This window comes from Castor canadensis, chromosome 4 (genome assembly GCF_047511655.1).
Source record: "Castor canadensis chromosome 4, mCasCan1.hap1v2, whole genome shotgun sequence".
NCBI classification, from domain to species: domain Eukaryota; kingdom Metazoa; phylum Chordata; class Mammalia; order Rodentia; family Castoridae; genus Castor; species Castor canadensis.
The window spans coordinates 69,211,892-69,283,980 of record NC_133389.1 but is presented as its reverse complement, the minus strand read 5'-3'; the positions used below and the strand labels follow the sequence as shown (position 1 = coordinate 69,283,980).

The 72,089-nt window shown below is 40.1% G+C and overlaps 1 pseudogene; it reads right to left on the bottom strand.

Moving 5' to 3' along the window:
- Positions 1 to 14,819: 14,819 nt before the first annotated feature.
- LOC109680916 (piezo-type mechanosensitive ion channel component 2-like) lies at positions 14,820 to 56,434 on the bottom strand (annotated as a pseudogene).
- Between the last annotated feature and the right edge of the window lie 15,655 nt (positions 56,435 to 72,089).

Here is a 72,089-nt window from a genome sequence, read left to right as displayed (position 1 = left end):
TTAGAACTTTAAAAAGCAGTAATGTCCTTGGTGAGAGGCCATAGGAATTGCTTCTTCCTCTACCTGACATGCAGGAATGTATGCTACTAAAACCTTCTGTAAAAACATCTATCAAAATAGAAGACTCACTCTCTAATCCAGTCTTCTCTTCTTTTAGAACCTACTCTGTAAAGTGTGAGTTCTTCACTTTTGCTGTAGTTTTCAATACAAAGACACAGACACACACACGCAAATAACAACATGTGAGTTTTTTGCAAGGATATCTATGCTAGCATTATTCTTTGTGGCAAAAATCTGGAAGCAACCTTTATGTTCATTAAGGATGAAATAATGGAATAAATTATTCATATCTGTACTATGGAATCTTTTGCAGCTATTAAAAAAGAATGGCATAGTTTCATAAATAGTTAATTGGAGAAATGTCTTGATACACTGCTAATGAAAATACAAGAGTACTTTGTGTGGCATGAACTCAGTTTTGTAAAACAAAAAGTATATGAAGGTGAAAAGGGGGGTGAACACAAACACAGCACACTGTTAGGGCTTGAAGCCTAGAGGATGGTCTCTGGTGGATAGGCTGAGAGGATTGTGCACCTGTCTCTTTATCACTTGACTTGCTCCATTTGTTGTCTTTTATCTTTTTAAACAAATAAAGTGAAATAAAATTAAGTTTTCCAGGAATTGAAGTTAAGTAAGAAATTATTGTTTCTTTTTTTCACTACCTTTTAAATTTCATAAGGAGTCTGTGATTACATTTTCTTTGTAAAAAATCAAAATCTACCAGGTAAGCCTAAGGCTTCCTTCAATCATACCACTAATCTCCGCTCACCTAAGAAGGAGCCGCAGTTACTAATATGTTAAGTACCCTTCCTGATCTTCCTCTTGCACTTAAACCTATTATATGCCTCCACTAACAATGCAAACCATTGTCTAGAGGCATGTGGCAGCCTTTATTTCATGAACGGCTTCACTACGTACAGGCCATTTTGCAGTGTTTTCACTTAATAATGTCAGGAAACTAGTGACTAGTATTCCAGAATGCCATGGTAACACAATTCACTTTTTTTCTGCTTTAAATGGACACTTAAGGATGTTTCCACATTTTTGTTATTAACCAATGATATTTGTTGGCTATTTTTGACATGTAGGCTTGTACACGGATGTAAATATTGCTCCTGCTAAGCCACTCTCCTAGAAGTGAGACTGCTCTGTAGTTCAGCATGTACATTGGGCTCTCCCAAGTGAATAAACCACCTATGACACCGCTCCTGGAATGAGCAAGTGTCTTCCAGAAGCGCCCAAGCAGTGATGTTTGAAATATTTGGGCTCTTGCCAATGCAAGAGATTAAGAAAACAGTTGTTAAGCTGGGCACTGGTGGCTCATGCCTGTAATCTTAGCTACTCAGGAGGCAGATATCAGAAGGATCACAGTTTGAATGTGTAAGTCCTGAGTTCAAGCCTCAGTACAAAACAAAAAAGAAAGAAAGAAAATAGCTGTTAAAATGTTTAACTTGTGTCTCTCATATTCCTAGAGAGGATGAGCATGTTTTGTACATTTTTATTTTCTGATCTGTCAGTTGTTTTGTAGCTTCTTTCTTTTATTGGGTTTAAAGTGTATTGATTTTAGGATTTTTTTGGCAGTACTTGAGCTTGAACGTGGGACCTTGCACTTGCTAGGCATGCCTCTCCCACTTGAGCCAGAACCCCTACTCTTTCTGCTTTAGGTATTTTTCAAATAGGGTCTCATGTTTATTCCCAGGTTAGCTTGGATTTCCATCCACCTATTTACTATTCCTGTGTAGCTGGAATGACAGGTGTTCACCACTATGTTCTGCCTTTTTTTTTTACTGGTTGGGATGGGGTCTATTTGCCCAGGTTGGCCTTGAACTGTTAACCTCTAAATCTCCACCTCTGTACTAAGCTGTTTATAGGTATTCTTAAAATATCCAGTATACTATTCTTTTTCACATAGCCTTTGAGTACCATTTTTATTTTATCTTACATCAGATATATTAGTATTTCCAATATTCTGGGTGTTCAAAGGCAAGCAGTGTGGGGTGTTAGTACACCCAGATGTAAAGATTATTATTATTATTTTGGCAGTACTTTGGATATGAACTTAGGGTCTCACACTTGCTAGGCAGGTGCTCTACCACCTGAGCCATTCTACCAGCCCTGATTTTGTTCTGAGTATTTTCAAGATAGGGTCTCAGGAGCTATTTGCCTGGGCTGGCTTCAAACCTCAAGCCTCCTGATCTCTATCTCCCAAGCAGCTAGGATTATAGACCTGAGCCAGGATGAAGATTTATTTTAAGACTGTACCTTGCCTGGAGCCTTCTTAGGGGGTTGTGAGGGCTCTGGTCCTAGAGAGTCTCTGGTCCTCAACTTTGTTTTTGGTGTTTTGTGATGTAGCTTGGAATTTTTCCCCGTAGAAATGCGTTTGTATCAAATGTACTGGTCTAATGTTGAGTTTGATGCTGGTAGTATGTTTTCCTTTTTCTGTTTCTGAGTATCGTTTCTGGATTAAATTGTCAATGTTTCATCTTTCTTACTGACTTGGTAGAAAAACAGCTTTTAACTTAATTATCAGGCCTTGTATTTCTTTTCTCATTACTCAATATCACCTAAGGTTAGCTTTTTACTTTTTATTTTATTTCGGTTAATTTTATGTTTATCTTAATTTAAATTCACACATTAATGTATCCCAAGTGTCAGCTGTGAGCAATTGAAGATAAATAAGACTCTGCCTCTTGTGGAATTCAAAGCATCACCCCTCAGAAACTGTCGTCCTTTGTGGCTCTTCCTGTGCCAAGGCCACAGGAACAGAAGTGCTGGCTGTAAAAGGCCACTCACCATCCCCAGATCCTTTGCAGACTGCTTTTTCTCCTTATGCCTCTGTTGGAGTGCTGTTTTAGGGTCAGTGATTGAGCCTTAATAAACAAACTGAAGGGGAAAAGTTCAATTATTTTCTCATCTTTTCATAATTTGAAGTGAAAAGAAAAGAGGCCTTAGCGAAGCTTCCTAGCTTGAGAAAACATTTTTTTTTCTCCCAACACTCCTAAACATCCCCTTCGTTATGTTGAGTTGATCTGTGCTGTGTCTGTTACCATGACATAGAATATGAAGACAGATGCTGTGGGAATGTTTCATTTGCCATCGTATATGATCACGACATAACTTTGGGTATATACAAACCATTGCTTCTCTTGAGCACCTAAATACTGCAGTCACTGGTGATACTTAATTTCTGATTCTTTTGTACTCCACACAGCAGGAATAAACTGGAGGTCTCACTCAGTATTATTAGAGTAGCTTCTCACATCACAAATAAACTTTGAGTCAAAAACGAAACACCTTTAATATTCTTATTTACTTTGGAGGAAATAGTTTTGTACATGCAATACCCTCCCTTGTGAATAACAGCTATTACCAGCAACTTGAAAACAAGTTTTTTCACATTGATTAGCATTTTGAGAGGAGAGATAGTGTGGCATTGGGGTCACATAGTTGTTCCAGGACAGCACAGAAGGAAAACTGGTGTTTTGGTTGCATTCAAGAGCTGAAAACAGTTGTGTTGACATCTTAACACTGATAACCAGAAAGAGCAGTTTTGAACAGTCCACCCACCAAGTCTCCAGAATCATGCAGACAAAACAAAGAGAAAACCTCATACACAAAACCAGCCAGTGAGAAATCAAAAAGCTAAGCAGGCATGCTCATCGTGCACCACAAACAGCTGGGTCCCACGGAAGCTGGGTTTCCCTTATGTTGATAAAGTTACAGATGTGTTTTCAGGGGGCTCTGGTGAACCCAGATACTGTCATTTTATCCTACATTATTTTCAGATTTCTGAAATCTTTGAAAAACATAACATAAATGAACCATTGGCATTGTGATGTCAGTAGAAAACAGAGATTCAATTTTTCCACATATGGAAGTGTAGAGGTCACAGGGCACTAAGAAAGAATCCCCTATTGTGTCTCACTGATAGGATCTGAATTGTATGGGGTCATTATCACAAATGCAAAATGGGCATTATTTCAGGATAACAAATGCAGGAGACACAAATATCCAATTTTATGTAAAAAACATATTTAATACAATGAGAAGATGAACTAGAAGTTAAGAAGGACCAAAGAAAGGAATTTATGGTAAACATTTATTGAACATATTAATCAGGAATTCTACCAATAATATCTCTCAGGTTTAGTACCTCAAAAAGCAAACTTGCTTCAGCCCAGTCTTGGTTGTTTCAAAAGAATATGAACTGCTACACATAAGAAATTTTCAGGTTGAAAAGCAACATGTGGTGACATTTCCTTTTTAAAAAAGGTGTTTGTTACAATATTGCTTTAGATGATGAAAGAATCCCAACCATACACAATAAGAAGGAAATTAGGATTTGTGGATGCAGCAGGCACACAGGTTGGAGGAAGTCTTTTGATCTGAAGAAAAAGTAAACAACTGGGTGGGAGAGAGAAGGGTTCTTTCAGGTAGAATTACCAAAGTCTGGTAGGAAGGGCAGGTACATTGACTGTCTGACATATTAAATGGGCAACTCCAGATTCTACACTGGATCCTAAGTGACAAAGCCTCTCATTGTGGTCTGAGATGAGAATTTAGACCATGTAAACCCCAGAGAAGTGTAAAAGAGCAGCAACCATTGGGCAATTCCTTATTTGAAGGTAAATTATCTTAGGTAAATCATCTGGAAGTTGATGATTTGAATTATGACCATTTAATAGTTCCAAGACTGTCTAACTTCCAGGAGTGTCTAACTGAGGGTCACTGCCATGGTCTGACTATTTCAGGAAAATAGTGACAGCAGAGGCAGGGGAATGCTTGGTCCTTAACAAGTCAAGAAATAGAGGATTTTTTCTTCCTGAACTTCCTCATTATTACTATGTGGCTATAAACACCATCCAACTTGATGGGATTGTCTGGGGTTCTCACAACACTAACCAGAAGTAGAAAAGTACATAGAAATGTACAGAAATGACCTCTGGTGTGTGTCCCTGACTTTATCTTAAATTTTATCTCAAATGACTTTATCTTAAACTCTACCACTCTTATTAGGGGAAAATGGGATTTATTTTTACTGAAAAGTTACTAAATGCAAAAATTTTAAAAATGCAAAAATGCATTTATTCTTTAAAACAAGGAATGCTTACTGCAGTAAGATCCTGAGCTAAAATTGTGAAGTTTCATAATTTGTCCCTTAATTCAGGTGTGATTTTCTGATCACTTTTAAGTAAGAAGGGAGATGGTTCCATTGCAATCGTTCATTTTAATAAATTTTATTTATAAATTAAGAGAATCATATGGTGGTCCTACAGGAGAAGAGTTCCTATGGAAACAGTGTAGTGACTATTAAACTTCAATCAGTCTCCTGATGTTTAAGACTAGAAGGCACCTGGAGGGCTGGACTCTGCTGCTCAAGGTACACCAGGAGCATGGTTTCACCTGGGAGCTGGGCAGACATAAAGAACTACAGAGCCCACTGGACCTGTTGAGTCAGAACCAGCATTCAATAAGATTCCAGGTAAGAGGCGAGCCACTACAGTCTCTGTGACTATTATTACCACTTGCTTAACACTTAATGAACACAGAGACCCAAGCTTTTTAAAGCCTGCCTCAGGCTGAGTTTGGGAGAAAGAGTGTTTGATAAAATACAAGAAGGTTAATTTATTATTTATGGCTTTCAGTAAAAAGTGACTACAGTACAGGTAGCCAGATAATGGCTATTGTGCATTAGATGAATCAATAAATAATGTTTTTACACCTTTTACAAAGCACTGTCATGACCTGAAGAGCACGAGGAGCTATGCATTCTGCTCACAGCTCAGTAGCCTGGAACAGAGCTGCATTCAGGAGCTGGGCAATCAAAGCCAATTAGGAAGATAGACACTAACAAACCAAAAAGGCGATGGACTGAAAAGAGTCTTATTAGCCTATTCAGACTTTTACCAGCTTTCTGAGAAGAATTATTGTAAGTTTACTCCTTGGAACTGATGCATGCAACTAGATGTGACCCTTTTAAAATGAAATGTAAGTTATGCGAAACTATGAGAAAGAGAGAAAGTAATACGTATCTGCATTTTCTCTTTCTATTTTTTCAGTACTCTCTGGTGTCAAATAAGAAATGTGGCTTTGAAGAACTTTTTTGGAAAACTTTCCAAATTGTAATATCTTACAATTCCTTCATTGCATGAGCTATAGAATAGACAAAATGCAGATAAGGAATATGTTTCTGTAAAGTTCTGCAGAGCAGAGAGTCACACACTACACATCAGTAAAACATGAAATACCATTGCAGCTCTGATTAAATACTGAAGAATAGTTTTGGAAAGTTTAATGACAGACTTTGGCAAGGCTAAAATGGCTGAGACAAACTTCCCAATAGCTCTCTACAAAGAAGGACAAAGCAAGAGTAATTAGTAGAAAAAAATCCAAAACCAAACAATATGATGTCATATGAGTTTGTCTCTACAGTTAACATCAACAAGATTAAAATGTGCCAGTCAATGAAGCTAGAATAAAAGGCACTCCACTTGTAAGTTAGGAACAAAGAGTATAGTCAGTCACAGTGTGTGATCCACACAAAGCAAAGATGTTCCAGGTTCTCTTCTTTGCTGCTTGCTGAGTGGAGGTTAGAATAAAACTCATTAAAAGGAAAAGAAACACGTTAAGTCATTAGTGTTTGGCAAGTCAGCTGCACACATGCATACAAACATGGCCACCAAGAAACATACACAGGGAACAATAGAGCCAGGGGGACAGTGTCAGACCAAGGAGTCTCCATGAATAATTTAGTTCTTTACTGTCATGGGGAAGTCAGGGATGGATTGAATTACAAAGGCCTGGCCAGCAAGCTGACAAGGACTTTATCATGAGCACACTGTGTGTCTTGGCAGACATCATTGTATATGCCCTGCACTAGGACTCTGGGAAATAAATGTTCCAATCTGTGCTCCACTGGTAAGAGACACATATACCAAGTTTCCATCCCCTTCATGGTCTTCTGACAAGCCTGGTCTTCAGCGAGCATGGACCATACATTCTCTGTAACACCGCTTGGGCTCGGGAGCTCAAGTGTTCTGAAACAGAGTTCAGTTGAGGTAAGAGCTGTGCCCCACATCTCTGTGATAATGTCAATACATTTTCTGTCTCCAGCAATCCAAATGAAACTGATTTTCATGATCTGAAGCAACATTTAAGTGATCATTCATTTTCAAGCAAAGCAAATACTTTATTTTCGTAGTCAACTATTTCACATATATCTTAATACAAGTCTATTAAATCAAAAGCAATTTCAAGCAGGTCCTCATCACCTACTTACAAAAGAAAAATAAAGTTCACCCAATGAAATTTTACTTTTTCTTTAAGGTATCAGAAAATGTCTTGATGCCAGGAAATGAAGGCCTGACCCAAACTCTTACATGAAAATAATTATGGCATTTCTGAGAGTGAGCAGTGCTACAATTTAATTAAAAATAAACTATTTCAGATGTCAATCAGAGGCTTCTGAGGGCTGTGATCCATGAACATGGCAGATGTAATCTAGGTCTGTAATCAAGATTTGTTCATTAAAAACCTTTCAACTTGCATAGGGCGTCACCCCCCCCACCCCTGTAGTTACCTGGAATGCTGACTTCTGTGGAGGTTCCTCGTCTTCCTTCTTTAATTCTTCCTCTTCCTCCTCGTCACTATCCGTTTCAAATAAATAATAATCTCCACTCCTGACCACTAAGCAAAACAAATATTTACTTATTTCTTGAAAGACATATGAGATAAATTGGGGACTTATTAATGAAATGCCCCCTAAAGATCTAAAAATAGCCCATAAAAGGACAACCACATGAGATGATAGCAGGGAGGAAAACACAGAGATGAAGACAGCACATTTTCAGCTAGTGCTACGTGGTGTAGGCATGATTGGGTCCACAGAGTATGTGGCCTTGTCTGTACCATGTAAGAGAACTGGCCACTACAAGGTTGACTTGGTATTTTCTCCCTTCTTTATTATAAATTTTACATGGCTGAATCAGCTCAACTCTGCAGACAACAAAATAATTGAAAACTATCATTTCATAATTCAGCAATTTTTGATCATTTAGACAAGGCCAGAGTGAAGTGGAAGATTGGACAATATCTGTTACAGATAAGCTAATTAGGTGATTCAGGACCAAGGTCAGTGTCACCAGCCTTTTAAAAAAATACATGGCCACAAAGAGGAAATGAGTAGGTAACATTAAAAACAAAGCAAAACAAAACAGGACAACAATGACAACAGAAACACTGCCACCACTGCTCCGGGTTCTCTACACACAGCTATGGGACAGTAGACATGGTCCATATGGCTTAGCTCTGTCAGGCTCCTGGTCAACAAGCCACTCCCTGGAAGTGTAGTAAAATTCAAGGAGAACTCTACTGACCATAAGCCACAAAGTGCAAACTATATGGACTGTCTCTGCCTTATCTGCCACTTGCCCTGCAAGAACATAATGCCTGTGTCGAGAATTGGGAGTAGAGGAAATGGAGATGTCTAGAGATTTCAAGAATTTTAGGAAATCCAACCTTTACCAGTTTGAAGAGTATTTGAAGTTTATCAAAGAAAAGAGACCCAGCATATACATTTCTGATGCTTTAAGAACTGTACTATCTTTGCAGGAAAACATATTCATATTTTCATATATTTGGATTTGCAAATGTTGAGGCATCTTTTGGGTGAGATAATGTGATGTCTTAAGTTATCTTTTGGACTTATGCCTCAGAAGGTCATGGAAAACCTTGGCTTGTTTAAAACGAGCTGCTTGAAAGTCACTAAATCTGGTCAAAAGTCCAGCAATTTTGCCCATGATTTCAGATGTCTCTGAAGCCTCCATTCATGAAGATGCAGAGTGAGTGAATTAGGCCTTATATCCTTGAACAGAAGCACTGTAATTTGTTGTGTTGATTGTGACAAAAAAGCCAGCCCCAGAGTACTGAGCCAGGCCTGAGGAAACGAATGCAATACAACAAAAGGTAAGAATAAGCGAGAAGAAACCAAAGTTCCAGCATTTCATTGGACAGTGGGGGATACCATGAAGGTAATGCCTTCACAAAAGCCAAGAGATTTGCAGGAAAGTTAGGTGGACTCTATGTCACATAGTCACTTAGGAAAAGCACAGAGTATTATAAGGTGTAGCATTTTACCCTCATTATGGGCACTAAAATCAACAATAGCTAAAGTTGTATTCAATCATACCTTCTGTAATCTTTATTCATATGGATGAGCCCAAATAATTTTCATCTCAAGCACTGACTTCATCATTAGAAATATCACCAATTTGTTAGGTGTACAAACGGAATTAGCACATTAAAAAAAAGGAAATGTTCTTGTAAAAGTCTCTTATTACTTTATCAAATGTTGAAACAAAGCTAGGAAAATATCAGAGAATGCTTTCTTTTGTGTATCTGTTAGTAATAAATTCTAAAGCTCTTCCATGTTTGTTACTCCGGATGGAAATATGGCCAGATACATACACATCATGGATGCTGACGTCATTGCTAAATTCTTAGTGTGAATTTAACTGTTAGAATCTCACCACTTGCATGCTCAGAAACTTTGCCCTTTATCTGAGATATTGGTCATCAAAACAAGGCTTTCTATTGATTTAGGCAGTACTGAATGGATATAGAGACATATCACCCTGGAATGGAAGGTATCATTGAATAGAAATAATGCAATCCTATGTGTGTACAAAGGAATGGAACTAAGAGCACTGTCACTGACAGACCATGCATGGCAACATTACTATGTCACCAATAGACTTATATACTTATTCACTGATGTTCCAACTACACTTACACTTGGCATCTCTAAGAAATTATTTGAAAGCCCAGTCTAATTACTCAATAGATCAGAAAATTCTTCCAGATCTAATGATAAGTTCTGTAATTCATCATACTAAAAAATGTAAACTATACATTCTTTCTCCTTTGTTCCTTTAAAAGTTGTAAAAGAAAGTGTTTTGCAGAAAAAAAAATTAGCACCACAGATCAGAATATAATTCCAAACCAAGAATTACACACATTCCTGCATTATTGCATCATAAAGTATTGTAACAAGGCACATTTAGTTTTAAGACCAGTCTTCAAGAACTTGATATAATGAGGGTGAAATGAATCAGAAAAATCAAACATCAACAACCTTTACAGGAAGTTCTTTAAGTTATTACTAACTTGCAAGATGATTATCAAAGACCATATCCAATTCCTTCAAAAATACAATGTTTAGATGCCACAGGAAAAGATAACCACAATGATTTCCCCCAGCTGAAGGTACAAAGCATTCAATATGATGTGACTTTGAAATGGTTAGGTCTCTTTAAACTAGCAAATGCCCTTTAAAAACAAAAATAGGCACAGTTTAGTTGTGGCTTCATAGAAACAGGCAGTGATATGCTACCAGGTTTGAACATCACTATGGTGCCAATGAGCAATAAATAGAGGAGTCACCCAGGATTTCAACATCATCCTTTGTCTTTTAACTTGAACAGAAAATTAAATAAAAGTCTTTATAACTCATTTTTTGGCTATAATGCCAAAATTCAATATTAGGGATCAAATTTAATTATATCCAGATATATTAAGCAAATTTCAAATACTGATTCATTAAACTAGCTTGCTGATTTTAAAAACATGACTTTTGGACTGACAGAGGCCAATACCAGATTTATATAAGGCTAAGAATTAAGTATGGCAAAATTTTTTATTTAGTTTCTAATGATATTCTGCTGTCAGTGTCCCTTTCCACCATGGTGTGATAGCATGTGTTTTGGTGATATTCCTTGTCTGATTAGACTAGCCATAGTTATGGAGATGCAGCAGAACATAAAAAGACTGAAGACATGACAAGTGGTATCCAAAATAATAATTATTCCATATTCTGACATAGTTAAGGAAGGGTAGATTGAAATGGGCCATTCCATTACAAAGCCCTGGTCAATAGTGATAAATTTCTAGGTCCATAACTCCTCATGATTTTTAAGATCAAGACGGAGCTACACTACATTCTATGTGGCTATCCAGCTCTGCTCTTCTGGTTTCTGCTGTTAATTGATCACTTTTCAGCAGCAGGTGACTCTGAGGCCATGCTACTTGCTGCACATGGATGTTTGGAATGCAGTTTTAGAGCCATTGTGAGACTGGGGAGGAGGCAAGGTGAAAAAGTAAATGCATGTTAAGTTACCCCTCATCTTCATGAATATATTGCCAAAAACCTTAAGTGCAAATAAAATCAAAGCTGTGGGAGAGAGGGAGGAGGATCACTGGCATTCACGCCTAGTGCCTTACTAAGAGGGTCATGGGCACTGGGAACATAGTGATTGTCCTTAAATCAGAGTCCTAGGAAGATTCCAAACTCATTTTTAGCCATGAAACAAGTGTCAGCAGAGCTCTAGATCAGAATTGAACAATTTCATGGTCAATTTTTTGCTTTCTGAGCCCATTCTTTGCTTTCTGACTCTTGTGCTCAAGAGTCTATAAGCCAAGCTTGGCTTTCTTTAAAATTTGGCAGTCACATTATTTCTCATGAAGAACTAATCTACAAGGCCCAGAGACACACTGCTGTTGTGATTTTCCTACACTCTGACCCCTATCGAGTCACAAGTGTCAAACCATGCATGGGACACACAGGTCATGAGGAGCCTGAATTCTGGTCAAGGATATAAGGGTTAGTCAATGAGATTGGAAGAGGATCAAAAAAACCTATTAGAAGCATGATCAACCCAAGGCCACCACCACTGCTTTTTTTTTTTTTTTTGCCCTTGGCTTTCTGGTTTTCTGCTTCTCCTAAAATAAAATATGTCCAAATATTAATTCTCATAAAGTGAGCAAACAAAATTTGAAAACCACGTTTTTACAACTCAATAGATAAATAGCAAAAATACATCAGAGGTCAGGAAGAGAACTATACTAAATCTGAAAGCAGTCAGTTTCACAAGATAAACACTATTTGCTCTTTTAACAGTATACTACATTTTCACTTTCTCCCTAGCACTTGAAGGCATATAAAGAAACATAAAAAAGAAGGGATTATCTATCAAAAATACAATTCACATTAAACTTTTTGTTAAATTAACATAAAAGAAGCATCACTCAAATCTTTTAGAACCATTTAGCAACAAGTAATTTGTTAAAATACACAAATTACAAGAAACAGAAATTTTTCTTGTGATTATTTTAATACATGGTTGAAAATATGAATTTACAGGGCAGGAATAGATGCTATATACTGGAAACATATCATGCATCACTTCTCTACTCCCTTCAAATAAAAAAGCATGCGAGCTTCTGTAAAAAGACCTTTAAATCTTGAACTAAGTTAAATAAATCTTCAAGAAGATATAATACATACATGTTTCATAGTAAGTTTCATTGGAATAGGCATTTTAACTATAATGCTCAGGTGTCACATAAAATATGCATACATATTTAATTTCCTATAAAAACTTCTAAAAATCAAAGGCAGCATCTCTGAAATAGCTTCCCTAAAGGAACACATTAAAAATATACCAATTTTCTTCAGAACTATGCCTGTGAAATAAAGATAGACTATGTGTTCATTCAAGGCATCTTGCTAAAGAAGATGCTTATAAAATTATTTATTCATTAAATATGCATTTATGAAACAAATAAATGTATGCCACTCACAACGGGAAAGTAAAGCATGCAGAATTTAAAAATACACTAATAATATTGGCAGAATGAGAAGTGACATTATTTTACAGCCCTACCCAATATCATGCCTTTAGTCAATGTCAAGGTATTAAATAAGAGGAAAACATCATGACGTACTTTCATCATCCTCTTCAGAGAGTTTTTGGAAGTCCTGGCCTTCTCCTGACTCCTGGGTCGAGCTTAGCAACCTCTCCTTACACTTTTTGTACTTCTGTTACCTTGCCTTGATGCGATTCATCATTTCAAATGATGCTTTCAAAGCTGACTCCACATTTATTCCCTTAACCCGTAAATGAAATGAACATTTACTTACTCCACATGCCTGGCACTGGGTAAAACCCTGCCTCATTCATTAGCAAGTTAATCTTTATAAAAATCCAAAAGGTAGAACTGTGAGACCTGATTTAAGAGCAGAAAACTGAATTTCAGAGAACTTAAATGACTTCCTTCAAGTAAATAACTGAATTAGAAATTGCTTGTTGGTCTTTTCCACGATGGGCCCTCTTTCCCTCATCCTGGAGAGAACTGTCTTTCTGTTAAACTGCTTTCATTCTCAGTCTAGCTGGCATTAGCAATTTCTCTGACAGAAGAGAAAATACATGGGAAGTTGTGAATGTTGACATGAAAATAGACTTTTCAGGGGTTTGAGATTTCCCAAGAGCCAAGATGCTGCTGAATTTAGTCACACAAATCAAAAAAGGGAAGCATGAGAGAAACAAGGTGTGCTCACTGTCTCTTCAGCTGATCCACGGACCTCTTCTCTTCCTCAATTCCTGCTTCACAGCTTTCACAATTGTGGCCTGGAAAAGTTCAGCCCCTCGAAGGGGAAATTGGAAATAGAATAAATTACTACTCTTGTCATTGTCCACCTCCCCAGAAAATGACCACTAAGGCTTGGATAGAAAACTTGACATCTTTTATTGGTGGCTGACCAAAGTTTCCTGGTTGAAACTCACCCCTGTCCCTGTGGATAAGCAAAGAACAGCTCCTTAGGAACCAGTGGGCTTCTCACTACCCTAGTAGGCCAGTGAAGAGGAAATGGTTTGTGTTTTCCAAAGTGTTAAAGGCAACAAGTCTCTTGAAATATGTCCCACAAGCCATAGTTTAGTTACTCACGTGACCTTATTGGAGTGGTACCACAAGGGAGGAATGTGCCAGGAGGAGCATTTACTCAATGAGCATACAAGGCTAAGGAGTGGAGCTTGGTCTCCTTCAGGCAGTATGCAAACATGGAGCTCCTGCTCCATCAATGGGACTTTCAATCTCTTTTCTCAGAGTGCCTTCCTACTACCCTTTTACTGCTATTCATTCTCCCTGAAATGTTGTGGTAAATTTCCTGAACTCTGTCCCCTTGTCACCTGCTTGGCAAATCCCAAATCCCTGGGAACCCAGAGATGTACTTTCCTTATTCTGAAAGGGGCTAATGTCAGCTACAGAAGACAGCATTCAACTCCTACTACCTCTTCTCACTATCACCATCTTCTTTCCTTAATGGCAGATGAAAGAGATGCCACCCTTCTGCCAATGGCTGCCCAGTGTTGGTTCTCTTTCTTCCCTCCTCCTTGAGGAATGGCATTTTCCCATTTTCTCCTCTCTTCCTGCGTCTCAGCCTTTGCATTGCTGTGCCATTCTGAGTATAGGCATGCAAACATGCTCAAGTCTCGCTAATCTTGACAAATGATAAAGAGCCTGCACTCAGCCCAGACTTCCCTCTATGCACACATATTCCTGCCCCTGGGCAATCATAAAAAACAACTTTTCTCAGCTGTGTCACTGCTGCTGCTACCCTCCTTCCTCTTCTCACTCCTGTCCACTCTTTAGATTGTTGTTTGGAGTGGAAAGAGCACCTTGCTCCTTCCCCTTAGTTGTTAATATAGCCTGGATGTGCTCTCCTGGTCCCCCAAATATCTCCTACAGTCACACTGGATATCATCTGAATGTCTGGGTCTCCCATAAATTTATCTTTAATTCCTAAGACCTGAGGTAGTGTTCTTAGCAGGTGGGGCCTTTGGTTCACTAAGTCAGATTATGAGCACCAAGGATCCTGTGGGTTTGGACAAGGTCAGCATCTCTGGACAGGCACCACAGTCTGGGGCTCACACAGCAGGCATTGACCCCTCCCACCTCAGTGGCATTCCCTTTAGTTTCTGGGGCTCTTCCCAGTCTTTTCCTGAGTCTACAAGGTCAGGGGCAAAACTGGAAGGATGGAGTCCAATGGAGAAAAGGGTGGTAATGTGAATCCTGCCAGCAGCTTGGAGAAGAAACTCAGGCAGGGAGAGAAAGATTTAAAGATTCAGCATATGTAAATATTCAGACATAGTAGGACAGAAGGTGGGCCTAGGTCCCATTCCACATGGAAAACTTTCCAAATGTAACAGACATCCTGGAAAATGAACACCCTCACACAGGGCTTGCTTTTTCAATTCAACATAAAAGCAACAGATGACCTCTGTGTGACCTTCCATCAGCGGTGCCAGATGGTGAAGGGCACAAAGGAAGAGCCAACACCACCATCATGTGTCGGAGTTCATTTTTGCCCCTGGGTAAGGCCACATGTGCAATGCCCTGGCTGATTTAGGTGGAGTTAAAGGTGGTCATAAAAGTTCATACCAACAAATCTCCCTTCCCAGTTACCCAACAAAGGACCTGGACAGCAAGCAAGAGCTGAATGAAATCAGATTTTCTTTCCAAACTGCCTGCCTCATCATCTTAAGGAGTACTTTCACATTTAATAAAAGCCTCTTTCTTTTCATAATAAAAGTCTTCTTCTCTATTGTGCTTTCCTTTGCTTGCTTATTTTCCTTTACCCACAGTGGGGATGGTCCTCTAATTTTAGACACTACACCAATGAACCAAGGCTATTACAATGCTAGGCCATAGCACCCACTGGCCACTGCCATGCAGAAACAAAGGTAAGGACAAATGAGAGACATTTAGAACGTGTAGTGTCACTGGATCCTGTGAAGGCTCAATTTTGAGCTCTCGAGGAGCCTCCATACTAGTCTCCATAATGGCCGATTTATTTACATCCCCACGAACAGTGACTAAGGGCTCCCTTCTCACCACATCTTCACCAGCATTTATTTTTTGATTTTTTTAAATAGCAGCCATTCTGATGGGAGTGAAGTAGTACCTCAATGTAATTTGCATTTTGCTGATTATTGGTGATGGTAAGCATTGTTTCATATATTTATTGGATATTTGTATAACTTTTTTGTCATGCTTGGGATTGAACTCAAGACTCTGTGCATGCTGCAGGTGCTCTACCACTGAGCTACACTCCAGCTCCCATTTGTATATTTTCTTTTAATAAATGTCTATTTGGATCATTTAACCATTTTTTAGAATTTTTTAAATGAAGAGAAATTCCAAGATGGCAGCTAGAGGTAGGAAGCAGAAAGCGACTCTCCTATAGTGAAATCTTGGAGAGACGCTGGAGACACACTTTGCAGGCATAATCACCGAGAAAAGGCATAACTTTGACCCGTCCACATCTCCAGCTGGTGCAGAGAATCTCCACTTCAGGTTAAACGGAGAAACGAGGAGGGCCCCCGGGGCCGCCAGTGGCCGGCGCCCATATGGCTTGGGAAGACGCGGACCAGGTGAGCTTCACGGTACTGCGGTAGCCCCACAGACAAGCCTGGGCCAGAGCAGCATAGCCCCCTGGACAGACTGCCCTCCACCCGGGAAAAAAAAACAGAAACTGAGTAATAAGCAATAAGAACAGTTAAGACATGCTGGAAAGAGGGTGGGGCACCCTTCAAGGGATCCTGCACACAGAAAGTGACACCCAACTTAACCATGAAAAGGCAGGCAGCACCAAACCACAGGATAAGAAAAAGCAAGACAGTAGAGAGTAACATCAAGTTAGGTACACACAATCAAACCTTCAAACAACTAAGACAACTAAATGGCAGGAATCACCACATACCTATCAGTACTAACGCTTAATGTTAATGGACTTAATTCACCCATCAAAAGACACCGTTTGACAAAATGGATTAAAAAAGAAGATCCAACAATTTGTTGCTTACAGGAGACTCATCTCACCCACAGAAATAAGCATATGCTTACGATGAAAGGCTGGAAGAAGATTTACCAAGCCAATGGTCCCCGAAAACAAGCAGGAGTAGCAATACTTATCTCTGACAAAGTAGACTTCAAACCTACATTGATCAAACGAGATAAAGAAGGACATTCCATACTAATAAAAGGGGAAATAGACCAAAAGGAAAAAATAATCATCAATCTGTACACACCCAATGTCAACGCACCCAATTTCATCAAACATACCCTGAAAGACATAAAAGCATATATTAATGCCAACACAGTGGTTGTGGGAGACTTTAACATTCCATTATCATCAATAGATAGGTCATCCAAACAAAAACTCAATAAAGAAATCCAAGATCTAAAATATGCAATAGATCAAGTGGACCTAGTAGATGTCTACAGAACATTTCATCCAACATCTACACAATATACATTCTTCTCAGCAGCCCATGGAACCTTCTCCAAAATAGATCATATCCTAGGGCACAAAGCAAGCCTCAGCAAATATAAGAAAATAGAAATAATACCGTGCATACTATCTGACCACAATGCAGTAAAAGTAGAACTCAACAACAAAAGTAAAGACAAAAAACATGCAAACAGCTGGAAACTAAATAACTCATTACTTAATGAAGAATGGATCATCGATGCAATAAAAGAGGAAATTAAAAAGTTCCTGGAAGTCAATGAAAATGAAAAAACAACCTACCGGAACCTATGGGACACAGCTAAGGCAGTCTTTTTTTTTTTTTTTTTTCATTTTTCTTTTATTATTCATATGTGCATACAAGGTTTGGTTCATTTCTCCCCCCTGCCCCCACCCCCTCCCTTACCAACCACTCCACCCCCTCCCTCTCCCCCCCCTCAATACCCAGCAGAAACTATTTTGCCCTTATTTCTAATTTTGTTGCAGAGAGAGTATAAGCAATAATAGGAAGGAACAAGGGTTTTTGCTGGTTGAGATAAGGATAGCTATACAGGGCATTGACTCACATTGATTTCCTGTGCGTGGGTGTTACCTTCTAAGTTAATCCTTTTTCATCTAACCTTTTCTCTAGTACCTGTTCCCCTTTTCCTATTGGCCTCAGTTGCTTTAAGGTATCTGCTTTAGTTTCTCTGCGTTAAGGGCAACAAATGCTAGCTAGTTTTTTAGGTGTCTTACCTATCCTCATCCCTCCCTTGTGTGCTCTCACTTTTATCATGTGCTCATAGTCCAATCCCCTTGTTGTGTTTGCCCTTGATCTAATGTCCACATATGAGGGAGAACATACGATTTTTGGTTTTTTGAGCCAGGCTAACCTCACTCAGAATGATGTTCTCCAATTCCATCCATTTACCAGCGAATGATAACATTTCGTTCTTCTTCATGGCTGCATAAAATTCCATTGTGTATAGATACCACATTTTCATAATCCATTCGTCAGTGGTGGAACATCTTGGCTGTTTCCATAACTTGGCTATTGTGAATAGTGCCGCAATAAACATGGATGTGCAGGTGCCTCTGGAGTAACAGTCTTTTGGGTATATCCCCAAGAGTGGTATTGCTGGATCAAATGGTAGATCGATGTCCAGCTTTTTAAGTAGCCTCCAAATTTTTTTCCAGAGTGGTTGTACTAGTCTACATTCCCACCAACAGTGTAAGAGGGTTCCTTTCTTCCCGCATCCTCGCCAACACCTGTTGTTGGTGGTGTTGCTGATGATGGCTATTCTAACAGGGGTGTGGTGGAATCTTAGCGTGGTTTTAATTTGCATTTCCTTTATTGCTAGAGATGGTGAGCATAGTTTCTGCTGGGTATTGGGGGGGGGAGAGGGAGGGGGTGGAGTAGGTGGTAAGGGAGGGGGTGGGGGCAGGGGGGAAAAATGAACCAAGCCTTGTATGCACATATGAATAATAAAAGAAAAATGAAAAATAAATAAATAAATAAAAATAAAATTTTTTAAATGAAACTGGGGCTTAAACTCAGGGCCTTCAACCTTGAGCCACTCCACCAGTCATTGTTTTGTGATGGTTTTTTCGAGATAGGGTCTTGTGGAACTATTTGCCTGGGCTGGTTTGAACTGCAATTTTGCTGATCTCTGCCTCCTGAGTAGCTAGTATTACATGTGTGAGCCATGGGTGCCTGGCTTGCCCATTGTTTTAATTGCATTGTTTTTGTTGTCATTAAGTTTTGTGAATTCCTTACAGTGAGGTTGGAATAATAGATTATAATAATGTTTTTCACCATTGTCAGGAATTTCTTTTTAAAACAGAAGCAAGGAGAAGTAAGATGGTCTAAACTCTATGGCCCATATTACTGTGTTACTATTTTGACTACAGGCCAGACGAGCCTGTAAGGAGTTTGTGTTGAGAGGCTTCAGTACACCTGTGTTCGTTTGTGCCCCAGGTCCATATGAAATGTTGCATGCTGCCGCAGACTTTCTTGTTAGTATTCTACTTTAAATCTTAAAGGCCTGGTACTTTCTTCTTGGGCTGATTTCCTAGAAGGGATTTCTGAATTTCTTGCAGGTTCTCCAAGCAAGCTTAGACAGAAAGCATTGTGCAAGTTTCCTAAGAAACCCAACCAGTGTCCACAGCCTGACCCACCTTGAGGCAAGGATCTGTGAGGTTTTTATGTCTGCCACAACATGCAGGAAGTAGTAACTCATGAAGACACTCCTCTGCAGTAGGAAGAAGGCAAAGCAGATTCTGTCCCAGATGATGCCTGCCTCCCCACTGGGGCAGCTTGCAGGATGAGTCCTCATCAGCTGTGGTGACAAAGCAGGTAAAAGCTAAAGTGAAATGAACCTCCATCCCTTGTTGCTTTATAAAGACAGAAACCTGGGAGTCGCAGAGCATCATTCTGACACACTAACTAATCCACAAGAAGATTATCTTATAAGTGAGGCTACACACTTCAAGTTCAATGTTGACATGGACTCACAAGGTGGACCACTGAGGCACCAGGAGGCCTTTGAGTATTTCTCTTTGGGAACTCCCAACAAGGTGCATTAAGAAATAATGTTCCAATGATAGAGGAAACACTTTGAAACAAAAGACAATACCTGTTCCAGGAGTGAAACCTACCCAGGGATAAGTATAGTGTGACAATGAGCACAGTGTGGCCTGGTAGAAGGGGTGTGGGTGGCACATATTATCCTACATAAAACCAGTTTGTAGGTGATGGCTTATCAGTCACATGCAGCCTGAATTACAGCCATGTTGGGGAGAGCATGTGGCTAAGTAGCCCCCTTTCTGTGCACCATGGAGGACCACGTGTATTCGCCCTCAGTTTTGGTGCAAGAGGCAGGTGGCAGAAACAGGTCAATTCCAGAAACACTGGGGCTCCTCCCAACTGTTTTGCCAAGTTTGAAGCTCCCTGAACTTCCAGAGGAGAAGAGACCTGGAAGTCTGAGTTACCCTGAGGGCAAACATTCTTTTTCCCAGTACTGGGGACTGAACTCAGGGCCTCACGTTGGCTAGGCCACTTGAGCCACTTCCCCAGGCTTTTTGTTCTTATTTTGTTTTTAAGATAGGGTCTTGATAACTTTGTCCAGGATGGCCTTGAACTGGAGATCAGCCTGTCATGGCCTCCCCAGTAGCTGGGATAACAGGCGTGTACCACCACAGCCCATCCCAAGATTCTAACTGGAATAAATACAGCTTTGAGGGGCATCTGGAATACATCTGAATTATAACCAGAAAAAGTAAGGGGATTTACTACTGCAATATACCCAACCCCAAACCTGCTGGAGTTTAGGAAATTTCTAGAAAAGAATCAAAGACGCTCAGAGTAGGGAGGCACTTCATGTTATCAGCAATGGTTCACAATGTACTACAGTTCTAAAGTTTCCATTGACCCTACTTTGATTTCTTTTCTTTATGTGTTTTGGCACAGTTATTTAATTAGAACAATACAACTGTCCTTCCTGTCTACCTTTCCAATCCCTAACGTGTCTCTCATATTTACACATTTTATAGCCTTTGACTGTGCCAGGCTGAAAGCTTGGATCAGCCAGCAACTATTTTTAACCAATGTTCTGATGTATCCACATGCTCCTATCTGAAAAACAAATGGGAAGGATAAATTCTCAATCTTGGCATCCAGAAAACAAGTTTGGTGTCTTGTGTCCCCCAACATGTGCAAGAATTCACAAGGACCTGGTGCCAATGATTATAGAAGGGACCCATTGACTTAAAACTGCAGTCACAGTGTAGGTGTGCATTGACTTCTTAGAGAACAACACAAATTCCTGGGGAAAATCAGACCCAATGAGGAGAGGGTCTTCAGTGTGACACTCCTGCAAAAGGAAGCACTTCTCTTTACAAAAAGGTCGTCGGCCAGCCCCAACTCTGCAAATAGGCACACCCTAATGTGATGGGGAATAAATGGCAGAAATAGCTCTGGGAATATAAAGGAAACAAATGGCAGAAGTAACTTTGTTTTGGATAAAAGAAACAGAGAAGCATTCCTAAAGACAAACATTTAAAGAGATGAAACATAGACCTCTAAAGGAAAGTAACACAATAAACTTTCCCAAGATAAACGAAAAGGGGTCTCACCAAAATAATGAGCAGTAGTCATAAAATGTATATGACAGGTTTCAAGGACAGGATACAGAACATTCCAGTGAGACCTGGGACTTCAGTTTTGGTAGAACTATTTTCTCACAGTTCAGAGAACAGAAACCTATATGCCCCCCTCAGGAGATCACCCCAGATCTCAGCTGTAGGCAGAGTTCTCAGAAAAACAGCAAAATATAGTTGGCCCCAGTACCCATGGGTTCTGCATCCTGGGACTCAACCAACCTTAGAAAAGATTGGAAAAAGCATTGCATCTGAACCGAAACTGCACAGACTTGTGTTGATTACTATCCCTTAAATAATGCAGTAAAACAACTGTTTGCATAACATTTATGTCATACTGGGTATTAGAAGTGATCTAGAGATGTCTTAAAGTTATATGGGGGAAGGGATATGCACAGGTTATATGTAAATGCTACACCATTTTATACAAGGGAGGTGACCATCTGAAAAGCTGGGTCCTGACACCAGTCCTGAGGGACACCAAGAAAAGATTATTTTTTGTTGATTGGTATGTGATTATCTTAGAACAATGAATTTCTCACTATTTTTATGTTAAATTCAAATCCTGAAGTGGTTAGTATTAACCAACACATACAGGTAATGGCTTTTTTTTTTTTGGTTGTTGATCAATGCTCTGCCATATTAAGTAACTCAGGGGCTGTCCTTGGGGCTGTGGGATTATTTCTGGGCAGCATGAGTGAGGGCTCATGTAAGGGGAGGAGCACAGCACAGGTGTTCACGTGTCTTGTTCCTTAGCTACCCTGCTGCCCCCCCCCCCCTCCCGCCACACACACATAGCTTTAGCTGTGTCCTAGTCTGGATATCTGCTCAGAAGCAGCCATAATGCTGAATTCCCTCCTGGTCCACCACATCTCTGGGACACAAATAGCTCTTGCATCACTCGTCACTCCACCTCATTCCCTCCCCCACACAGTGTTCTAGAGTACTATGCTCAATTATATCATACTTCTGCAATTCTTTCTAGGCAAAAGAGTTGACTTTTTGCAAACACGGAATGACTTTGAAAAGAGTCAGTGGTTCTCATTCAGCTTATCAAAGGGTCACCTCTGAATTTGTGCTGTGAGTGATGACAAATTGTTCTTCAGAAGGGTTGGGATTTTAACTAGAATTTATTCCTTTGAGTAGGTGTCTTTTCATCATGTAACCTTGAAGTGGTGGAAATGAGTAGAAAGGACTCTGCCAAATATGTCAAAATGAAGAGTTATGAACAGTCATTTGAATCTGGATTTTGAGAATCTTATTTGGGCTTTTTTAAGAGTTATGTGAGAGGCACAAGGCTTTTAATGACCACTGAGTGGACTGTTTACCCATACACTGAAACCACAAGTGTGTTATGTAGTGGAATCCACTTACCAACAGAATATTTTTCATCGTAATCACAAAAACGTTGTATGCAATCAGCCAGTCCCAATAGTGCAGGATGCTCGTGATGGGTTTCAGTAGCAGATCACCCCCAAAGAGCAGGAAATAGAAATAGGTCACCAAATAATCCATGCAGAATATGCTGATCCTAGTAGTTCCAGTGATGAAGATGATACTAAGGACAAACTAGAAGAGGTAGCTGAAGACGACCACTTTGGACATGTCCAAATAAGATCTGGAAAAGCAAAGCCCAAAATAAAGACAAGAACAGAGCCAACAAGAAGCCAATGAGGAAACCATGTTGGACTCTGTGAAAGTATTTTGCAAACCACACTGCAGCTCTGTATTTCTCCTTCACCTCACACCGCCTGCTTTATAGGAAGCACACACAGGATGAGGAAGAGCTTATAAAAAGTGGGAAAACCCTGGGCGTCTGTCTGCTCACCATCATTGTAGTTCACTCACATTTCTCACAAACAGCAACATTTTCTGCTTCCCACTTGAGAACTCAAAATTCCTCTTTGTCTTTCTATGAGAGGCAAGGAATAATTTCAAAAGAAATTCTAAGACTCAGATGCCTCCCTGCTACAAGAAAAAAAGTTACCAATGGATTCCTTTCAAGGACCTAGAAACTGACAGATTAAAACAAAGCCATATTACACACAAAGGTTTTACTAGAGATAAGAAATAGCTCCTCTCAGATGGGAACAGCGTAGACACTGATGTGACTGGCTTTGGACCCTTTCTAATACTCTGTTTTGGATGTCCCCGGGCTGAGCCAGGATTCCTCTTGTGCCGTCCCTCCCCATTAGCCTTCGTGATGGAAAGTGAGAGGGGAGTTGGGTCTTTTGTCTTCCTCTGCAAGTTTAGAGCCCGGGCCATTTCAGCAGTTCTACCTGCAGGCTAAGGCTTCCTGCATTTGCTTGATTACAGGTTGTTTTGGGGGTTTTGCTTTGGATGTTTCCCTTCCCAGGTTTGTGGAGAAGCAGAGGAGAACCAATTCAGGATTTGTTCTTTGATTAAGAAGTTGATATTTTGTAGGAAGTTAATAAATAATTCCCAATAAAAGCCATGTTGCATGTAACCTCTCTGCCATTATTAGGAAGGGAGTCATGGGATGAAGACACAGTTCTCAGATAAGGGAAGCTTTGAACATTGTTTTTTATTTTATTTATTTATTTATTGGTGGTACTGGGGTTTGAAATTAGGACTTCATGTTGGTAGGAAGGCATTCTATCTCTTGAGCCACTCTGCCAGTCCTGACTTTTATTTTTAAAAAGTAAAGCAGGTAAAATATTCTATGAATTTTTTTCTGAAACCTTTTACTCCTTCCTGGATTTCCTAAACAGAGGACTATGCTTCTAGTGACCGAGTCTACTCAAGGCTTTTTATGTCACTGCAGGGTGGGTGACAGTCTACTCCTCATCAGAGGTGGCTGAGGGCTCACTTTCTGGGATTCCTAATTGACAAACAGATCTAAAAATAGCCAATTTCTAAAAAGATCTGGCTTTGAAAATCAGTGGTGCATACAGTCTTCATTAGAGGTGGTCTTTGGATTTTACATTAGTATATGGCAAGGTTCTTATTTTTTCTCTTTGCAACAGGGAAAAGGTCTTGCTGAGCTGGTTTTTCTCTTGAGCATTACAGAGACTGGAGAAAACTGGAAGCCCTGCCTTAGATCAGTCTCACAAAAAGAATCTCCAAGTCCATATGCTGTCAGTTTTATTAGCTTATTTTAATTGTGCAAAATAACAGGTTTCCTTATGACCTTTTCATACATGTATATGATATACTTTGATCAAATTCTCTCCCTATCTTGTGCCCCTCCCCTCTCTTGTGCCTCTCCCCTCTCCCACTGCTCTCTTTCCTCTTTTCAAATATCCCTCCTTTCTACTTTAACGTCTTTAAAAAAAAAAACTCTGGATTCTACATATGAGAGAAAACATGTGCTATTAGTCTTTTTGAGTCTGACTTATTTTGCTTAAGAAGCATATCACTTTGAACCATTTATTCATAACTGAGCTTCTGAGGCTCCCTTATACCTGTTTGAACTGGGTTCAACTCCTGCTACCACCTATGCCTCCTGTCTTCCCTGCAGTTTCCTTCTGTACAAACAGGGAAGATAATATTACCCACACAGGGGATCTGTGGGATAAAATGGCTCACTATATGCAAAGTACCTGGAGCAGAGCCTGACACCTAGAAAACACTGGTCACATGCAGGGTCACCAGAACCTATTCTTAATATAACAGTTCCAGGTAGAAGGAGCTGTGCACCATGTAGGAATCTCTGGGAGGCTCCATTAGGGCCTCCTAATGGGCTTCTCTAATCTAGTGACCTCCCCTATGCTCTCACACTAACACAGGATCCTCTCCCCACCTCACCTCAGCAGGAGAGGACAGACAGTAACCTGAGCCTCAGAGGTCAGGAAATTAGGCCTAAGTCACACACAGTAAGGGGACATAACAGGTCACACCAGCACTGTCAGACAAGACAGCTATGGCTGGGTGAAGTCTTAAAGGATTTCAGGTATGGAGAGAACTGACTGCAGAGCAGTGGACAGGCCTTTGGCATTGTGTGTGTGTGTGTGTGTGTGTGTGTGTGTGTGTGTGTGTGTGGTAGGAGCAGTGTGGATAATCAGAGAGTGCAGGAGGAAGGCACAGAGAGAAACTGAGCAAATTTAAACCAACACTTTCCAGGAAATGATCAGGATAGCAAGGCCAGGTGTCCTCTGATTGCGGGAGAGGGAAGAGAATGAGTGCTACAACAGCCCATGCAAGGCCCCAGGGGCAGCACTGCAGGAGGGAACCAGCACAGGGTATCTTTGAGCTCCTCCCTCACTCCTCAGTCCCCTGAGCATGCAGAAGAGGAGGAGGGATAGGATGAGAAGGAAGGACAAAAGATGGGATGAAAAGAGAGGACAGGGATGATGATGAGAAACTGGTAGGGTGAGTGAAGAAGAAGGATAAGGAGAATGGATGAGGGATAAAAAAGAAGAATGGAGGGAACAAGAGAGAGAGGAAGAAAGGAATGGAATGGATTGGCCAGGAGTGGTGGTGCATGCTTGTGGTATGAGCTCCTTGGATGCTGAGATAGGAGGACTGAGGTTTGAGGCCAATCTGGGAAAAAAATTAGTGAGATCCCATTTCAACAAACAAGTCAGGGATGGTGGTTCATGTCTGTAATCCCAGCTATGCAGATGAAAAATAGGAAGATTGTGGTCTAAAGCTGGCCATGGGTAAAATGTGAGACCCTATCAGAAAAATAACTGAAGCAAAAAAGGTCAGGGATGTGGCTCAAGTGGCAGAGCACCTATCTAGCAAGCACAAAATCTTGAGTTAAATCCCAAGCCCCCCTGCCCCCCCACACACACGCACATACACACACATACACAAGAAGAAGAAGGGTGAGGGAGGGGGAGGAAGGAGAAGAGGAAGAATTTAAAATGAGGATGGAGATAGGTTTAGGGCTCTTCTGGAGAGCTGACTGGCCAGTTTTTGTTTGAAGAAAAGGAGAACATTAAGGCCATTAAAAGTAGTGGCCAATGACTGGCGCTGACAGGCCTCAGGGGCTCAGCCATGGGCTACTGAGCCTCTGCCCCTCACTTGTCAGTCTAAGCTGCTATTTCCCTGTCTCAGACTTCCCAAGTGTACAGAGATGTGTGCAGTAGACAGCAATCTGTTGGAAAGCTTGGGGAGCTGGCTGGAGGCACGGAACCCCTGTTACCTGCAGTGAATGAAGTCAGGGACAGGGTTATGCTGGCTGAAGGAGGCCACATCGAGGCTCATGCAAATCTCCACATTGTCCCCTGCCGTGATGCACACAGCAGCCTTATTTTCATCCTCAAAAGTCTGCCGTTGTAAAGAGGCACACAGGAGCAGCATGAAGTCATCTAGAAAGACAGAGGGAGGTCACCCAAGTGCCCCTGCTCTTCTGGGGTCCCAAAGGCCACATACAACATGAGATGGCCCCACCTCCTGGGGGGGGGGTCATGTCCCAAATGGTCAGACATGCTGGGGGTGGGGGGAGGGGCCCTTGGGGAGTCTGGGTTTGTCAGTGTACTAATGAGGCCAGTGTCAAGTGCTCACTCCCAGTCTTCATGACTCTGTCTGGGGACACTGCACTGACACTTATCTCCCATCAGGTTTTAGTAAGCTACTGGAGCACTGGTGCCATCTTTGTCTTTGTCCTGTCCTCTGTGGCAGATGCCACATTTCTGATTTCTTTGAATCTTCCCATCTCTCTTTACATTCATAACCAAATAGAGTTCCCAGGGCACCTCCATCCCCAAGGTGGCAGAGAGCAAGTGGACAAGATGGACGGTTTGTGAAGGGAGAGGAACAACTCTGAGCCTGCCCCGAGGCGTCCTTAGGCCAGGCATCCCACAGTTGGACCACAGATTGCTTCCTTGGCTTAAGATTAAAACTCTGGAGTTTTCTGTCACACCTAGCACTCCTACTTTCTTGGGGGAAGAGGCTGCTCCAACCTTCCTCTCACCAGCTGCCTGGAGGGCTCTGGCCTGCAGCCCAGCTCTTCTGTCACTGAAATCCAGTGGCCTCTCCCTCGCTGCCATAGCTCTGTCTTTCATTTTGGTCTGCCTGTCAACGCAGCTGGAAACCAACCTACAACACACAAAGCCGCCCTCTCTGCTACCTCTGAAAATGTGAGTGTGTAGATATGTTGGGGGGGAGCAGGTATTGGGAGGAGAGGTTATGCAACTGAAAGTGTACTTCAGTGTTAGTTTATTGATTTTGTGAATTTAACAGAGCAAATAGAAGCAGTTAATGATTTGCAATATTAATGCACAGACAAGCCTTTATACAATGGTGAAGTCCAGTCAACTAATGCCTGACACTGGAAGGATAACAAGCAAATACAAATACAAATCCCAATGTCCCTGCCCCCAGCATAAACACTTACAGATCAGAAACACAGGGTTGGGCTGCACGATGAAATCGGGGAAGTATAGCCACTTGATGATGTTGTCATTGAAGTTGGAGCCCTTGAACCTCCACGGGTAATCTGAGGGGCAGGGGGAGGGCAAATGGTAAGATCAGTTCTCCAGCAGCCACTCACTGCTGGCTTCATGGTTTCCCCTAAGGGAAAAGGTCACCCAGTAGCCCACTCACCTCAGCAGGGGGCATATGGGATGCCGATGCAGATGAATTACTAGAAGGTGATGATGCATGCCAGGAAGCAGCTGTACGTGGGCCAGACCTCTGCAATGGCTTTTCTTCTGCATCGATACAAGACAGCAATGAGCCAGCAGGCATGTATCATGGCATAGAAATCCACTTGCTGGCCAATGACATTCACTGACATTAGGAAACAAGTCTACATAAGGATAACAGGGGGCGAAAGAGTCAGGTTTGCAGGGAAGGGGAGTGGTGTCAGGTGTCCTGCCCATGCAGGGACAGAGCCCTGCATTCCTCAATCCTAGAGGCTTGCTCTTCTGTGTTTCTAATACTGCACAGGTTACTCCCAAGAGTGACTACATCATTGTCATAGTAGCCACTTCAAACAGTGAGGAGAAAGACAGGCATGAGGTCCTCAGGAAACATCAATGCAAATTGCTTAGGTAAAGACAGGCACTGACATGATCATGTCACATGGCAGCCTTCACTGTGGCTGCAGGTTACACTTTGAGAACACACCAAGAGAAAAGCTAGTGACATGGTATTCTTAATATGAAACTAACATAACTGATATCTGCATGTTTAGGTGGCTCTGGAGACCCAGAGAGGCTAAGCGCCCTGCTGTGGAGTGGGGGGCATGGGCTCCTAAGCTGGGAAAAGTCCCAGCAGAACCTCGGTGAACCTCAAAGGGTCGAACTTCACAGCTCAAAGAGAATGATGAGACTCCAGGGCAAGCTGGTCCAAAGAACTATTTGACTTTTCATGAAAAAGAGAAATACAGTATATTGGCAAGAAAACTTACCTCCAGACCAAACTTGTAGAAAAAGTAGTTTATGAAATATTTGGCACAATTAATAAGTCCATCATTAGATGCATTCTTGTAAGGTCATGAAAGATAGTTTTAGATACGGTTGCTGTAAGGTTATTTCAGCTCCTGTAGTATTCCTAATGGCAATAAATAGTAACCTCAAAAGCCAGAATAGCCAGCATCAGAAGATTGTTCTACAAAGAATGAGCAAGAAAACACAATGGGATATACCAAACACTTTATCCTGTGGTCATTTTAACGAATCCCCGTAATAAACTATTGTATTTAATAGTTGATGTCAAAAAGTACGATGTCTTCTATAATCCTACACACATTCACTATAGTATTGAGCATAAGGCTCATCTCCCTGTCTTATTTATTATGGGGTGTTCTCACTTATGGAAATCAGAGAAGTTGCCATGATGACAGAATCTAGACTTTCTAGATACAAGACTGCGGTTGCTCCCACTTACTTGGAAGTATCTTCCACATACTAAGGAAGCAGAGGCCGGTTACCTAGGGGTGTAGTGTAACCTTGTTTGCAGCTGTAAAGGCAAACAGTGCACAAAATCCTGGGACATGCTACATGGAGGAGTGGGGACCAAGTTAGAGGGAGGATTTTAACACCTCTAAGATCTGGCCAGAAAAAAGAAGCAAATTGAGAAGCATCTTCATGATGGCAAATAGTAATAGTTGGAATAACGGGAACAATGAAAAGAATTAACATGTGTGGAAACAGATACCAGGCATTAACCACCCATTCCAAATAATAATTTGCTTCATCCTTCTAACAGCTATGTGTAGCAGGAAACATTACAGAACTATTTACTACATGAAGAAAAAGTGGAAACTGCACAAAAATGGGATACATAGATATTTAAATGTCCCAGATGCACCAAAGTAAAATGTGAAAATGATCTAAATTATTTTGTTTCCATTATGTTTCTATGACTATTTGCAAAGTGTATTTTGCATAGATATGCTTCATTTTATTACTTATAAATGTAATCTGTGCTCTTTATTAAAAATATAGAGAAACAGAATGTAGACAGTAAAAATTTCTCATTAATACTATTATAGTTCACCATTTATCATGTGGCATATTTTATCCAATATTTTCCTTATGTCTAGAAGAGATAACACCATACACAGTGTCTTCAAATTTGCTATTTTTTTAAAAAATTAACAATATATGTTGGGTGTGTTTCGACTCTGACATATCCATCCACCATGTTCCTGTAATGGTTATATGGTGGGATGGGAAGCTATTTGTTGTATTTTATTCAACCAAGCTCAGACTGCTTGGCCAACTTCTCTTCAGTGCAATGTGATGCTGACTTTAATAGTTAGCCAGTTGGTACAAGGGTTGTTCTAAACAGCATGTTAGAAGATGAAGTTTATATCAAGAGCCTCAAAGGGTTGCAAGATACAGCTATATGGTGACCCCAGCTAGGTGCAACACAGCCATTACCCTCAGGTAGACAAGCAGAGGAGAAGACTTCCTCAGCCCAACCCACTCTGTTGGATCAACAGGCGCACTGTAGAGCAGAGACTTGTTCAGCTCACGAAGGGGTATGTTGGTTTGATTTCCATTTGGCTGAAAAAGAAGAGAAAATGGAGTGAAATGCCTTGCTGCATTGGAAGAGTTCACACTGTCCACTTTCGGCTTTGGCTAAGCGAATCTCACTGGAGTAGGGAGGCCCATTTCAAGAGAGGGATCTCAACTTGAGAGCAGACTTAAGTACAGCACACAGGGCCCAAATAGAGCTGACCTGGATAAGGTGACCTATACACTAGATAAAATGTGCTTGGAGGTGTAAGCTCTCCAAATATCTGCCTCCATCTCTTAAAGGACAACCAGGAAGGTCCCTCATCCCTGAGGCTCACCAAGGAGCAGTTGACAGAGAAGTTCTCTGGCTTAATCGTCTGAAGCTGGTACAACATTTTGCAGATGATGATCATGCATGTCCAGACAGTGCAGTCACTTGAGGACACAGGGCGGAGCTTGGCATATGGCAGACCAAAAGCCCAAGAAATCAAAAATGCATAGTGGAACAGAGACACTTGCAAACATAAAATCAGAAATGGGGACAAAAATACATGACACAGCATCACATCCACAAGACAGGATGACTTGATTTCTTCACTTCAGCAGTAGTTGGTTGAGTTCTTAGCACATGCTAGGCATTGCTCTAGGTGCTTGGAGGACTGAGGTGAGCGAGTTATGGTCTTCAGGACACTACTATGTCTCATACGGCAGACAAACATATGACCAGGTAATGTCAATACAGTGTAGCAATAGCTAAGTTACAGATGTGTACAGATTCCTGGGAGAGCATCCAGAGAAGCCTTTACTCCAACGAGGGAGTTCACAAGAGCTGAACCAGCTGCAGCTGCAGAAAGTAAGAAGTGAATCCCAGGTCAAAGGTGCAAGGTCAAAGGCAAGAAGGTATGGAAAAGCATGGTGAGAACAGGGAATTGCTGTTTCCAATTGTCATTGGAAATGTCAGAGTTGGAAGTATAAAATGCTGCAATGGTGAAGATGGAGTCAGGAGTCAAGTTTTGATGGATCTCCTATGAACCATGTGATGGGGCCTGAACCCATTCTGTAAGAAATAGAGATCCACAAAGGGTGTGCTAGGGAATCTGAAGGTAAGAGTTGCATCTTATTTACATAAATGTAAAGGAAGAAAGGAGGTTGCAATGTTGGGACTAGACTGGAGGTCAGAAACCAGCTTTCACACTGCTGCAGTAGCAAAGGAGATGGGGATTCCATGGCTGCATTGAGGCTCTGTGGTTCCATGGCTGCATTATAGAAGACATATCGATTCAAGTGGAAAGTAAAATTAGTGGATTTGATGGCTGATTGGTTTGGAGGTTGGAAAGGTGCCATTGCTAAGAGAGAAAATGCTGAGAGGGGAGCCTGTTTAAAGAAGGAGGGCAATGAACTCAACTTGAACATGTTGGCTTTGGGCAGCATGTGAATTTCCAATCAAGGAGATGTCCATGAGTCTGGTGATCCTCCAAAGCTAATAGTTTCTTGAATCATGTAGAAGCATCACTGTCTTATTCAGCCATGGAACATACTGAGTATTGTTAAAATAATATTATCCTAGGGACATTTAACACTATCAGGTGAAAAATACAGCATGCACTCATCATAAAATTGACCATGTGCCAAGTGCAAAGCTTTAAGGACCACAGGAGGTAAGATTACCTATTCGGCTTACAAAACCATAAGATAAGAAAGTGTGAAGACTGAATCAGTATTTGTGCAATTTGTTACCTGCTACTCTCATCCTGAACTACTTGTCACTCTCCAAGGCAAGGAATGTCTCAGAATTAAGTGCTGAAATACCAGGGAAGAAGAGTGGCTTTACAGAACTAATTGAGGATGAAAGAAATTCTGTATGTGAACGTGCTCTGTAAACTATAAAGTGCTTGTAAACACATTAAATGTTGTATTTTCCACCAAACATTTTGATCAATGAACTGACTCTTTTCCTATAGTCATCAAGTGTCATGTCAGTTTGGATGGTAAAAAGTAAATCTTATTAAAACACTCTGAAATTAGCCTCTTTGCTATTTCTTTAATTATGCATTTAAGGCACTGAGTGTAAAAACAATTGAATACAATTAATTTAGGTAGACATTTTCACTTTCTAAGTGATGGGGAAAAAGAAGAAAATATGGTAATTTTTATTAAGTCCTCACACCCATGAGGAGTCCACTGTTCTAGCAACACATAGAGTGGTGCACTGGGAAATCCTGCCTGGGGTGACTGCATTGTTATGGTCACCTAATCCAGGGTGAGAGGAGATGGCCTGGAGGATGCTGGATCTGAATTGAGACCAAAAGCATAAACAGGAGATAGGCAGGCAGAAGGAAATACAGTCCAAGTCCTTACAGGTGAGGGTAACACAGGGCTGCACATCCTTGGAGAAGCAAGAGGTTCTGTGTGAAGGAAGTGTGACCTGAAGCCTTTAGAGGATTTTGGAAGCCACCCCTGTCCTTAAGGCTAGATCCTGAGGGTGGTCCACCATATGACTGTGAGGATGAGAGAATCATGGTGACATTTTGAGGACTGCCATCATTCCATTTACACCCAGGGAAGACTGGTCACTTTATGGAAGACAATATAGATGAGAAAAGATGAGGGGGGAAGCTGGGGATCTGTTAGTCATCTGAAGGTAAGCCAGATGTGGGGTAGTGGCTCAGTTCCAGGGGTAAATGGTCAGAGCTGCTTTGGGACACAAAAAGAAGTGACGTTGAAAACTTTGTGTCTCGTCTCAAAAAATCCAATAATAAACAGGGTGAGCCCAGTGAAGATTTTATTAGATTTCAGGACTTGAGCTTACTCCTGGTAACATAGACTGGAACATTACTGTTTTCCTTAAAGAGAACTGAGGGAGATAGATTCTGCTAGATGGTCTAAAAAGAGGTCCATTCTCAGGTGCTTTAACAAGGACTAGATGAAAATAAGCAACTTTGCAACAGGGCTAAGCCAACAAGAAATGAAGACATGAGACCTTGTCCTCTGTACTTTCCCTCTGCCTGGTTCCACTGGCCTTAGGTCTTTTGTGGGTCAAAGCACACACCCTATCTTAGAGCCTCGATACCCTAATGTAATGGGTATTGCATGAAAACACATCACGGCAGCTAGAAAAGGAAAATGACAGCCCACTGTGGCTCCATTCAGCCCAACAGTAGCACAAAAGTTCACTTGTCTCTTTCACAGAAACCCAGATGATATATGATGAAATGATTTTGATGATGTGCAGCTCCAGGATCCACCACACGAACACCTGCAGCTTGTGGAAATACTCCAGGAACTTTAAGAAGAGCACAGTGAGGCGGTCAATCACCAGGTGCCATTTGTTCCTCAGGTCTGCAAGACAGTAACCCACCCAAGAGCATAACAGTGTCTGTATTATCAATCAAAGCGTGTTCTGTAACTTTCAGACTGAAATGAGTCACAGAAAATGAACTCAATGAACCCAAGTCAGGTCGATGACATGGACATTGTACACTGAGACTCCATGGGGCAATGTTTCCTGATCTGACTATTAATTCAATTAGTATAAAGAATGTCAGCCTTATTTATTCTTAAGACAAGACTAAGCTTTAATAATCCTTAACTCCTTGAGAATGTTAAGCAATACAAGGTCCCTATAAATGACATCTTTCCTGTTTCCTGTGCTTCTACTCATTAACTCCTGAAAGAGACAGCAGTCTGTGACCTAACAAAGGCAGGACCAGCCTGCTCTTCTGCAGAATGGAAAATGAGCACTGTATCTGGATGACCCAGTCCATGGATTCATGAGAAGATGGTCAATTTCATTCTAACAATTTTTAAAATCTAATTGTCCTTTTATTCTTTCCACCTGTGCTAAACATATGGGTCCTGCTTCTGTCCAGAAGGACTGTGCTGCTTAATCAGACCAAAGGCCACAGAAGGACCGTTTTGTCCTTTCATGTTCCAACCATATTTGTAGCATGGATTATGTTGTGTTTGTACACAGATGCTCAAACCTGGCATGGGTGGCCATAACAGTTTTTGCAACTAGTCTCAACTTTAAGAAAGGCTTTTGATATTGCAAAAACACTTACTTCCAGAGGGACTCAGGTGATCACCAATAGAAGGTCCAGGTATTAGATAAGCATGATTTGGAGGTGCAGACAGTGTGTACCCCACAGGAAGTGTGGGAGAACAAGGTGCAGTGCAATTTTTGGGTGGATTCTATTAGTAAAGCTCAAAACCCACCTTAAGCAGCAGGATAAAACCCTAGTCTCTAAGCTTGGTGCTGGTGGCTCACACCTGTAATCCTAGCTACTCAGGAAGCAGAGATCAGGAGGATTGTGGTTTGAAGTCAGCCCAGGCAAACAGTTTTCAAGACCCTATCTTGAAATTACTCAACACATAACAGGATGGGCAGAGTGGCTTAAGTGGTAGATTGCCTGACTAGTAAGTGACAGGCCCTGAGTTCAAACCCTGGTATCACAAAAAAAAGAAATGAAATGAAGTAAAATAAAGCCCTAGTCTGATGATCCTCAACTGGGAATGCCACTCAGCTGTGGAGGGTGGCTCTCTCTTTCTCTCTCTTTTCTTCTCATGCCATTTTTATATTATCTGTAAGCAAAGAGAAGTGTAGCACCACAGGGTCTCAGCCCTGGCACAGCACCCTGCCTCACAGGCTGTGCTCTCTGCTTCCTGTCATACTCTCTGGGAACTATGACACAGACCGAGTGCTTGCTATCCTTTGTATCACTGTTAGGTCACATTTCTGCTCACCACAGCCATTCAATTCTCATCATGCCCTGTTAAACATTATTTCAAGCCTAGGGATAAAACAGGAAAGAGAGCCTAAAGTCACAGTGGTGACAGAAACATGTCTAGGAGCTGGCTTGAAATGATAATTACAAAGTTGCACATCTTCTTAATTAATAGTTTCCCAGAAAAGCCTTGGCATGGTTTCCTCAAGAATGTGTCTGTGAAGGTGAGGTTCCACAGATGGTGACACACGCCCCTCTGGTCTCTGGACCAGAGATCTGCCTGTGGCTCAGAAGTGCATAAGCAGCCATCTGCTCTCATCCCCTTTGTCAGATTACAAGGAAATAATCAGAACAATTGGAACAGGGATATTATTATAACTATAGCAGCCAAAAATCCCCAAAGATCTGAGTCACCTATTGATCCTTTGAAGCAAGTCAGCATTTCATGGCCTCAGTCATAGCAGCATGGGAGTGGGCTGGTTACCTGATGTTTCTTCCTCCTCTTCTGATTCCTCCTCTTCATCTGCCTCCTCAGACTCGTTTCTGTCTTTCCCAAGCTCACCCTTCTTGGCTTTTTTGGAGCACCCTTCTGGCTTCTCCTCCCCAGGTCCCACTAGTGCCTGCACCATGGGCTTCTCCAGGCTGGAGGTCAGATTCATCATGGCCAGATCTGGGAGGCTTCCTTCAGGGTGGGCCAATCTGTTGGCAGAGAGCAGCTGAGTCAGGAGAGAAAGAGGGCCAGGATGAATGAGAGCAAAGGGCAAGTCAAAGGACAAACCAAAAGAAAAACCAGTGCATGGAACAAAGACCTCACAATGTAGGGTGTGAGCACCTTGCCATTTTTGGTTGGTTTGTTTGGTTTAAGTGCTTTCTAAAAGCAAACTATCAGCTCAGTTTTGTTAGCTCTTCTTATCCAGGTTCTAGTGATTAGTCAGGAATGAGGGCTCTCAACACCTAAACTTGACATTTTTTCCCAGAGAAGAAAATGGTCAGAGTTTAGGATGTAGAAGTATGAAATGGCACATGTAGGGCAAGCATTTCATGGCTTCACATGGGGAAATTACTTATTTTGGTGGGTTGGTAATTTTTCCTTGATGCTGCTCAAAGTAATTGAAATAGAAAGGAAAAAAAGGAGATGAGAACAGAAGAGTTATAAGGAATGTCAGAGATCACATATCATGCTACACATCATCCCCATTGCATTCCCGGGTGCCTAATGCCAAGTACATTCTGGGACGGCACCAGTAGTGCGCTTTCACTTTGAACTGAGGCATGGCAACTGATCTGGGTGGATAGGATGGCAGGTTTGTAAGGGACAGAACATAGAGATTCCTGAGGCAAATGTCACCATGCACATTCAATAATGCAACAAACCATCTCCCAAGAAGCAAGTCATTCACAAGTTATGTAACTTTTTTTTCAAATTCTTAAATCACATGTGCTCTCTGTAAACCCTGGCATTGACTAACCCCATTCTGCCAGCCTGTAAAGCAGACACAACAAGAGCAAAATGCTCTCAGCAGTTGAGACATCTGTGGCACTTCCTGTCTGAGGGTCACCAAGATCAGCCAAGGACTGGCAACTTTGGAACACTGAGAACCTGAGTCAGAGTGTCAACAGAGGCAGAGTTCTCATGGAGCACTGAGAGCAACCTGGTCCTACAGCTTATCCCATAGTGGACATAACAGTATAATCCGTCTCCTACATTGTTTTTTTATTCATATTCAAATTAATTGTTTAAGGAGCATTTGTGGATAATATAGTACATCTTAGGGGAAAAAATCTATTGGTAACACTAATGATCTTTTCCATTTGAAATAAATAATCCATAAATTTCAGCCTGGCTACAACAAGCAATAATATTCTATCTGTACAATTGTGGACTCTGAGAAAATTATTTAGCCTTTCTGAAATTTAGTTCATTTTCTATAAACCGTATAGATCTGACTGGATGGAAGTCTAAACTACCTTCAACTCAACGGTTTTTGAATGGTATTTGAAAATGCACCATTCATTTGGGGGAGGTCTGTAATCAATCCACATTGCCCTTAGACCTTCAGTCAGTCATTACTCAAGAGAAATTCCCTTTAACAGAGACCAACCAGGTAAATTATTGTCCACCAGAAGCAAATTGTTAATTTAGTGCAAAACGAGCACATGACGGACTGCAGCGTGAGTGGCAGGGAGGGAAGGTCCTGCTGACATAACACTTTCTTATCTTCTTAAGTTAGTTGCACTTCTGAAAGTTAACTACTCTTAAAACTGCAAAACCATTTCTTCTATGCCAGCACTGCCCTGCAAACCCCAGGCTGCATATTTGCTGCCCTTGCTTTGTCAGGACGCTAAGTATTCCATGTGACAAGCTGTGGCAGCAGTCAGATGCCACATGGTTGTCAGTACTGATTTGTTCATTTCAGAATTGCCAGCACTACACAAATGAGAGACAGTTGTCAGGGGGACACAGGATTTGGTGGATTGTAGTGTGGAAGTGTAACCATCTCAGACTATGTTTAAATGTCTATAGCAACTTCACACTGACAAGAAGACAACTTTCTAATAATCACTTAGGGAGTGAAACTCTCAACTGAGAGGCTGTTTACAACTGCTGTCAGGTCTATAAAGCAAACTGTCCTCGAGCAATCATGGCCCTAAACTGCAGAGCCTTGGAGCATACCAAGAGACAACTGCTAAATGAAGGAATCAAAGGACGACCCTGGAGCAAGCCTTCGCAAATAGGTGTGCATTAGCTTCTAGAAACTTGTAACCATCCACAGAGCTCTGGGGCAGACTCTGCAGTTCAAGCTGTTCACTGTCTTCTGATTAGTCCTCATGAGGAAATGTCCTCTGCAATGAGCACTCTAACTTCACAAGCTTGGGATAGGTGACAAAAAAGCAGAAGAGGACGTGTATCCAAGCTGCCATTTACTAGTCTAGGAGTTTGTTAACTATCTGAGAATTTCGGTGAGTTATATTTTGCATGGTACATTCATGGAAATCCGTGTGTATAAAACATGTACAGGTAAAACTAATTTAAATGAATGAGTAGGAGCATAGTGTTTTAAAAATACTCCTGTGTACATCTTTTCATTTTTTCCATCTTTATCATAGCTCTTTTTGGAGGCAGTAGAGAAGAATGTTGAAAGCACATGGTTTTGGTTTTGGAGTCAGAAAGACTTATGTTCAAGCCCTGATGAGATGACAAATTTTTAAAAATTGATTTTTTTTTCCAAAACGACATTGGAAAGAACACTACAGTGAAAGCATCCTTGGCACATCATGTAAGAAACTTGCAGTACAGGCACCTCTTTACTGACCATGTTATGCAAATGACTTAATGTTCAAGCGATGGGTTTTTAAGGACTCCAAACAGACACGGGGATGAGCTTGTGCATTCTCAGAGAATCTCTCTTCTCTACTTCTGTCATCAAATCATTTCAATGCCTATTTCCAAAAGCGAGTTCATGTTCATCTCTTTACATTCTCTTTATTTTTATAGATGCCTTTGTGCCCTTGCTTTCATTATAGTTTAGGCTCTGAGCTCTGACGCTTTCACTCTACTTCATAGGTAAAATGATTCTCTTCTTTCACATGTAACAAAGCAGAGGTTACTCATGTTTATTCATTCACACACCTTTTTCTTTGTCCTCATTGCAGACATTGTGCCCCCATCACTTTACCCTCAGTGTGTTTCGGGGGCTCTCTTCCTGAAGGCAGAAATCTAGTCTTGCTCTACCCAGCTCCTCCGCACGATGGAGAGCTGTGCTTGGCAAACACTGTGACTCTTTGAGCCTTGGATGAAGACATTGTATGCACTGGTGACACTTGCTTCTTTGAAACAGAGGAAACAGAGGTTTTATTCTGTCCAAGGAGTTGACTTTGAAAAGCTGCATATTAAACTAGTTTCTTCTAAAGAAAGTGGAAATGCTACCACTCTAAAATCTCTTATTCTAACTTCTGTTCAATTTTAATTACTTTAATTTCGAATATGTGAAATGAAAATTGTACTCACCCCTTTCATTAGACATTAAAATGTGTACAGTTAGAAAAAAGGAGGTGTAGTAGTTTGTGATTAAAGGAAGTGTTTAGGATAAATTATTTTCAAGAACCCATAGCACTTTTAGAAGATCATATTGACATGTAAGCAATTGATTTGTGAATTTGATATCATATTTTAATGTAGGAATAATTCCTCCAAAAACAATCTAAGATGCAAGACTGGATATAGACTCTACTCTGCTGATATATTCTAATTCCTACTGTTTACCAAGTTAGTTGGAAATTCCCCACCATTTAATCATAATATTACAGTTTTATTGAAGTGACCCATAGTCCTCGGCACCCTCTCCTACCTCCCACTTTGTAAGATAACATCTAAATTTTAACCATCCTGCAAGTTGAATTGCAGGTATGCCTCCTCTTTTAATTCAGAGCTAACATTTTTATATAAAATTTTTTGAGGTAATGAGGCTTGAACTCAGGCTAAGAGCTAAGATTTCTCACTAAGAGGTAAGATTTTTAAGCACATGTTTCCTCCTTATAAGACAACATTGAGCATAAAGAAATAAATTATGAGAAAGCAAGCTTATTTACCTCAAAAATGGATTCATCTAATCATTCTAGTGAATGGAAGGTCTTAGAAAACCTTGGATATACTTTATATACATCATTTCGGAAGCATGCATTGTAAAATGAGAGGTTTATTTGAGAATGTTCCCTGTGGGGCACAGCTCTGGTGTCTCTTATGTTACCTTCCCTCCACACAGGAGAGTGTTCACTGGAAAGAGATACTGGGGAGTTGGGATGTTTCAAGGTGTTAATTGCTTTGGGTGACTTTGAACTTTGATGATAGCCCTCTCTTAATAAAGCAAATGCTAAATGCTTCATGAGAAACACAGAGAATTAGTGGGTTGTTCCCTTTGCTTGGACAGATGAAATTTAAGTAGTTGCTCAAGATTTCTATCTAGAGTCTGTGTCTTCTTCTCTGCCTAAACACCTAAAAGCCTTGGGCAGACTTTTCTCTCTCAAGCTGTCAACAAACAGACACCAGCCAATCCTCATTCTTCCTCCTTCTTCTCCACAGTGACCCACTCCTGTTTCATACTTCCTTCTAGACAAGTTGACCTCCTAGGGTTTGCTATTTTTGGTTGGCTGCTTTAAGATTTTCCTGAGAAGAAAAGTGAATGGAATAGAAAACTAACAAATCTTTCAGCATTTTGATAAGTTGATTTATTACAATTATATGTTTCTATTAACTAGTTACTAGGTTTATTACTAATGACATGGAATTTGGGAAATAAATAATTTAACTCACCTACTTAATAAAGTATGAATGGTTTGAAAAGACCTCAGAAGGTCTTTTCTCTGTACTACGGGGCACTTTGAGGATACCTCTTCACATGACGCCATTAGTAAAGCTCACTTTGGTCAAGTGTGCATACCACATGTCTTATCTCCACAGTTAGGTGGTCCTCATTTTAAGCTAGAGGCACGTTCCAGTACCATCTTTGCATTTTCTGTAGTATGCAGACAAACTGTGAAATCTAGTAATGAAAATATCCTTTTTCAATTCTATATTGATCTTTCAAGTACACATATATTTAACAAGTTGGTGTTTTTCTAAACCACACGTTGTTAGGATGATTTTCAAGAAATATCTACTGAATATCAACTAAGAGGTAAGGGTTGGGGTCACTGACAGGGAGTCTCCTAGTGGATGACACAAGGCATCCAGGCCTCAGGAGCTTAAGCTGCTAGCAAGGGGGCTACGAAAAGCAGGGCTAGAGGTCTGGAAGGCAAGTGTCAGGAGAGCAGCGGTTACAAAGTGCCATGGGAATTCAGAGGGAAGGCAAATGACCTGTAGTGGGATGTTGGCATTAATGACAAAGTATGTAGAGGAGGTGGCTCTTGAGCTGAGCTTCAACTTATGTGTTCAGGAAAGAAATGAACTGGGAGATTCCAAGATGGCAGCTACAGGGAGGAAGGAGATAGCGTGCCTCCTATAGTGAAGTCTTGGAGAGATGCGGGAGACACACCTTGCAGGCAAAACCACCGAGAAGAGGCAAAACTTTGACCCTCCACACCTCCAGCCAGTTCAGAGCATCTCCACTTCATGTTAAACGGAAAAATCAGGAAGGCTCCCGGGCTGCCAGCCACCAGCCACCCATGCCCAGATGGCTTGGGAAGACGCAGACAAGGTGAGCTTAGCAGTACCACAGTACTCCCACAGACAACCCCGGGCCACAGCAGCATAGCCCCCTGGACAGACCGACCTCCACCCGGGAAGAAAGAGAAACTGAGTAATAAGCAATAAGAACAATAAAGACACACTGGAAAGAGGGTGGGGTGCACTGAGCGCCGAAGATTGGGGGAAGGGGATCCTTCCCGGAACTGTAAATAAACAAGCCAGGTGGGCTGGAGAGGCTCCCGTGGGAGTGGGGGCACGCACCCAGCAACCAGGAGTGGGAAAGCTTGTGAAAGTGGCGAAGGGAGGAAAACTCCACAGGAGAGGAGGGAAGACCCATTTCCCACGTGAGCTGTAAAAAAACATGGCGGCTGGCAGGAGCAGCAGCACTGCCCAGTAATCACTAGCAGGAAAGCTTGTAAAAGTGGCAGTGGGAGGAAAACTCCACAGGAGAGGGGGGGAACACCCACTTCCCATGCGAACTGTAAACAAACACGCAGGCCTGAGAAAGCAGGTACAGTGTCACCTCCCCCAGTGTGCTTGAAAAGGGGAAAGCTTGTAGCAGAGGCTCGCACACAGGAGAACTCTCAGTAAACAAAGCCTGCAGGGCCAGGTAAGTGGTAAGCTCACCCCTGAGATTTGCATAAATAATGCCTCCAGCAAGAGCAGGCTGACAGCAGTGGGCAGGCAAGCCACAGCTGCAGATACCATTCACAGAACTGTCTCCAGACTCTTTTTTTTTCTCTCTCCCTCCCACTGATGAGAAAACAACTGAATTACACCTGCATGCTGAAAAACTTACTGAAACTGTATTGCATTTGAACTTGGGGCACTTTGTGGGTTTTTTTTTTTTTTGGTTTTTTTGTGCAGTTTTGTTCTACTTTATGCATCCCCTTTGATGAGACAACTACAGAACAACATCTGAGGCACCATCTCCAGGATTGGAGACTGAGATGGACACCAAAATTATTAAGACTGAAACTTCATTGCAATTGAACTTAGAGGTTTTTTTTTATTATTGCTTTTATTTTTTATTTTCAATTTTTCATTTTGTTTTATTTTATTTATATATATATTACTTTCATTTACTTATTTTTTATTTTTATTCTTATCATTATTCTTTTTATTTTTTATTTTCAATCCTCTCTCTGTCTCTCTAAGGCCTGTTCAGCTTACTGTCAATTAGTACACTAATGCCCCCAGTTTATACCTTTGAAACTTTCTTGTTTTGTTTTTTCATACCTGTCTGTTTGTTTTTCCCTTTTCATTAACTTCTTGCTTTCCATCTCCTCTCACCCTTCCATTCTAAATATTACCATTGTTATTATTACAAGCTAGAAAATACTTTTTTGCACACAGTACAGGGACAGTAACAACACCAAGGACAATGACAGGAGACAGAAAAAACAGGGAAACCAGTTTCCCCACAGCAAAAAATTAGTACAGGAACCAGATGGGAATAAAGAAAACAGATACTCAGATCCAGACTCCAACAAAATGAAGAAAAACTATGCCAAAGAACCCAATGAAGCCCACAAGAAAATTTAAAAGAAGACATACTCCAGGTACTCAATGAGAATTTTATAGAGATGATACTGGATATGGTCAACCAAAATGTACAGGAGACACTCAAGAAATTCCAAGACAACAAAAATAGAGAATTTGAAAAAGCAAAAGAAGAAATAAAGGAAACCATAGAAGTACTGTATAAACAACAAAGTGAAACAGAGAACACGATTAATAAACAGATAATAAACACAGATTAATAAACAGATATTTTTATCCTGAACTCAGGATAAAAATAGACAACATTAAAGAGGAAACCACCCAGGATATGGAAAACCTCAGAAAAAAGAATGAAACAGAAGTGCAAAACAAAACAGAAGGCCAATCCAGCAGAATAGAACAAACAGAAGACAGAATCTCAGAACTTGAAGATGAAATGGTAATCAAAGGAAAAACCAAAGAATTATTAATTAAACAACTCAAGACCTGTGAAAAGAAAATGGAAGAACTCACCGACTCCATCAAAAGACCAAACTTGAGAATCATGGGCATTGAAGAAGGAGAAGAGGTGCAAGCGAAGGGAATGCATAATATATTCAACAAAATAATAATGGAAAATTTCCCAAATCTAGAGAAAGATATTCCCATACAGATGCAAGAGGCCTCCGGGACACCAAACAGACCAGATCAACATAGAACTACCACACGACATATCATCATTAAAACAACAAGTTCAGAAACTAAGGAAAGAATATTGAAGGCTGTAAGAGAGAAAAAACAAGTAACATACAAAGGTAAAACCATCAAAATCACAGCAGACTTCTCAACAGAAACATTAAAATCAAGAAGAGCTCGGGGTGAGATCTTCCGGGCACTGAATGAAAATAACTTCAACCCCAGGATACTCTACCTAGCAAAACTATCATTCAAAATAGATGGAGCAATAAAACTCTTCCATGATAAGCAGAAACTAAAACAATATGTGACCACAAAGCCACAACTACAAAAGATTCTTCAAGGGATTCTGCATGCAGAAAGTGAAACCCAACTTAACCATGAAAAGACAGGCAGCACCAAACCACAGGAAAAGAAAAAGCAAGAAAGTAGAGAGTAACCTCAACTTAGATACACACAATCAAACCTTCAAACAACTAAGACAACTAAATGACAGGAATCACCACATACCTATCAGTACTAATACTTAATGTTAACGGAATTAATTCACCCATCAAAAGGTACCGCTTGAGGAAATGGATTAAAAAGGAAGATCAAACAATTTGTTGCTTATAGGAGACCCATCTCACCGACAGAAATAAGCATAGATGAAAGGCTGGAAGAAGATTGAGCAAGCCAATGGCCCCAGAAAACAGGCAGGAGTAGCAATACTTAGCTCTGGGAAAGTAGACTTCAAACCTACATTGATCAAACGAGATAAAGAAGGATGTTCTATACTAATAAAAGGGGAAATAGACCAAAAGGAAATAATAATCATCAATCTGTATGCACCCAATGACAACGCACTCAATTTCATCAAACATACCCTGAAAGACCTAAAAGCATATATTAACGACAACACAGTGGTTGTGGGAGACTTTAACACCCCATTATCATCAATAGATAGGTCATCCAAACAAAAAATCAATAAAGATATCCAAGATCTAAAATATACAATAGATCAAATGGACCTACTTGATATCTACAGAACACTTCATCCAACTTCTACACAATATACATTCTTCTCAGCAGCCCATGGAACCTTCTCCAAAATAGATCATATCCTACGGCACAAAGCAAACCTCAGCAAATATAAGGAAATAGAAATTATACAGTGCATACTCTCTGATCACAATGCAGTAAAAGTAGAACTCAACAACAAAAGTAAAGACAAAAAACATGCAAACAGCTGGAAACTAAATAACTCACTACTTAATGAACAATGGATCATTGATGAAATAAAAGAGGAAATTAAAAAGTTCCTGGAAGTCAATGAAAATGAAAACACAACCTACTGGAACCTATGGGACACAGCAAAGGCAGTCCTGAGAGGTAAGTTTATAGCCATGAGTGCATACTGAAAGATCCCAAATCAATGACCTAATGATACATCTCAAACTCCTAGAAAAACAAGAACAAGCAAATCCCAAACAAATAGGAGGGAAATAATAAAAATAAGAGCTGAAATCAACGAAATAGAAACCAAAAAAACCATACAAAGAATTAATGAAAAAACAGTTGGTTCTTTGAAAAAATAAGCAAGACTGATAGACCCCTGGCAAACCTGATTAAAATGAGGGGAGAAAAAACCCAAATTAGTAGAATCAGGAATGCAAAAGGGGAGAAAACAACAAACACCATGGAAGTCCATGAAATCATCAGAGACTACTTTGAGAACCTATATTCAAATAAATTTGAAAATCTTAAAGAAATGGACAGATTTCTAGATACATATGATCATCCAAAACTGAACCAAGAGGAAATTAATCACTTGAATAGATCTATAACACAAAATGAACCTGAAGCAGCAATCAAGAGTCTCCCCAAAAAGAAAAGTCCAGGACCTGACAGATTCTCTGCTGAATTCTATCAGACCTTTAAAGAAGAACTGATACCAACCCTCCTTAAACTGTTCCATGAAATAGAAAGGGAAGGAAAACTGCCAAACACATTTTATGAAGCCAGTATTACACTTATCCCAAAACCAGGCAAAGACACCTCCAAAAAGGAGAACTATAGGCCAATCTCCTTAATGAACATTGATGCAAAAATCCTCAACAAAATAATGGCAAAACAAATTCAACCACACATCAAAAAGATTATTCACCATGACCAAGAAGGCTTCATTTCAGGTATGCAGGGGTGGTTCAACCTATGAAAATCAATAAACATAATAAACCACATTAACAGAAGCAAAGACAAAACCAACTTGATCATCTCAATAAATGCAGAAAAAGCCTTTGATAAGATCCAACACCATTTCATGATAAAAGCTCTAAGAAAACTAGGAATAGAAGGAAAGTACCTCAACATTATAAAAGCTATATATGACAAACCTACAGCCAGCATTATACTTAATGGAGAAAAACTGAAACCATTCCCTCTAAAATCAGGAACCAGAGAAGGATGCCCACTATCTCCACTCCTATTCAACATAGTATTGGAATTCCTAGCCAGAGAAATTAGGCAAGAAGAAGGAATAAAAGGAATACAAATAGGTAAAGAAACTGTCAAAATATTCCTATTTACAGACGAAATGATCCTACACCTTAAAGACCCAAAAAACTCTACTCAGAAACTTCTACACATCATCAATAGCTACAGCAACGTAGCAGGATATAAAATGAACATAGAAAAATCATTAGTATTTCTATACACTAATAATGAAGAAACTGAAAAAGAATATATGAAAACAATTCCATTTACAATAGCCTCAAAAAAAATCCAATACCTAGGTGTAAACCTAACAAAAGATGTGAAAGACCTCTACAAGGAAAACTATAAACTACTGAAGAAAGTGATTGAGGAAGACTGTAGAAAGTGGAGAGATCTCCCATGCTCATGGATTGGTAGAATCAACATAGTAAAAATGTCTGCACTCCCAAAAGTAATCTACATGTTTAATGCAATTCCCATCAAAATTGCAATGACATTCATTAAAGAGATTGAAAAGTCTACCATGAAATTTATATGGAAACACAAGAGGCCACGAATAGCCAAGGCAATACACAGTCAAAAGAACAATGCTGGAGGTATCATGATACCTGACTTCAAACTATATTACAAAGTAATAATGATAAAAACAGCATGGTACTGGCACAAAAACAGACATGAAGACCAGTGGAACAGAATAGAGGATCCAGATATGAAGTCACACAACTATAACCAACTTGTCTTTGACAAAGGAGCTAAAAATATACGATGGAGAAATAGCAGCCTCTTCAACAAAAACTGCTGGGAAAACTGGTTAGCAGTCTGCAAAAAACGGAAACTAGATCCATGTATATCACCCTATACCAATATTAACCCAAAATGGATCAAGGATCTTAATATCAGACCACAAACTCTAAAGTTGATACAGGAAAGAGTAGGAAATACTCTGGAGTTAGTAGGTATAGGTAAGAACTTTCTCAATGAAACACCAGCAGCACAGCAACTAAGAGATAGCATAGATAAATGGGACCTCATAAAACTGAAAAGCTTCTGTTCATCAAAAGAAATGGTCTCTAAACCGAAGAGAACACCCACAGAGTGGGAGAAAATATTTGCTAGCTATACATCAGACAAAGGACTGATAACCAGAATATACAGGGAACTTAAAAAACTAAATTCTCCCATATCTAAGGAACCAATAAAGAAATTGGCAAGTGAACTAAATAGAACTTTCTCAAAAGAAGAAATTCCAATGGCCAAAAAACACATGAAAAAATGCTCACCATCTCTAGCAATAAAGGAAATGCAAATTAAAACCACACTAAGATTCCGCCTCACCCCTGTTAAAATAGCCATCATTAGTAACACCACGAACAATAGGTGTTGGCGAGGATGTGGGGAAAAAGGAACCCTCTTACACTGTTGGTGGGAATGTAAACTAGTACAACCACTCAGGAAAAAAATTTGGAGGCTACTTAAAAAGCTGGACATCAATCTACCATTTGATCCAGCAATACCATTCTTGGGGATATACCCAAAAGACTGTGACACAGGTTACTCCAGAGGCACCTGCACACCCATGTTTATTGCGGCACTATTCACAATAGCCAAGTCATGGAAACAGCCAAGATGCCCCACCACTGACGAATGGATTAAGAAAATGTGGTATCTATACACAGTGGAATTCTATGCAGCCACGAAGAAGAATGAAATGTTATCATTCGCTGGTAAATGGATGGAATTGGAGAACATCATTCTGAGTGAGGTTAGCCTGGCCCAAAAGACTAAAAATCGTATGTTCTCCCTCATATGCAGACATTAGATCAAGGGCAAACACAACAAGGGGATTGGACTTTGAGCACATGATAAAAGCGAGAGCACACAAGGGTGGGGTGAGGCTAGGTAAGACACCTAAAAAATTCGCTAACATTTGATGCCCTTAATGCAGAGAAATTAAAGCAGATACCTTAAAAACAACTGAGGCCAATAGGAAAAGGGGACCAGGAACTAGAGAAAAGGTGAGATCAAAAAGAATTAACCTAGAAGGTAACACACACGCACAGGAAATTAATGTCAGTCAACTCCCTGTATAGCTATCCTTATCTCAACCAGCAAAAACACTTGTTCCTTCCTATTATTGCTTATATTCTCTCTTCAACAAAATTAGAGATAAGGCAAAATAGTTTCTGTTGGGTATTGAGGGGGTGGTGGGGAGAGGGAGGGGGCGGAGTGGGTGGTAAGGGAGGGGGTGGGGGCAGGGGGGAGAAATGACCCAAGCCTTGTATGCACATATGAATAATAAAACAATAAAAAAAAGAAAGAAATGAACTCTCAGGCAAGCCTTGAACTAATTCTACCAAACAAAATAAATGGGACATAAGTTGGGACCGAAACCAAATGGTGAGCACCAGCTGAAGACCCTTGACAACCTCCACATCTACTGGCTCTGGTATTCGGTATAAACACCAGATGGCTTGGTTTGCAAAATACATCCATGAGCATACCTGGACGCCACCGACTACTATCTGATGACATCACTTTTCATTTAGAAAGCAGCAAAGAGCTTAACATGCCAAAACAGTCTGAAGTGAGAACAAAAGAGAAAACATCGGAATACCCACCTATTTATTATTAGATACCTGCGACCATTGACTTTGGCATGGCTGCCAGGTAATACGGAAGTGCTGGATGCAATGGAGACAGAAAAGAGAGAAAGGAGACAGTTAGATAGGCACCTTGAAGAAGCTGCTAGGTGGCACGAGTCAGATCCATTCAGGAAAAGTGCTCAAAGATAACATGGCTTTCCATCTCACAAGCTCTACTAAAAACTAGTGATGGTTAAGTTCTTCAAGATATTTTTATCAAAGAAAATATAACCTAACATATATTAATATAAGAATTAAGATCTACAAAGTAACCATAGTCAACATCTTTCTGTAAGGTCTTCTAAAACTAGAGAAACAAGTTGTTTTGTTTCTATACATGTAACATTTTCTAACATGAATCATGGACAAATTATAGTGACATAAAGGTAATGAATACTTAAAGAGTTCTTAGTAAGTTATTATTAATTATATATTATGTAATAACTATGTTATTGCTTGGTTATATTTTATACTATTATCAACATATAAGTGAAGTGGCATTCCTGAGATTGCTTATTTTCATAATAATAGTTTCTTCTTATACATATTATAAAACTTCCATAATGCTAATTATAAATTCAATATGGCTAAGATAAATACGGTAAGTTCTGCTACATGTGACACTTGCCTATATGACTTATGTGCACACATGTACACATAAGAGCCATGGACAAGACAGGAGAAGATTAGTGGATATTAACAGAAACAATAGTACTGAAATCAATTTGACGACTATGATGAACCAATTTGTAACCATTTTTTTTTAAAACACTATAATAAAATAAAGATAGGATATCCTACCTTTTAGGATATATATTATATGTTTAAAGTCAAAATCTGAAAACTTTTATATTAAACTGTTGTAGTAAATCTCAAAATAACAATCTTAAATGAATTCTTTAATTTCCCTGAGATTCTAGAAGACTGTCTTTCTACTGACCTAAAAGCAAAACCCCTAGTCCTTAAACTCTTTCCAGAGAGCTGGGTTTAAGGGCTGGTGGAGTGGCTCAAGTGATACAGTGCCTGCCTAACACAGCCTAGCAAGCATGAGGTCCTGAGTTTAATCCCCAGTACCACCAAAATAAAAAAAAAAGCAGAGAGTTGGGTTTACATACCCTTCTCTCTCTAAATTTTCTTATAAAACTCCTGATAAGGGAGTGCTTGGGGCTGAGCCACCATGGTAAGCAAGGAAGCAATGATCTCATATTGCCACAGATAGAGAGATGAACAGATGGCTCAGGTCTGCTCTCTTCTCTTGTTGTTGGGTGAGGATAAATGCTGTAAAGTAGTTACCAAGGAAACAGAGTCCCCACCTTAACATGGGAAGGCAGCCCTTACCCAGAATCTGCATAATTAGGCAGGGAGCTGCATACTTAAATCACATACCTGTGATTTTTTTAGTCTGATAAAAATCTTACTATGTTCTGCAAAACTATGATTCTGAAAGTCTCTACTCTTCTGGGTAAATAGTGACCTATACCTCAATTTGACTGTATAACAGAACACTCAAGACACATGACAGTAATAGTAAAGGCAACAAAAGCTCCCCTACACTGGAAGAAACTTCAAAGACAAGAGAATTCCTGTGGAAGGGAAGAGATGATTTAAGAGAAAAAATATTGAAAAGATATTAATAGCAATAACCAGTAATTACCTCTCTTTGACAAACACATAAATCTGTCTGCTAGTTACAATATTTTGTTAATTACTAAACATGACTTTGAAAAATGGTGAGATTTACTCAAAGGAAGGATTTATGTGATTAGAGTTAAATATGAAATGTTAGTGTCATTTGTCGATATCTCAGCAATGTAAAAAATGATTAAATGGTCATTTTTCTAATTATTGACAACTCTCACTCTTCAATACAGGCATGGCTTTTGTAAACTTTTAAATTTAGGGTTATTTTCCCTATCAGCACATATAGGGTATCGAAACTTCTAACAACAATTTTAATTTTCCCAATGTTGGGTTATCACTAAAGGAAGTAGGAGTAAGTGTTTGAGAATCTGAGCCACTGATCCCATCCATGTGGTCACAAGATGGTTAAGAATCATGCTGGTGGATATCCTCTTTTCTACTGGTTGACAGTCATTAATGGGTTGTTGATATTAACTAAGTTACTATATTTATTATTAATGAAATGGAATTTGGGGAGTAAATAATTTAATTTAAAACACCTACTTACTAAAGTAAGAATAGTTTAGACCCTCTGGGATCTTTTCTCTGTGCCATAGGGCACATCACCTGGAGTGTACTCAGAACCAAAACTAAGTGTGACATTAAACTAAACAAATATAGAAAACAAATCTGCAACATCACAAAATATTTATCATCATGAAATAAGTGTTTCATAATTACCCATATTTTCAGTTCTTCCTAGAATAGAATATTGATAGTTTAGTATTTTGTAAATGAATATGATACAATCCTACTTCATTTTTTCCCCTTGAAGTCAAAGTATTAAAGGGAATTTCCAACTGTGTCTCCATGCTCCTCTTGGAACAGAATTTTTTCATCTTAGTTGCTTAGCAAGTGTTTTCTCAGAAAGTGAACCACAGGCTAAATATGAGGCAGAGAGGAAAATCATTGTCAGCATTCATCAAAAGAATGCTTGTAATTTCCCTGTGATGACAAACAGCGATTTATACTTATATAAGGATAGACAAATATATCCCATCTATTAATTGCAACCAATTTATAGTATTGATAAAAACCACAGTAAGCTGCTGACACAAAACATTGTCTTTACTTTCCCTTCTTAAATATCTTTCCAGCTGGTAGTAGATTGCAGATGCTGTCCTTTTAGCTAAGGTTTTCCATTTCCAAAATTTTAAATGTCATCTTTTGGACCTCTCTTCTGGTAATTTCTTTGTAGGTGGTAAGCATAATAGAAAACTTATCTCTTGAATTAGCCACATGCTTTGAATGACTTAGAAGCATATAACCAGCCTAGACACAAAACATGCATCATCATGTTTTGCATCATCAGTTTGCAAATCTACTCTGAATCTACTCACGTGACTATAGAGAACACTTTACATCAACCAGTCTTAAGACACTACCATTTCAGAAAATGTCATCAAATATTCCACCTCTTCTCTCTCTCTGTCTGTCTCTCTCTCTCCCAACATGTCAATACTAAAGGAAAGTTCAGATTCCTAAAGAAGTGGCCAAACTGAGGTAGGGTTATCAGGACTGCCTTCCTGATGAGAGACATACGTGTTTCTTTCATCTGCTCACCTGTAAATGGTGCTGTCTTCCTTGCTGGGGATGGACTTAAGGTCTGTGAGTTCAAGGAACTGGTCATGGAAGTAGTGAAGGTGTAAAATGCACACCAGCAGAAAGGAAGTTGGGATGAAAATACGAATGAACAGCTCAGCCACGATAAACTGCTTTCAAGCCTGTTGAAGAAAGCACAACAAAGCAAGAAGTTTTCTTAGATAACACAGACCCCAGGGTTCCTTCACGAGCCACATCTCTGGCTCTCTCTTAGTGCTTTTACCCTCTCCTGCACATCCTGATTTAGCTTTTGTTTATAGCAATGCAGCTTGCCTGATTGTACAATGATCAATGACAAACTTGACACTGCCAAATTCAATGGTGAATTCTTTATTTATTTAATTCAACCTCCAGTCCTTGCAATTAACCCTGGTCTTTCCTTTTCCTTTACCGCTACTCATTTTTCTTGTACCTCTCAGAAGCTGAACTATCTCCAGGACTCACTTTGGAGTCTTTTATCTACCTGTACCTTTGCCCTGGTCATCTCACCATGTTCCATGGATTTATCTGCCATCTTTACACGAAAGACTCAAACATCCATCTATACTACACTTTTTCCTGTGGACTCACATACTGAAATTGCTACTGGAAATTGACTGCTTTACAGTGATTTCATGCTTAGTGTTTTCAAAACAAAGTTCTTGAATTCCCTCTTTTTCTTAGCAAAGCTGTTCTCTATCTCTCTGTCCCCATTCTGGTTTTCCCTGGGCAAATAAATAGTATACTTATCTACCCTGTGCAAAATTCAGAAATCAGGAAGTGTCTAAGATTCTTTATTTTCCTTGCTTCATTCTTCACAAACCACCCACTGCTGCTGTCTGTCTCACCCCCACCTGTCCAATGAGGTTGCTGTCATTTGTCACAGGATTGTTGTTGTATGCAAATGGTCTTGTTTCTATTGCTCATGCCTCACATTTTCTCAGATAGTCAGGAGATATCTTAAGACTTACAAAAATTTCCAACACAAATAAAATACAAACACCTGCCATCCCTGCATGTCCTGGGTGCCTGGCTAAACACTCACCTCACCTCTTTTTCTTTCCCTTGCTGCCAGCAGGCAAACTTTCCTTGAATTCCTCACATACACTGAGCCAAAGTACATTGTGCCTCAGAACCTTTGCACCTTCTGTTCTCTCTGCCTACAACACATTTCCACCCTTTCCCTAAGAAGAGCTGGTTCTTATCCTTCATCTAGAGTTTAAATGACACCTGCACAGTAAAGCCAGTTGGAACCACTCCAGGCTTCTTCAGTCTATTTTCCTTCAAAGACCCACCACAATTTGTAATGAATTTACATGTAGTAAGTGGGTGTTTGCCTCCTCTTTTGGATTAGAAGTCCTATGTGACTTAAACTTTCTTGTTTCCTGTTGTATTCCCCAAAGTAGGACAAGTATTCAATTAACATCTGTGAAGAAACACTACAGATGTGTACATCTAGCTCTTTGGCGATTCATTCCTTTTATTCTTTTCTCCTTGCTACTTCAGTGTCTTTGACTCAAGGCTCAGTTCTGGCTGGGTTTCCAAAAGAATTTGAGAAGTTTACAGAAGCAAATTAGATGAGAGAGCACTGTTTATTACCTGAATGACATGCTGTCTCCTCACTAGGGCCTCTGCACTGGCAGAGAAGACTTTCTCTCTGCTCTAACCACTTACAGTCTCAGCCTGGCAATGTGGAAGAGGAAAGGCATAGCTTTATGCTGAGTCCTTGAGCTGTGAGTCTATGAGCTGAAGAAATGAACTGCAGTCTGGAGGGCACAGGGTTCCCACAGTATGAAGAAGGTGCATTTCATATGGGATCAACCCCAGAGTCATCATTTCATTAAAATAGGACTGAAAAACTTCCTTGCCCATCAGTCAGTATTCATGCAGGATCTACTACTTTTATAGCCTAGGGCTTGATAAGAGGGGACAAAGGAGAAATAAGGTGTAAATGTGATGGCATCATGTTTTACTAAAATCTTCTGTAAAGAGGTGAACAATACACACTTAAACCATCAACTGGTTTGTTAGCCTCCCATCCCATCCTCCACCAAAAGTGCTTACTTTTCTTTTTTCAATCCAGTCATATTTTGCCACAGGCCTGGGAAGTTTTCAAATTGATATGTGTACATAAAGATAAGCACCAGCATAGTGTAAATAACCACTGACATCCAAAAATATTTTAGAATTCTCCTCCACCATTCATAATGCACCTAAGAATTAGACATTGAAGCAAAGGAGAAAAATGGTCATAGGAAAACTCGCAGAGATATTTGTTTTAACTAAGACAAGTGATTACATATAGATATGCTTGAAAATAAAGTCTGTTTCATTACTAGTTTTTTTAAGATTCTGTACCTAATTTATTTGAGTAGATATGGATCAAATTCAAGTTCTACTGGCTATCAGAACCTGTTTTTGGGCAAGTGAGCATGTTTCTTCCTCCAGAAGTAGAAACTTTGCAGTTGTTAGGAGGAGGAATCAGATAATGTTTAGAGGGTTCATTGTATGTGCTCTTTTATAGATTCTAGTTTAGGAAATATCAAAGCACTTGATGTACTATACATGCATATATATGTACGTACACACACACACACACACACACACACACACATAGGCTCAAAGACAACTAGTTTTTCTGATCCTGAGTTGATTTCCGGATTTATCCTGAAATAAAACAATTTAAAAACTGGGAATTCTGTACTATTTTAAATTATCCAGATACTGCATTTTAAGTAGCTAAAATTTTGCCATTCTACCATCCCTTTTTCATGATGGATTTTTTCAAGATAGGGTCACACAAACTATTTGCCTGGGCTAGTTTTGAACTGTGATCCTTTTGATCTCTGCCTCCTGAGAAGCTCGGATTACAAGTGTGAGTCACTGGCACCTGGCCCATTTTGGGAGTCTTAAGATGCAATATTTGAATTTTTTTGATCACTTTATGTAGTGCGTTTATGGGATTACAGCAACTGCAAAGGAAGCTTGTCTGTATTCCTGGGACAGACATGAGAATGAAAACTCAAGCCCAGTGGCTTACCTACCTGGTACAAGGCCACGCAGAAGAGGAACAACACCATGTAGATGATTTTGTACATTATAATTTCACCCTCAAAGCTGATGAAGAAGAACATCCCCCCGCAGACGTAGATCCAGTACTTGATAAACATGGCCACCACCAACTTGCCCAACACCTTCATGATGTCCTGGTCATCGTCCTCCACCTCCTCTTCCTCCAACTTCCTTATTTCTTGCTTCTCTTCCTTCGCTTCCTCGTCCTCCTCCTTCTCTCTGGGCCCTCCTTCCTCTGGAATATCTTGAAGCTCTTCATCTTCAAAATAGAAAACGTGCCATTAGGGGCTGTGTGAACTGTGTGGGGCAGGGAAGCATGTATTTTATGAGCCATTGTATGGTCCCGATGAGTCTAGACTGCGAATAAACAAGGCAACATTCATAACAAATTCATAGTTAATTTTCATAGCCTTCCTGAAATGTAGCTTAAAAATTAACTTTGGTAATAATTTATACTATTCTCTTTATAACACATTTTCCATTTCCTTGTCTGAATTCTAGAAAAATAATGGATAACAATAACAAATCAAAACAACTATATTGATTAAAAATTCTAATTGTTTCATGGCACCAAGTCATTCTTGAATGTATTCTATGCTAAAAATCTTAAGCAAAAAGTGTGTTTTGAACATCTAAAAGTGTGAAACTTAAAGCCAAATATAATTTAATTTAAGTTAGATTAAAAATGATTATAATTTTAACTGTCTAAAGCAATTTTATGCATTGGAATTGAAAACACTTTACCTTGCCTTGAAATATGCTAATACACAAGACTTATCTCTGTAATAGCATTATCAAATTCAGGCTACCTAAACTTGAATAATTTATTCAAGCAGCAGTAGATTCCCAGAGTGGGGGGAGGGGTGATTGAAAATGATTGTTTATCTCAAATTAACCATTCTTTACCAAAATTAATTGGTTAATTGGTCTGCTGAATAGACATTCAAACTCATGTAGGCAAGATTTGAATCTTTTAATCATAATTTTGCTGCTGTACAACTCAATGGTTAGGTTTAATAAGGAAATAGAATAGTACTGGCTGATCTGTGATGGTTTTCTCATGCTACTGAAGCCAGCTTCTGGAAGCATGACAGCCTCTTGTTCATCCTACAAACATGGAACTTAATGTTGACTGACATGCACAGGAAATCGGGAGCACAGCCTTCTTCTTTACCTGTGTATCAGCCCTAAAGCTATAGAGATGTTACTAGATCTCCTTCCTTATTTCTCTTTACTTTGTGGCATATTATTTTTAGAAAAGAAGACAATTTGAGTCAAAAATATTTGAATCAGTTCTTAAAAGTGTCCTTGGGGAAATCATTTAATTTCTTTGATTCTCAATTTCTTCTTCTGTTGAGAATCACTTGTGAACATTAAATGATACATTTTTGAAACCCCTGTGTGCTCTCAAAGTCTCTAAAATTCTGGCTAATTGGCTGAGGATGCAGCTTGCCTAGGCCCTGGGTTTGATCCCTGTGCCAAAATTAAAAAACAAATTAAAAACTAAGATATAAGTTACATGCTGTACTCTTGTTGGCTATCACTCCAAGTTCACAGTGGGCTTCTATTTAAGTCTGAAGTAGAGAGGCTTTCTGATGTACTTGTGGTCTTTCTCTGTAATTCTGCTGAGCATGAAAATCTGTGCTCACATATCCCCCATCCTTCCTTACCTTTTTCTTCATGCTCCTCACTTCCAATTTTGACTTCAGATAAAAGAGCTTCTTTTTCCTGAAGAGCCTTTTGCTCTGTGAGGTGTTGTCTCAGCAGGAGCCAAAAAGTCATGGTAAAAAGAATCTGAAACCGGGGTGAGCAAAACTAGAATTCAGCACCATTGGTAAAACAAATGCATCTCACTGCATACAGCTTTTTCCATATGTTGGGGGGAGTGGAATACAAGGGCCTTTTTATTAGAAATAGTCAGGGCCCTCACTTGGTTTCCATGGAAAGAAATTGCTTTTCAACCTGGTTTTTTTTGCATATGATGCATGACAGAAGCACATGCAGCACTATGCAAGGCCCCAAGAAGGTGAACCAGACCATCCAGGTTACCTGTATCTGGGCAGGAAATGAACTCTAACATCTAGATCCCCTCAAAACACATTTCTGACTGATTCCATCCAGACTGACACGTCACCACCATAGTGAAAGGGAGACAGGCTTCTGTATAGCTCCTCTCACTCTGCAGAGCTCCTTATTATAAAGAATTTCACATATGCAAAAAGGAAATCTTCATCAGAGAAAATAGAACCCCTAATTGTTCCCATTAATCTTCCAACATTGAAGGAAAAAGTGACCACACTTTTACGCTAACATTTTCTTCAGTGTTAGGGAAAAACATTTAAGATTTAGGGAATGCCATTCTTTAGGAAATACAGTATTGGTATGTAGTAGGTTTTTTTTTTTTTTGGAGAATAGCATCATTGGAATATAATTCACTTGCCATACAATTCACCTATTAAAAGTGCTTGATTCACAGACTAGGGTGCAGCTCAGTGGTAGAGCATAAATTTAGCAATGTGTGAAGCTCTGGGTTCAATTCCCAGTACACACACAAACAGGTGCCTAATTCAGTGGGTTGAGCATATTCACAGGGTGTGCAATCATCACTGCAATTAACTCTGACATATCTTCATCACCCCCTAAAACAGCACCATGGCAACTGCCCCCTTTTCTCCCTATATTAGCTCTGTCTAACCACTAATTTGGTTTTTGTCAGTGTAGAGTGGCTTAATCTGGACATTTTAAGGAAATACAATTTTATAATATATGCTCTTTTGTAAGTGATTTCTTTTACTTAGCCTACTTGTAAGGTTTATTCATATTGTAGTACACATAGTATTTCATTCCTTTTTATTACAGAGTAATATTCCATCGTGTGAGCATTCATTGGTTTGTTTCTACATTCATTAGTTGAAGGGCATTTCAGTTATTTCATTCTTTGCTATGACACTTCTATCAACGTTCTGATGTAAGCTTTCACATGTCCATATGTTTTCAACTCTCTTGGGTATACAAACCTAGGACTGGAATTGCTAATCTTATGGTAATTCTGCATTTAACATTTGGAGGAACTGGTAAACATTAGACATTTTCCGCAGTTGCTGCACCAGTTCGCAATACACCAGCAGTGTGTGAAAGTTGCAGTTTCTCCATGTCCTCAGTCTCTTTTATCAAGTATAGCCTTTGTAGTGGATGTGAAGTGGCACCTAGGAGACTTTTAATGAATGTTTGCTAAAGAAATGAAAAATGTAAAAGGCAAATGGATGAGACATTTTCCATTTGAATTATTGTCCACTTAAGGATATGTGTGGTGATACTTATATTTGTAGTATATATGGTGCATTACACATTATCCTCATGTCTATAAATTACAAAGTATTTGAGACAGACGATGATAGACTTTAAATGTCTATCATTTACTTTCAATGTAAACCAACTTTGATAAGTCCTGCTAACCATGTCCGGAACCTCATGAAATCAAGAACAAGAGTGCTTGCCCTTGTGAAATTCTGGCATTAAAATTCTGGACATCACTGTGAGTTGAACTCGAGCTGCAAATTGGGAAGGAAACCTGTTTTTCTAATGCATATTCAGAGATGTCAGGACTAATTAGGAGCAGATCTTTCCCAGAGAAAATGAGTTGAAAGCCAGGTTTTTCAAAGTGGCAAAGTGGCAAAGTGTGGCTCAAGCAGTAGAGCGCCTGCCTAGCAAGCATGAGGCCCTGAATTCAAACCCCAGTACCACCAAAAGAAAGTGAAAGTTGATAGAATTTAATGGAGTAGGGAGTGAAATATTAGGTTGCTGTAACTGGAAGTGAGCATACCTTGGAGGACACAGGTCCTCTCATGCTCTGACATGCTGAATCGTCCAGTACTCGCTGAACAATGTATGTTTAGAAATGTGTGTATCTTTATCAATGTCATTATGGTGGAGAGTTTATGAGCCTGGCATTGGGCTGTTACTGTCTAGGGCAAAACCTTGCACTTTTTATGGCTTCTTGGGTGCACTGAAATATAAATGCAGACCCTACTTTCCCTGTGTTACAAACTGATAATGAAAGAAAGCACTTGAACTCCTTGGAATAGCTTATACTGCATTTTTCTATTTTATGTTGCATGTTCTTATTTGCACATCTAATTACTATTGCACTATAACTTATAAAAGTAACTCATACTAGAATTCTTTGAGATGAAACTATTGTTATTTCAAAGCGAAAACTAAAAGCATGGTGTAATATATATTCATGTTTAAATTAAGGAGAATGCTAAGCAATATAAATTATTTCTCAAAAGGTCTCTTATCTGTTCATTTTTGCAAAGCAGTGGTATTTTGAAGCCTATTTTTGTAAAGTTTTGCCTGATGTGATTGTTAGGATTATGGATTACTGTGGTTTTCTTTCTTTCTTTCTCTTTCCTTCTCTCTCTCTCTCTCTCTCTCTTTCTTTCTTTCCCTATTAACTTACCTTTGAAGCAAGTTCTCCTGGCTTTTTCTTTTCTAGAAATCCTGGTACCTTTTTAATTTCAGGAAGCTCAAAACTCCATATATACTGTAATACCAGCAGCAGATTTCCATAAACGACCATGAAAGGAGAGCTGATCATGGCATATTTCCTTCTGTTACGAATCATCCAAAGAGTACAAGACCAAATTAACAGCACAAAAGTCAGCCAGCTGTGATAGGTGATGCTCCAAGCCTGCCAGAAGAAAAGCAAAGAAAAAACAATTAATAGCCAATATGATGTACAGTCCACTCTGGTAAGTTAAAAGCTATCTATAAAGAACAGGTCAGTAACATTTGAGCCAGGGAGAGGACAGAGTTCTGGTGGCATAAGGTCTGTGGCACAGGGAAGGGAGAAAGGAGGATAATGCTGAGAAGGATGCTGACTTTGCAATTCTGTAAGCAACAGATTCAAAGGCTCATAGCCCAAGTCTCTTCAGCTTTACTTTACTTTGCAGTATTAAGACAACTGCAAGTGACTTTTCCCTTCTTTTCTAGAACAGTTTGGAGTCAGCAGTTATTTATGAATGATGGGTGGGTGTGGGCCATAGCTGCACTGAGAAATAGAACCTTTGAGACTAATAAGATTAACCATGCAAGCTGGATAGATATATACACTAGAAATTAGAAAATTTATGTCAGAAGGTTGACTGACTGTTAGGCTTCCACACATCCTAAACAAATGGCCAAGTTAATAAAGGGCAGCCTCAGCTTCTGTCCTGTAAGGGTCAGAACTAAACCGCTGTCAGACCTTGGGGACAAGTGATACATTTTCCTCCAATCCTACTGAACTTTCAAAGAATCAGAGATGGATCTCAAATGGCAGCTGCCAGAACAGTCTGTAAGTCAGATTCATGAACACTATTAATTCCAGGAAATCTATTACCTGTTACTGTAATCTCTGATACTGCATCCTTTTATGAAACAAACTTTAAAAACATTTTCTAGATATGTTTGAGGCTAACTAAAATCAGTCTATTCCTGAATATTGTGAATTGCCAACATGCAATCCTAAAGTCAAGAAAATTTTAATAGTGTATTTAGCCTACTAGAAGTCAGCATGGAACAAATAAATATTTCTTCTCAGCAATTTATAAATTTGCCCTGGCTCACAACCAGATTTTAAAATGATAAGGTGTTTAAAATTATTGGTTAAAATGCACAATTTTACACTGGAAATAAAAACAATTTTTATTTAAATTAAGGTAGTAACTGGTATCTATTGTCTGAATTGTTTTCATCAAACTATATTCCTTAGAAGTGATATTTATCAAAGGTTAGGTAATAGTTAATCCATTTGCATAACAGAATACATTAAATGGATTTGTATTAACTCATGTATTTAACTCATTTATCCCAGTACGAAATGGAGATATTAGTTTGCTAGTTTTTTGCTGTGATCCAGGATAATAATCTTTAAGATTTTGTAATTCTGCAGATTTTCTCCCCTACATTGTTCTTTTCTCTGGCAGAGTGAGGGCAGCAGAGACAAGCCACAGACAACAGGGATTTTTAAGAAAATGTCTTTCCCTTCCAATGTCTCCCAGCTGTGGTGTCAGGAAGCCAAGTCTGCACTCTGTTGTTTTTCACGGTGCGGGGGGATGTAGCTTAGCGTACTTGGACTTGGCAGTTTTGAATAAATACACAGATCACTTTATAGATCTGGCTTTTTGTGTCTTGCCCCTATCTGTGATTAAAGGCTGCTGCCACAGGGAATTTCTATGGAGGGAAATTTCTAACATAATGCCTCCTATACGGAATGGCACTAGACAAGGGTGCATGTCGAAAGAAGGAATCTGTTGTTTTAAAACATAGTTCTTTTCTATGAAGTAACAAGATGTGTACTCAAAGCTGCTTTACTTTCTATGCTCTATGTCTTTAAGAGAAAGACCAAACTTACCTAACTTAGAGAGAGGAAAGAGTGTGCCTTTTTTGAGTTCGAAATTGGAATTGTCCATTGCATTTATAATACGTTTGATATCTAACAATCACAGGTTTGCTGCAGTTTAAATGTGGATATAAGATGATGTCAGAAAGTAACCAGAGAGCACAGGATTGATTCCATTTCACACCAGAGCAGAAACTCCATCTCCACACAGAATCTTTTATTCTGTGGCATTTGCCTTCCCGCCATCTGTCCTGCATGGTAGTGTCTCACTAGAGCCTGAAGCTGAGGTCCACGCAGGACATCCAGGAGCAACAGGAATGAGTGCCTAGGTATTTTCCCCTAGAGTTACAAAATATTTTCATTTTGATCATCAAAGATGTCCACAGATTCTCAACACTGACCACAGAATTTGGAAGAGTCCTATTTTAAATAACAGTTATTCTCAAAACTAAATCTCCAAGAGAATCTGTATTTAGGAAAGGAAAGGATTAGAACTTCCTCTGTCTTCTATGTGGAAACCAAAGAATTATTTTGAAGCTGTGATTTGAAGACAGGGGTGAGTAGAAACACTCAAATGGAGAACTTCTAATTGGAAGAAGCCCATGGGAATCATGAGGGTTCAATACTAAGACAAATAAAGTGTCACCCAAATCTAAGGCAGGTGTGACCTTCTTTACCTATCTGAAAGAAATAAAAGCAGCCTGTGTCAACCTTCAATACCTTGGAAAAAAGCTACCCAATATGTCCTCCTAAGTTAAGGGACAATCCAACTTAAAAGCTAATTGAGAGAAATGTATTAATATTTAAAAACAGGCTAGGCAAAGTTGAAGAGGACATGGTTTTCCAGTCTATGCTATAAAAATCCCAGTCTATGCTATGAAAAATTAACATAACTGACCACTGTCTGCCCAGTCATTATGAGATTAAGATTCTTATGCTATGGGCATGTGTTGTGGGGGGTGGATGCAGGAGGAGGCCTGGAGCCCAAGTCCTGTGAAGTGCCATCTCTCCGTGCCCTGGTGAGTGCTGCTCATACTTACCATCATAGCAATGAGGGCACAGATGTAACTTTGTTTCATGATAAATTGGAACACAGAGACCATGGCGTGAACTTTGACACTTCTTTTTTCCTCCTGGCTCCTTTCTTCTTCAAATTTGTCTTTCTCTTCTTCTTCCTCTTTCTTTTCTAGACAGATAAATACTTTATATATCTATGCATGCAAATGTGTGACAACTATATGAATGTCCCAGGCCGTGCATTATATGTGGTGTGGTTTTGTCATAGCCTTTCAATTTAGACTTCAGGAATTATCTCCAATTTAATAAAGCCCTAAAAATTAAAACAGAAGCTCTGAATTCTGCTTGGTGAAGGTCAGAAATTTCCATTTGAGAGGGTGTGGAAGGCATGCTCTAATATGCTCTCAAATCTTCCTCCTGCTGTATTCCTGCCCTTGGGGACAGCCTCCCCTTGAGTATGACCAGCCAAATAAACACTCTGGGAGAGATGGAATGATTCAGTTTTAAAACACTGTGGCTTTCAACTTGGGCACCTTCTCTCAACCTATCACCATCTTGTTCTGAGTAAAGCCACCTGCCATTTTGTACCTGGCCAGAGGAGAGACTGGGTGGTAGGTAACTCATGTCTCTGGCTGGACGACAGCCAGCAAGAGCCTGAGGTCAGCCAATAGCTAGCACAGAGTAGGCTGGGAAGTAGGTTCTGTTCTAGGCAAACCTTCAGATGAGACAGCAGCCCCAGCCAGCAATTTGGCTGCTATCTCATGAGTGACCTTGGACAGAGAGGTCAGCTTGGTTATATCCAGATTCCTGACCCAGAGAAGCTGTGCAATGCTAAATGTTGTTTTAAGAAATGTCCTTTCTCGTTCTTTCTTTCTTGCTTAAATTAAATGGGCTGTGTATAAACAGGGCACAGTGGGGTGTTTTTTAGCACCATGCAGAGGAAGTAAAAAACACTGAAAATTAGTGATTACAGCCCATTGTCTTTGACTGGATGAACCTAGGGTTTATACAGAGAAGACCATAGATGGGCACAGTGACAAAAATGCTGAATGATGGACTCAGGAGCCACTGCATGCCACTGTGTGTGTGTACAGATTCAATTTTTTTTAATTTCTAGCTTTTGTTTTCTTTCTTTTTTTTTTTTTGGTGGTACTGGGGTTTGAACTCAGTTAGGCAGGTACTCTACCACTTGAGTCACTGAACCAGGTCCCTTGTTTTACTTTTGAAAGTTCAACTTGTGTTATGAGTATATTTGACTTGTCTTTGTCAGCAGTTAAAATTCTATTTGTTCTGAGGTAAGAAATGTGTAAATTGAAAGATGTCTTGGCTGTGACCTGAAGCATCAGACGTCACAAATCCCTGCCTTTGTGATCCTGGTGTCAGCTCTCTGCACATCACACTGTGGAATGTGTCCTGAGCATTTCCCTTTAAACCTGAGTTGCAACTAAAACACACATGTGTGGGTTACAAACCAGTAACCTGACACTCTTTCATGTTCACAGATGTCATCTGGAGTCGGGTGTGTATGTGCATGTATGTAAGACAGAGGCTGACCTTCAGCTAACCATGTACTGCTAGGTACAAATATTGTCAGGACAACTCCAGGAAGTGCTAAGGAAGTACTGGTCAGAATCAGTATCAGAATCAGAATCATAATAAGCCTGACAAAGAATTATGTAAAGAGCCCTCAGAAAAAGCAAAATGTTCCATGATGCAAACTAGCTCATTGTGTTCCTTACAGGCAGGATAAATTGGACAACACTAGCTTCAGTTCCACACAAATAGAGATAATAGTTTTGTCACCACTTTCCCGCTACCTGTAAGCCTTTGATGTTTTTTTCAATTGGCAATTGTCACTGTCACATGGGAAGTGGCAACAGAGGTCCAGTCAACCACTGCCTGAAGAGCTGAGGGACTAGTGTTGCCAGATGCTCACAAACTTCAAGAGCTTCTAGAAGTTTCCATTTCTAGATCAGAGCTGCAAGTTCCCTACTGTTTTAGATTTTTTTAAACAATGCTGCATAGGCCCAAAGTAAGTGAGAGAGTGAGATGCTGGTCCCAGACTACCTATGTCTCCTCTCCAATTGTCTGCTTCCCTTCAGCAAAATCAACTGAAGCACAGCTCGGAAGTTTTGACCCTCTCTCTTTTTGTAATTGATAAAAAAGGACCCTTTCTTAGAACATTCATATGTTACCCCCAAAACTACAGACAATCATAAAAATATCAACTAATTGAGACTAGCACATAGTAACCTAAATAGATAGATAAATACACACACATACATGCCTGTTTTATGTTATAAAACGTTAACATTTTTTTGGCAGTACTGGGGTTTGAAAACAGGCCCTCACACTTGCAAAGCAGGTGCTGTACTACTTGAGCCACTCCACCAACCCTGTTTCATGTTGGCTATTTTCAAAGCTGCCTCCTGAGAAGCCAGGATTACAGTCATGAGTCACAAGAACCTGGCAAAAAGCTAACATGTTTAAAACCTCTTTTCTGCCTGTATTTTTCAGTTTGGCCCAACATGCCACTTATTTTGTATGCAAGAATAGAACACGAATAGCAATGTATTGGCATAAAATAGAGGCAGAACTTAAAAGAAAGAGTGTAATTATACTGACCTCAGATAAGGCTTTGTCTGCTTAAAAATGAAAGAACCAAATAAACAACCAACAAGAGAAAGCTGCAAAGACACATACCCCTTCCCCATTGTCCCTGTTACCTGAGAACTCATCTGAGGGCTCTCACTTGGTACTGGGGGGTAGAGTACAGGTCAGCCTTGGCCGGGCCATTTTCCATGGGCACACTGGGGTGGATGGTGTGGTAGTCCACAGGGTTGCCATTCACGGTCACCAGCAGGCCCTGCCAGGGGAGGGCAGGAACAGGACACCTGTGAGCACAGCCGTGGGCTATCTGTGGGTACACTCCTCCTCCTTGTATCCCACGAACTGCCCAAAAGTAAAGAGCAGATTGGAAGCTGAACAATTTAGTCACCTATCCAAACCTACTCGGCAGCTATGGCATGTGATCTTGCTGCACTTCTTCCACCAACTGTGCAGTGGCAGCTTGGCCCTCTTTGCACTGTGCAAATCTTGGGAAAGCCTCACACATGTGAGCCTGTGTTTGTGATCTGTGTGACCTCTCCAAGCTCAGCCCTCTACACATGCCCCTCACCACCACCCTGTGGGTCTGGGGTCTGTGACCTTCCTTGCACCTTGGCTAAGCCTGGTCCTGCTCCATACCCATAGAGCCCAGGCAGGGCTAAAGCAAATATTTTGGGGGCTCTGAGGATCTCTGCCTAACAGAAAGGTGAAGTTCACTCAGTGCAAACACTGGGTTTTCTTTTTTTCCTGTTTGTCTCTTTGGCATTGTATCTTTTTAAAATAAACATATAAGCATACATACATGCAAGACTTCCTATTTAAATTATATAAGAATTAGCAAAGCTATCAAACAGAACACTTAGAAACAGTTGCACAAACAAGGTTTCTTCAAAGCTTAAAAGCATTTTGTATGCTATATTCAATCTCATATCATATGAGTCAGCAATAAAGCAGATACAACTTTTGCAAAAAGTAATTTTCTAGATTGTTAAAATGTACTCAAAGGAGTTAATTCCGTTTGTCACTTTTAAGTCACTTACACAAGCACAAATGATAATTCTAAGGATATACTAACATCAGATGGTTTGTAGTCATCTTGGATCATGGATAAAAGCTGCAAAAAGCAATGCAGGACAGCATGTTAGTGGGTAAGCTGAAAGCATTTGATGTTCAGATATCTGTAAATTTTACTATATACATATCCACTCTCCCACCAGGATGCTAGAGTGTTAAACTGTCATGCAGGATGCAAGGAGAAATAATGAAAGAGCTGCTTGTTGTACCCACTTCCCCACTTCCCAGTTCCATATGTGCTTTTAACTACAGCAGCAGACAGGTGACAGCCACACAATTTTACGAGCACTTTCTTCTAATACAAGTCAGATACTTAGTTTTCTCTCCTAAGACTCTATGAGACAGCTGCAGGATTTGGAAAGTCTACTTTTTAAGAAATAAATTTTCTTAGTGAAAAACAAATGATTTGTCCTGAAGTCTGAGAATAAGATTTGCGTGTTTCCACAAGAAAATAATTATTTATATGATGGTGCTCTTTAACTCTATTAGTGCAGGTGCTTTGGGCTTTCCTCAAGTAACAATTAGCACAAGAAATGCCTCTGTGACATTTTAGAATCAGTACTCATTTATTTTCTTAAAAACCAGTGAAGTCTCCAAAGAAGTTTTATTTTATGCAGGGTCTATGTACTAATATGTACCATATTAGAAATTAAAATGGAGGTATAGATATTTATTAATTTATTAAAAATAAAAATCCCATTTTATGCTAAAATAAATTAATGCTATTAGTTATATTTAAAAAAAAACAACAAAACTGGAAAGAGTACTGTTGCTTTACACATCTACGTATCTTTTATTGCTTCTGCTCTCATCTTCTGGGATACGTTGCTTAGGTTGTGATGATGTGATGAATATGTGGTTTCACAGATATCTAGCTAGTCTCCTGGGGTACACACCAAACTCTCCTGTGGCATATTCAGAAAAGGGCAGCTGCACTGTGGGACCCGAATCTCAATCAGTGAAGGTGACCTCCATGGTGAGACTGAAACCCACGCTCTGTCTTGCACCTCAAATGGGTCTTTCACCTGTGTGCTCTCAGGTGGTGGTGATATTGAAGGTGTTGCTTCTTTGAGCTATACAGCTCCACCAGTACTGGCTGACACATTTCATTATACAATTATGTTATTTTTTTTGCAGTACTGGAGTTTGAACTCAGGGCCCACATGTTGAGCCTTTTTGTGATGGGTGTGTTTCAAGACAGGGTCTGGAACTATTTGCCAGTGCTGACTTCGAACCACAGTCCTCCTGATCTCTGCCTCCTGAGTAGCTAGGATTACAGATGTGAGATACTGGTGTCCAGCTTATTATGTAATATTTTAAAAGCACATTTGCTAAAACATCATTTTAAAAAAAATCAGAAAAGTCCTGAAATACTGGCACTTTTTAAGATCTCAGTGATCGATACAAGTTTTACAAAATTCTATTTTTACTCAAATGTTTAAATTTTATAACTGGCATCAAATGTTAATTGGCTGCTTGCCTTGAAGTGACAGGCTCACCTTCTTTATTTTTAAGTAACTATTTGTCAAATATCAGATCTGAACAAGTATATTTTGTCCCTCAGCTGTTCCTTCGAGTGAAAGTGAAGGCTGTGGACCCAAAGCGAGCTCAGCTCAGTCTCCCGTCCCTCATCAGGAAAGTTGTCAGACTGCCTATGTGGCATGCTGTGCTGCTGTCCTGTTTTATCACACAGGATACTAAAAAGACACTTAAGAAAATTAATATAGGGCTGGTGGAGTGGCTTAAGGCGTAGAGCACCTACCTAGCTAAGCATGAGGATCTGAGTTCAAACCCCAGTACTGCAAAAAAAAGAAAGAACTAAGAAAATTAAGAATCCTTTGTTTTAGAATTAAGAGGTCCCATGGAAGAATAGACATGCACAATTGTGTTCCAGCTCCAGTGTTCAGCAGCTCACTATGGCACCCAGCTGCCTAAGTCAACTCTTTCCACAAGCCAGGAGCACATCTCATATCCTAAGGTCCACATTCAACAATAAAATGCAGACTCCTTGCCCCACCTTACCTTTCTTTCATTGGTTGGGTGGTCGGCTGCATACCACAGGCTTTGCCTCTTCTCTGCCATCTTCTGGCTGGAGTCACAAGCCAGGGATCTCTCCTCTTCTTTGGTCTTCTCATCCTGCACCTGAAACACACCCACAAGGAAACAGCTCTTCTTCCCAAAGCAAGTCCACACTTTTCATCTCTGCCCAACTGATTCATTTTCAAAGTTAATCATATTGTATATGGGATTTGATCAACATATTCCTAACATGACAAAAATGCTTTTCTTGACCTGATAAGAACACCTGTATGAAATGTTCCCTGATTCCTACAAGGCTCCACACATTACAGAATATGCCATCATGTCAAATACCCACAGCTTCTCAGTGTGTATTCTAAACTTGTACAGTTTATGGAAATGGATTTTGGGGTGAGAGCTTTCAAAAGAACACACAGATAACTGTGTAAGCCAGCCATTGGCAAGCTTTAATTAAGACAGTATTTATCTATTTATTGGTTTTTGGAGACAGGGTCTTACTATGTACCCCAGGCTGGCCTTGAACCAGAGATCCATCTGCCACAGCCACCTGAGTGCTGGGATTACAGATGTGTACCACTATGCTGGGCTCCACATTTAACTCTTGATAGATGCTAAATTTTTTTCTCTCTCTCTCGCTTTAATTTTTGGTGGTACTGGATTTTGAACTCAGTGCCTCGCACTTGTATGACAAGTGTTCTACCTCATGAGCCACACCCCAGCCCTTTTTACTTTAGTTATTTTTTTAGATAAAGTCTCCTGTTTTTGCCTGGAGCCTCTCTCAGACTGCGCTCCTCTACCTGTGCCCCCCATGTAGCTGGGATTGCAGGCATAAACCACCATGCGTAGCCCTTTGCTCTCTTTCAAACATGTTTGATAGACTTTTACTTCCCCAGTTGCATGTTGTGGCAGGCATTTTTCATTAAATATGCAGGAACTCTGAGGAAAACGGCTTCTTGTTTTTCTACATTGCCTCAATCACACAGTCTTTCACTCCCAGCCCATCTAAAGAGCAGACCACCTGAAATTCTGATGCTACTATGAAGCCCTCTGCTCCACTCCACTGATGCCTGCAGATGCTGTGTTTGTAATTCTGACATTGCTTGGTGGCCTGTAGCTTAGATTGCCTTCCCCACTCTCTCTGCCTTCCCTTGCTCCCCAGATGGCTTGTTGCTGGGACAAGAGTCTTATCCAGACCTGCAGAGGCAATAATAGAGCATTTACTCTCCATTGCATTATCTGAGTAGCTACAGGAGCTATCGCAGGGAAAGCTAAAGACACTGGGAGTTATCAGTAATTTGAGTGCCTTGATTTCTGCAATATAAGACATTATTCAGAAATAGTTCCATCGTATTAATTTAATTTTTAATTTCTTGTGTACACATTTTAATTTATGGCTACATATGTATGTTTGTGGAGGAAGCAAACATATTAAAAATTTAAAGGAATTGATTATTGACACAGACAAAATTTATAAAGAGAATTGGAAAAAAATGTAACACAAGATGACTGGAATTTCCTCTTCTTCTTCTTCTTTTCTGTACTGAGGTTTGAACTCAGGGCCTACACCTTGAGCCACTCCATCAGCCCTTTTTTGTGATGGGTTTTTTGAAATAGGGTCTTCCGAACTATTTGCCAGGGCTGGCTTCAAACGGTAATCCTCTTGATCTCTGCTTCCTGAGTTGCTAGGATTACAGGTGTGAGCTAGTGGTGCCTGGCTGGAATTCCTTCTGACTGTGCATAGCATTTGTTGTCATGTAACTGTCATTGATGGCCCCAAAGGAAGATGATCTGTGAGAATCCCACTACCAAGGATGAGCTCTGTGACCCTGATCCTAACATAGCTGTTGCCTTCATGCCATGCCACAGAGGAAGGAAGACATCCCTATCTGTGCAGGTGACACTTCTGCCAGAGATCGGTGGAAATATGCTTTTTCTCTTGTGACACGTTCAGCTCTGAGAAGTGCAGGCCTTGCCTATTTTAGTCTTGCTCCTCTCTTGCTCTAGCTTAGTGCATGACCCAGTTGGCCCTCAAGAAGCATTTGTCACATGACTGCTGGATGGAATGTGTGGATCTGGAGTAGTCTGTGGGTGTGGAGATAGGAAGGGAGGAAAAGAAAACTGCTCCAGGCCAGAAATGCAACAGGAGAAGGAGAGATGGGAGAGTGCATCCCAGGCCTGGATTCAACCAGGTTCACTGAGCTGCTACTGATGTAAACAGCACCCCTTGCAGGTCATAGATGAGAGGTGCAACAGCCCTCCCTATAATATCTGCCTCCTTAACTGCCAGTTTCTTATCTTGCATCTGAGCTCTTCACAGTCATTGAAGGGAAATAAAAGAGGACCAAAGCTTTTGTCATTGAAGAAAATCAAGAGAAGACTCAGCCTTTGGTCCCCCCTCACGGCTTCATGTCCTTGTTGCTATTCCTGGCATGGACCAGCCTTCAACTGTGCTGGATGGAATGTTCTCCTTTCCCCACTTCACTACAGCTACCTGCCACTACAGCATCTTTGGGGACGAGATGGATGGAGGAGATTTGAAAACTCCAATCACTATGATAACTGGGGTTGCATGGTCTCTAAGACTCAAGCTTTGTTGTCAAATGAGGCTTCAGTCTATTCAGGAAGTGTGTGATTCCAGAAAAATTTACCTCTCACACTTCATTTTCCTCATCTGTAAGATGGGTACAAGTGCTTAGAGATAATGTGGTCAACAGCCTAGTCTGGTGCTTAGCGAGTGCTCACTACAAATAAGTCTGCACCCTCCTCACAATGACTGTGCTCAAGAGTACACAGTGGAGCTGGGGAAGGAAGGCTGGGCTCTCTGCAGAATAAGATGCTCTCACTAGAAGAGTACTTAGGCTGGAATAAGCACTGACTAGCCCATAAGTAGCGGGGATTAATCAATCATTTCACGTTACAGACAAGATCCTCAAACCCTTTCTACCCTTACAAGGGGTTCCTGCAGCCAGATGCAGATCAGTGTGGCCAGTGTGTAGTACATCGCCAGCAGCAGGATGGGGTTAGCATGGTGATACCAGGACAGGTCCGGGTTCACTATGATCTTCCAAGTGCTGGAACAGTCTGTCCGGATTACTGATTTGGTACCAAACAACCTGTTGGAAAACAGAGACATACTCAAAAGCTGCAATAAACTCAATGCCCCAACATAGGTTAATCTGTCCTGGTCTACACATATAGCTGCATCACTGTACAGTGTGCAGAGAAATGCATGGGATATGCACATCCCGAGGTCATATGGCGTGTAAAACCCACGCCAATATTAGCCACGATCTTTGTATTAGCTCAAAAAATCCAGCTTCTACTAAATCCAGATCCCCCTTTTAGAAATTTATGTTTTAACTGCCAATCAGCCCTACTGAAACCCTGCATTATTGAAACACCAAGTATGTGGTAACATGCTACGGAGTCCAACTAAAGGAGCAAATATTTTGTTTCTGGTTGGCTTCGCATTAGCTATTCAGCTGGTGTTGATATTATGGGGCAAATATTGAAATTGGATCTGGTTCTGCAGTTTAGCCATAAAAGCCAAATATTATAAAGTAGAATTTCTGTAAGATATATTTCTGTCAAATTTCATTTTTGGGCAATTTGGTTTTTTTCAAAGCTTTGTAATTAATCATTTACTTTGAAAGACAACTTTATGAGGTTTGTTAAATTTTGAAATGGTTTACTTTTAATGCTAGTTTCTACGATATAATCAGAGTGTTTCTGATTACATAACAGGAAATGTGTAAAATTATTAAGAAATATGTAAAGTATGATGTATTAAATTCATTTTGACATGCAGCTTTCCTAAGACGTCACTAAATGAATATGACTCTTAAATGTTTGTTTACAACTTTCTATTGTTTGTTTGCACCTTTCATAAATGAACTCCCTTAATTCTTTCTCACATTCTCAGTTGTAGGATCTTCAGGAACTACGTTTTCTTCACTTGCAAGGCCTCTAGTACCTAGCTGTTCTCGGTCACAGTGCACATGCAGTGAGAGTATTATTGAGCTGCTGAACACAGATTTTAAACTAAGCAAATAGAAATTTAACTTCTTTCAACTTCATTATAGAAGCAACTGAGACTAGACCTTGCTTTTATTTTTTTTCAGAAGTCCAGGAAAACTACTGTTTTGTGTTTAACATTTGAAATAAATGTGCATTGAACTGTTACACAGAATCTCATTAAGTATAATTAGTAAATG